The following is a 72,089-nucleotide window of genomic DNA, read 5'->3' as shown; positions in this document are numbered from 1 at the left end:
CACAAACGGTGAGATCGTGACCTGAGCCGAAGTCGGATGCTTAACCAACTGAGCCGCCCAGGCACCCCTGAGACAGCCCTCCTAAGAGACCTGCACTTACTGAAGAGTTGACGGCTGCCTCATCTTATGTTAAAAAATCCGTCCTTTTAAAGGAAGCCAGGAATGCTTTCTTTAGCACCAAGTCCACTGGTTATTTTCCTTCTGAATAAAGAAGCTGGAGGACACCAGGGAAAGAGCGCCGCTCTGTTTTTCTCTTCTTTAAATACCGTACCCGGTGGAACTTGTTCGAAACACAACGTACCCTGAACACGTTCACCCTCCGATGCCGCCGGCTTTGAGGTCAGGTTGCGCTGCGTTTATCAGCTCCAGAAAAGCGATTCGGGTGAGTCAAAGGCGCCAGTCTCAACCACTGTGCTCTCCCGCTGCCTTTGTGGAGTCGGTAGGTGCTGTAAAATCCAAGCGGCGGCCCCCGGGGCTGCTGGAGGCTGGCACCTCCCTTTCCTTCGGCCCCATTTCCCATTAGAAGGATGGGCCCAGCATGGAACTGCTTTATGGCGCATGAGGTGTTTGTTTGCTTTCATTCATGTTTCATTAACCTCTCCAAGTGGTGTCCAGCATCTTTCCCTACATTTTGTGCCGTTTGTTCCTACTGCCGGAGGTATAAACTTGATACGGACTTTGAATGTTTATGGGCCTGGGCCGCCCAGGACTACAGTGTTCCAAACCACCCCCCCTGGCCCGCTTCCAGACGTCTGCTTTATAACCCTCACAATGATAGGAAACGAGCTCCTAGAACACCAAACCCTTCATGTCAGACAACCGTACCTGGTCTTTTGCTGGCTTTTGTTTTTCCATTACAGTGGATACTAGTGGATGGTGGGTCTTGTCGGGTGGTTGGGGGGGGGGGGGCGGAGGACAGAAAATCCCTTGTGATTGACCGAGTCCCACGTGGGGTCACTCGGGTCAGACCTGACATACGATCAGGTGAAAATTCAGCTCCAGAAACTTGGAGAAGACCTCAACTCCGGAAACCATTTTTAAAGAAAATTAAACTTTCTAAATGGTTTAACCACATGTTTTTAATACTTGTTAAATGTCTTTTCTTTCTGGAAAAGACATGCTTCGAGAAAATGAAGAAAAAGATAAATATTTGGCAAAACAATCTTTTCGACAAATGCCCCTGGGTAAAAGCAAATGAAAGTCGTACTCACGACCAGGTTGGGCTCTGTTCTACACCTGCATTTTGTTTTTCTTTCTTCTCTCTTTATTGTGTATATAACGGTTTGCTTCATAGGATTTCTTAATTAAATATTTAACAGCACGTAACCGTGGGGGTTGGGTGATGTTATGCTGTGTTTTATTGCAGTAGCTTAATGTGTATTTGTACTTTGTGGTGGTGTTTTAACCCACGTGGAGGGCTCCCTTCCATACTGAGACCCGAGTGCATCTCCTGGGGAGGACCTTAAGTCTCTTAGTTCAGAGAGCCAAGCTATGGCAGGGCTAACATACGGACCCTTATGTGTCCCACTTCAATTGTTACCCTTAGGGAGCGCTCCCTTTGGCTTACTGGGGAAAGGATACCTATTGCTTTGTCACTCATTTTAGAAAGTTTGATTTGTCTGGGGGAGGGTGACAGAGATAGGGGAATGGCCTGCAGTAGGCCAGGTGCAAAGACAGTTGACTATTCGCAACAGGGAAATTGTGAGAAGCCAGCTGGGCTTGAGAAGGACTTTGCCGCTTTCGGTGTGTGTGCAGATACGTGCTGGGGTGGTGACAGGGGGCAGAGGGTGGAATGCTAAGGACCTCGAATTGGCCCAGGGAACTAAAAGTCCGATCTCTAGAGAGACGGTTTTTTCAAAGGCGAGTTGGCGTTTGGACACGGGTTCTTCTTTCTGCAAGATGAGTGACGGCAGTGGTGGGGCTAGAGGTGTGTGTGGAGAGGAAATTGGTTGGGCGGGGACGCTCATCCTTCCAGGTAGAAGAGCCAGGTATGCGGTGGGGGTGCTGGGCAGAACTCTCTGTAGCCTTTTACCAAAGTGTCAAGAGGCAGTGCGTAAACCTCTTTAGGCTGTGGACCCACTGAGAACGCGATGACTGCTTGCTATGGAACCTTACTCTGGAACAGGGTTTCTTACCCTTGAACTGGTAACATTTGGGGGCCAGAAAAATCTTTATTATGGGTGTTTTGCTGTGCACCATAGGATGTTTAGCAGCATGGCTGGCTTATGCCCACTAGAAGCCAGTGACCACCGTTTTCTCCCCCGCCCAGTTGTGACTGTCTCCAGACATTGCCAAGCATCCCCGGCGGGGGGGGGGGGGGACGGTAAAAGCAAGCCTGGTCTGAGGACCCCAACTCTGGAAATATACAGGTACATCCAAAGTTTCCAAAGGGTGGGGTGTGCTGACTCTTGAAGCCTATTCATGGTTCTCCCGAGAGTTAATATAATATTAAAATATCTCTAGGACCTTCTCTTCTGACTTTTCAGAGAAGCTCAATCTCTATTGCCTTAGAATCATGGATCTAAGAGCCACCACGGGCCCACTTACTCTACCAACTTTGTGAAAGGTATGGAGAACTTTTATCCGTTAACAAGGATGGGGGGGGCAATTAAGGTTCATAAAATTTTAATTACCCATCTCTGGTCACACGAAAATGATTTGCCTACGATGTCAGGAGGTACAAGAATCCAGATTCCATGTTTCCTGGGACAGATATATCTTTGTTTAATGGTTCTAGGCCGCCAGCCTGTGAAATTTGAGTGAAGCCACCATGACTGATGAATGCATCATTACACTGCACGGCCTCTTTCTTCTATCTTTCTCTTCCCTCATACAGTCTTGAGGAGCAGTCATCTTATCCCTGTTTGGAAAACTACTTTAGTCTTCAGGCATCCCAGACATATTTTAGAGTGCCTCCTTACCATTCCACTTTCTCAGAGAATGGTCTCTGCCAGGTGAGCAGTGGGCCAGATGTCCCTGCTTTTCACTCTACCCACAAGTGTGAACGCTGACCTGGGAAGAAAGGGCCTATCTCTAAGTAAATTGATGACCCGTAACTTGTAGCCTGAATCAAAAGGATAAGCCAGACCAATTGACATCCCTCCCTGGGAATTTGAACTTAGTGACACAGAGGAAAGTGAACCTGTTGGTGGCGACTAAGAGAGAGGAGTTGTAGTTGAGAATCTCTTGCCACGGAGCCCTCCAGGGCTTCTTGGAATCCAAGGTCGGTCTCCAGACTCAACCTCAGGAAGGATCAGTATCGTTAGAGTTCCTGCACTCAGTGTAACTAGAAAGATCCCTCATTGAGCCCCTTAATAAATATGCATTACACTCAACCTAGGGGCCCTCAGATGCGGCTGCCTTTCTACTGGATATTGTCCGCACACAGGCGAATAGGATTTTGAATGAATTATAAGGACTGTCCTATTTGAGGTATTTTAAGGCAGCATTTCCCACAGAATAGCAGGCGTTGTTGCCGGTGTATCATCCGTAGGATTTTTCTACGTGAACAGGGACCTCCAGGTCTGTTCATGACGATTAGGGTGGATGTCAGCTATGGATTTGGGACATGCTGGCCAGTAATAGCCTTACTATGGGAAGTCAGATGTGGCCAAAGGACAGATGTGTGTATGTCTCTTCAGGCGTGGGTGTTCTAGGGTCATTTAGTGTCTTTTTGGCCGAGTTTACAATACTCATGACCCAGTGAGGAAACTGAATTGACCACCAGAGTGAATGCATATGCTCATGTTTTGTGCTGTGGGGGTATTTCCTGAAAATAGTGTTTTATTCACCCGGACTGTGGCTGTCTTCCCTTCAAAACCCTGGATACTATTTAGCAGTGCACCATAACGGTGGTCGTACAGCCTCTAGGTTGGGAGGCATATTGAAGACATGTGGGGGGCAATTTTGACGGAGACATGACTGAAGAACACTGCTGTCATTTATGATCAGGGGCCAGGGATGCTAGATATTGAAGATTTGTGCCATGACCCACACAAATTTTGCATTCTCCCAAGATCTACGTGTAATGATCTGAACTTCAGCCCTACTTCCATTTAACTTAAAAGCACCAAGCAGTCGGGCTAGGTTTCAGCGGTCACTGAAACTTCTAGGAACACGACCACCATTTACAGAGGAGGAGATTGTCCTTTTTGTCAGGAAATTTACCAAGAATGTTTCATTTCAGAAAATCGTATCGACTGATGATACCAGTAAGAGCTGCCAGTTTGAGTTGTCGTGATACAGTTTGTGTTAGTCTGTCCTGGAGTGGTGACATTCATGATCATTCTGTGTATACATACATACATATCTGTTTGTGGCTATAGTGGAAGGACCCCAGTCTCTGTTTAGGTCTCCAGCTGTCCTAACTATCCTGGACAATGAAGGAGCACTGAGGTTTTCATCAAAGAGTAATAGTTTGTAGTGAGATGTTATCACCTTTATCTACGTGGTCCACTGTGAGTTTACATTTCCCTCTAGGGAATGCGGATATTCGTACACTTCTTTACATGGAGCCAGACCTTCATCTTCAACCACGTGAGAGAGCCAAGCAGGATATTCTTCTGCTGAAGAAGAACAAGAGTCTCTCTAACTCAATAAGAGAAAGCTTCTCTTCTCTTGGCTCTTTCTCCTTTGGTCCATGCTGGGCATGTTCATCCATCTCCCTATTTTCCAATAGCTTGATTTTTCCATGTCTAAGCAGATGATCTGCCCCTGTGAAGTAGCAAGATTATGAGGACCAGGTCTCCACAACTGTCCTATAGGTTATTTTTCCCATTTAAAGTTGTTTCAATTTACGATTATCATCCCCATTGGTCTCAGAGGAGTAGAAGTTCTTGGACTTCAGAGATCGAAGACCTCTACATTTTCCATGGATACCATTAACCCTTGCTGCATATAAGATTTCTTCTGACTCCTTTCTTGGCAGCATTAAGTTCTATTCCCGGATCTATTATCCGCTGTGATTAACAAGAAGAAAGGTTCAAATAAGATTACCTTTAAATGACAGTTGAAATGACCTTTCATTTCTTAGCTATTTCTCTAGGAAAAATACAACCCCCCCCCCCCCCACTTTACTGAGTACTTACTATGTATCAGGCACAATTCTGAGTTCCTTCTGTGGATTGTCTCATTTAACCCTCATACACAACTGTGAGAGGTCGATGCCGTTATTTAAAAAAAAAAAAAATTTAATGCTTACTTATTTTTGAGAGAGAAGGAGATGCAGAATCTGAAGCAGGCTCCAGGCTCCGCACTGTCAGCGCAGAGCCGGACTCGGGCCCAAACTCACAAGATCATGACCTGAGCCAAAGTCAGACGCTTAACCGACTAAGCCACCCAGGTGCCCCGAGGTAGATGCTATTATTATCCCCATTTCGTAGATAAGGAATCTTGGAAGGGGCAAATAACTTGCCTAAGATTTCACAATTAATAAGTGTCCTTCTCTGTCCATCGAATGTAAGTCATTTAATACCCTAAATAGAAAGCATCCCAGAAAAATATAAATTGAGAAAGTATGAGAGTATAAGACTAAATCCATCACCAAGATATTCCATCAGTTTTGTGGTTGCGGTAGGCCTAGCTTTTCCCTAACTATTGGCTCTCAATCACATTCTCAATACTCATATCTAAACTATATATAGCAAACCCATGTCATCGAGAGAAGAATGACTCTCACGGTTGTCGCTAACAGATTTCAGTGTATGTCTCTTTCTACTTTGGCCGCTGTCCTACTTAATTGGCAAGTTATTCCTCATCAGAGAACCGGAAAGAAAAAAATTTAAAAGCAAGTTACTTAGTTTCTCTGAACCGAGATACCTATTCACAAACGTGTGACCCTCGTTTTCCTCATATTTATGGCCTGGAGCACAGAAGTGTGGATGACTGTGGTTTATACTAACAAGGCCAGTGCCATGCTTTTAAATTCTTTCACGTAAGTTATCTTTTCTCTATGCTTTACCACCGATGATGCCCTTAATCTTGGTCCTCAACTGTTGATTTTCAGAAGGCCCCGGGGAGAAGATGAATCCACCGTTTCTACTGAAAAACATACCTAAATGTTGGACACCGAGTAGATAAGCCGCATGTTGTCGGTTGGCACTCAGCCCCTCACAGACTTTCTACGATCTCATATTTCCGGGACCAGAAACCTAGTTCCTATATTACTCAGACACCCTTGCCAGCTGGATTCTGCTGGGTTCTACCAACGAGAGGCACTCTGGTGAGATGAGAAGTTCAGACGGTTCGACTTCAGACAGCGATGTTGGTGGGAACATGGGCTCGTGGTTTCTGCCCAGCAGCAGCACGTGTGGCCTGTGTGACTCATGGCTCTGAATGACATAGCTTTTCCCTTTCCCTTCTCCGGCCCTGACATTTTCTTATAGTTACTTATCCACGGGGAACCTTTTGCCTTTTCTTATTTGCACCTCTAGCCCTTCCAATATTTCGTAATCAATTTTCGGTATCAAGTCGCCACCTCCCCTCCCCTTTGAAATGAAGCGGTTTCCATTTTCTGGCCTAGACGTTGACTTGAAAACAGATAGGGGGAAATTTATTAGAGCCAATAGCATTGTTGTCACAGATAAAAGATAAATTCGATCTGCTGGCTGATTTTATTTATTGTAACATGAAAAGAAATTAAAGATAGTTTATATAGAGTAAACGGCAAGCAGGCATACATAAAGCATCTATCTAGCCCTAGTGGATTATATCCAAAGAACAAAAAGGATTGCCATAAAACAAACAAGCAAGCCAACAATCAAAAGGAGAAAAGCATCTTAAACTATTTTTACTTATGTAGCTAGAAGTGTCGGTATTGTTTTCTGAGTTTCTTCTAGAGCAGTATATGTAAAACAAATAAATAGTTATGTTGATGTCACGGTGCATGAAGTTTTTCAGAATGGAAAAAAAGAGATCCATGAGGTTACGTTAAAAATTCTGTGGTCTTTGGGTGCCTGGGCGGCTCAGTCAGTTGAGCATCTGATTCTTGATTTCAGCTCAGGTCATGATCCCAGGGCTGTGGGATTGAGACCTGCGTTGGGCTCTTTGCTGAGCAAGGAGCCTGCTTAAGATTCTCTCTCCCTCTGCTCCTCTCCCCAACTCGTGTTCTCTCTCTCTCTAAAATAAATTAAAAAAAAATAAACAAAATGCAACTCTGTGGTTTTGAATTGCCATTGGAATTAGCATTCTAAACTCTTGAAGCATCTTATCTTTAAAATTTTTTTTAATGTTTATTTATTTTTGAAAGAGACAGAGACAGAGTGTGGGCGGGGCAGGGGCAGAGAGAAAGAGAGGCAGAATCTGGAGCAGGCTCCAGGCTCTGAGTAAGCTGTCAGCACAGAGCCTGATGCGGGGCTCGAACTCACAAACCGGTGAGATCAAGACCCGAGCCAAAGTTGAACGCTTAACCAACTGAGCCACCCAGGCGCCCCCCCCCCGCTTTTTTTTAAATTTTCTTAAAAAATGTTTATTTATTTTTGAGTGAGACAGAGATAGAGTGTGAGCGGGGCAGGGGCAGAGAGAAAGACAGTTAAAAAAACATTTTTTTTTAATGTTTATTTATTTTTGAGAGAGACAGAGACAGGTATCTTTAATAATGTATCTGTCCCCCCAGATAATATCTCTGTCCCCCCAGAAGGACTAAAAGCAATGACCAATCCATTAGCAATGAGCACCTTCCATGCCCAGATTGCCATTTCTAAATATCATTTCCCAATTTAAAGAATCAGGGTTTTTTGGAGAAATAAGTGATTCTAGGCCTGAGGCAGGAAATGTACAAGATGATTCTAAAACATCTTGCCATGTCATGAAGCAAGGAAGCTATCAAAGACCAATGGTGTTGTGTCAAAAAAAACTCAGGTGCCAAGTTGAAGAAGTTCCCGTTGGCTACTTGTGGGTCAATTTGCACATCAGTAAGAGTAATAACTATAATGGATTAAAGCACATAAAATATGCTGTAATACATGAGATTGTAATAATAATTTAAAAATAGGAAACATTATTGGCCATCTATGGAGGATGCCAAAGAGTCAACTCGTATCGTGGCTAAATAATTCTTTTATTCTGGCCTTCTTATATGACTTGTATTGCACAGTAATCAAATAATTGATTAGAGGAAATTCTTCTTTATAAAAGGGCCAGATTACAAAAGAAGGAAGGATAGAATTAGAATATCAGCTTGCTGTAATCCCTAATAAATTAATGGACTTAGGCAGTACACATCGATGATGACTAACATTACAAAAAGAGAGTGAACCAGATAAAATATTAAAATACACACGACCATCTTTAACATACTCTTAGTTTAAAAAAATTGAACCTAAGTCTAACAAATCCACTAGAACTAACTGCCAAATTACAGAGAACAGAGGAAAATGTTAAACAACATCATGGAATGAAATCAGCAAAACCTAGACTGTGGGTTTTGACACATGATACATAATGTGGATTGGGACATGCGTAAGTTTTAAGAACAGGAAACAAGTAATGGAGGGGAGCCTGTAAGTTAAAAGGGACTTGGGAAATGTCAAATAACTGCAATGTAGAGTCTTATTTGGATGCCGATGCGAGCAAAATCATACGACAATTGGAGAAATTTCAACACTGCATAATTAATTATATAAAAATTATTAATTTTCTTTTGGCTCAGTAATAATTGTGTGGCCATGTTTTATTTGTTTTTACTTTTTTTTTTTTTTAATTTTTTTTTTTCAACGTTTATTTATTTTTGGGACAGAGAGAGACAGAGCATGAACGGGGGAGGGGCAGAGAGAGAGGGAGACACAGAATCGGAAACAGGCTCCGGGCTCCGAGCCATCAGCCCAGAGCCCGACGCGGGGCTCGAACTCACGGACCGCGAGATCGTGACCTGGCTGAAGTCGGACGCTTAACCGACTGCGCCACCCAGGCGCCCCAATTTTTACTTTTTTTTTAATGTTTGTTTATTTTTGAGAGAGACCACGAGTGGGGGAGGAGCAGAGACAGAGAGAGAGAGGGAGACAGAGAATCTGAAACAGGCTCCAGGCTCTGAGCTGTCAGCACAGAGCCAGATGCGGGGCTCAGACCCAGGAAGCGCTAGACATGACGTGAACCGAAGTTGGATGCTTAACTGACTGAGCCACCCAGGCACCCCTTGTGGTCATGTTGTAAAAGAGTCTTTATCTTTCACAGATATTGAAGTATCTGTGGGGAAACGATACCTGGAATTTGCTTCAAAATAATCCAGGGAAGGGAGAATGATAAAGATACATACAAATCAGGGGCGTCTGGGTGGCTCAGTCGGTTAGGCACCTGACTTCAGCTCAGGCCATGATCTCGCTCTCCGTGAGTTCGAGCCCTGCGCCGGGCTCTGTGCTGATAGCTCAGAGCCTGGAGCCTGCTTCGGATTCTGTCTCCCTCTTTCTCTGCCCCTCCCCCCATTCACTCTCTGTCTCTCAAAAATGAATAAATGTTAAAAAAAATTTTAAAAAAAGATACATACAAGTCAAAACTGGCACGAGTTGATAATTGTTGAAACTGGATGATAGGTCCATGGGGGCTTATGATATTCCTCTCTCTAAGTTTGTATATATTAGAAATTTTCTATAATGAATAAGTGAAAAATATCTGGAGAGGTGTAAGTAGATCTTAGTTTTCTGATTTCGGGAAATTTAATGAATTCGGCTGTCAGTGATTGCTGTCTACCGAGTTCCTTGGATATTTCCGGGTATGGGGTCTACACCAGAAATTAAATACATTTTGGAACCAACTTGGCGCGCTACAACTTGAAAGATATGGACAGCTAGTAGCCTCAAAAGGAGTGTGTTTACAATTGCTGTTTTAACAAATCACAACAAATTAAGTGGCTTAAAACAATATACATTTATTTTATCTTAAAGTTCTGGAGGTCAGGAGTCCAAAATGAGTTTCACTGAGCTCACATTGGGTGTCAGCAGGCTAGTGTTCTTTCTGAAAGCTCCAGTGAGGAATTTGTTCTTTGCTGTTTCTGTCTCCCAGAGGCTGCCTCCGTTTCTTAGGCCCATGTCTGTATCACTCTGATCTCTGCTTCTGTTCTCACATCGCTCCTCTGAGTCTGCTCTTTTCTCTCTCCCTTACAAGAACCCTTGTGATTCCATTGGTCTCACCTGGAGAATTCAAGATAGTCTCATCATCTCAAAATCTTCTGCTTAATCGCATCTGCAAAGACTTTTTTCTTTCTTTCTTTTTTTTTTTTTTTTTTTTTGCCATCTAAGGTGACATTCAAAAGTTCTGGGAATTAGGATGTGGATATCTTTGGAGAGCCATGATTTTGCCTGCCACAAAGAGAGCTAAAGAAGTTGGAAGACAAGATTAATAAGGGAAAGTATACCAGTCAAGATTCAGCCAGGATATAGGAACCATTCTAATATTTTAAACAGAGGACATTTAATGCAGAGAATTTGTTACACGAGGGAAGGCAGTTCTGACAAGTTAAAGGATGGTGAAGTAACCCCGGAGTTTAGCAATAGCAGAAACTACTATCATTTTTTTATAGGTCTTTTTTTTAATTTAATTTTTTAAAATTTACATCCAAATTATTTAGCATATAGTGCAACAATGATATCAGGAGTAGATTCCTTAATGTCCCTTACCCATTTAGCCCACCCCCCCCCACGCCCCCCCCAGTAACCCTCAGTTTGTTCTCCATATTTATGAGTCTCTTATGTTTTTGTCCCCCTCTCTGTTTTTATATTATTTTTGTTTCCCTTCCCTTATGTTCATCTGTTCTGTCTCTTAAAGTCCTCATGAGTGAAGTCATATGATATTTGTCTTTCTCTGACTGACTAATTTCACTTAGCATAGTGAATTTCACTTAGCCAGTTCCATTCACGTAGTTGCAAATGGCAAGATTTCATTCTTTTTGCCGAGTAATACTCCATTGTATATATATGCCACATCTTCTTTATCCATTCATCCATCGATGCACATTTGGGCTCTTTCCATACTTTGGCTATTGTTTATAGTGCTGCTGTAGACATTGGGGTTCATGTGTCCCTTCCAAACAGTACACCTGTATCCCTTGGATAAATGCCTAGTAGTGCAATTGCTGGGTCGTAGGGTAGTTCTATTTTTAGTTTTTTGAGGAACCTCCATACTGTTTCCCAGAGTGGCTGCACCAGGTTGCATTCCCACCAACAGTGCAAAAGAGATCCTCTTTCTCTGCATCCTCGCCAACATCTGTTGTTGCCTGAGTTGTTAATGTTAGCCATTCTGACAGGTGTGAGGTGGTATCTCATTGTGGTTTTGGTTTGTACTTCCCTGATGATGAGTGATGTTGAGCATTTTTTCATGCGTTGGTTGGCCATCTGGATGTCTTCTTTGGAGAAGTGTCTATTCATGTCTTTTGCCCATTTCTTCACTGGATTTTTTGTTTTTTGGGTGTTGGGTTTGATAAGTTCTGTATAGATTTTGGATACTAACCCTTTATCTGATATGTCATTTGCAAATATCTTCTCCCATTCTGTTGGTTGCCTTTTAGTTTTGCTGATTGTTTCCTTCGCTGTGCAGAAGCTTTTTATTTTGATGAGGCCCCAGTAGTTCATTTTTTGCTTTTGTTTCCCTTGCCTCTGGAGACGTGTTGAGTGAGAAGTTGCTGTGACCAAGATCAAAGAGGTTTTTGCCTGCTTTCTCCTCGAGGATTTTTATGGCTTCCTGTCTTACATTGAGGTCTTTCATCCAATTTGAGTTTGTTTTTGTGTATGGTGTAAGAAAGTGGTCCAGGTTCATTCTTCTGCATGTCGCTGTCCAGTTTTCCCAGTACCACTTGCTGAAGAGACTGTCTTTATCCCATTGGATATTCTTTCCTGCTTATCAAAGATTGGTTGGCCATGTGTTTGTGGGTCTATTTCTGGGTTCTCTATGCTTTTCCATTGATCTGAGTATCTGTTTTTGTGCCAGTACCATACTGTCTTGATGATTACAGCTTTGTAGTATAGCTTGAAGTCTGGGATTGTGATGCCTTCTGCTTTGGTTTTCTTTTTCAAGATTGCTTTGGCTATTCAGGGGTCTTTTCTGGTTCCAGAAAAATTTTAGGATTATTTGTTCTAGCTCTGTGAAGAATGCTGGTGTTATTTTGATAGGGATTGCATTGAATACGTAGATTGCTTTGGGTAGTATCGACATTTTAACAATATTTGTTCTTCTTACCCAGGAGCATGGAATCTTTTTCCATTTTTTGGTGTCTTCTTCAATGTCTTTCATAAGCTTTCTTTAGTTTTCAGCATATAGATTTTTCACCTCTTTGGTTAGATTTATTCCTAGGTATTTTATGGTTTTTGGTACAATTATAAATGGGATCGATTCTTTGATTTCTCTTTCTGTTGCTGCATTGTTGGTGTATAGGAATCCAACTGATTTCTGTGCATTGATTTTATATCCTGCAACTTTGCTGAATTCATGAATAAGTTCTAGCAGTTTTTTTGTGGAATCTTTAGGGTTTTACAGAGTATCATGTCATCTGCAAAGAGTGAAAGTTTGACCTCCTCCTGGCCTATTTGGATGCCTTTTATTTCTTTGTGTTGTCTGATTGCAGAGGCTAAGACTTCCAATACTATGTTGAATAACAGTGGTGAGAGTGGACATCCCTGTCTTGTTCCTGACCTTAGGGGGAAAGCTCTCAGTTTTTCCCCGTTGAGGATGATATTAGCGTTGGGTCGTTCATATATGGCTTTTATGATCTCGAGGTATGCTCCTTCTATCCCTACTTTATTGAGGGTTTTTTATCAAGAAAGGATGCTGTATCTTGTCAAATGCTTTCTCTGCATCTATTGAGAGGATCATATGGTTCTTGTCCTTTCTTTTATTGATGTGATAAATCACGTTGATATTGAACCAGCCCTGCATCCCAGGTATAAATCCCACTTGGTCATGGTGAATAAGTTTTTTAATGTATTGTTGGATCTGGTTGGCTAATATCTTGTTGAGGATTTTTGCATCAATGTTCATCAGGGAAATTGGTCTGTAGTTCTCCTTTTTAGTGGGGTCTCTGGTTAGAAACTACTATCATTTCTAAGATGGTAGGGACACAGGAAGGAAGGTGGTGGTACCAGGATCCAGGAGTTGGGGTGTTTTTGTGAGAATCATGGCAGAGACTTCCCAGTGAAAGTTGAGAGCCAGGAGGTATTGGCTGTCTGGTGGGAAGTTGGAATCCCAGATACAACATAGACATCACTGGAAAATACAGTACATTCTTATTATCTGTGGTAGTTGTGTTCTGTAAAGTCACCACAAACCCTGAATTGGCAAATACTGAACCATTGCTCCTAGGGAAAATATAGGGCTAGGTTCCTGTGAGCCTCTGGTCACACAGCATTTTCCTCAATCCATCAATATATAACCTTGTTTTATGTGTTTCTGTTTAAATGCTCCTTACTTAAAATATATTATTGCTTAATTAACATTGAACTCATGGCCAAAGCACTGTAAGTCATGACTAAAGGCAGCTTGTCTAACACATGTATTTCCTCCCTAAGATATGTCACAGCTATCTTGTGCTTAGGAACACCAGATAACTCTTCAGCAATATGTGTGGAGGCCATTTTAAACAGTGAAATCACCAGTGAAAAGCACACAAACAAGAAAAACATGACACCAAATATACCATCAAAAGGAACCTTACTTACAGGATAAGAACTGAAATAAGAAGGCAGACCGTTGCCTTGTTTGACCTCAGCTGGAGACACGTGTATCCGATGATTCAGACTTTTCACTGCTCTACGCATGTCTGCAAACGACCGTGGAAGTGTCACAAATATCAATTTGAGGATTACGAACGAAGTTTTGTAGGTCGGCAAATTGGCAAATATGGAACTCATGACTAATGAAGCTTGACTACACTTGCCAGTATAGACGTGGAGTAGTACCCTGAATTCTTCCCATCTTTTACGTTCTAGTCATCTACCAGTGTTCTCTGGCTCAATCAGTTGCAAGAGAGTCTGGGAAACAGAGTTGGCAGGAGAAGGATGGAGAACACATCTGATTACGAAGAGGCGATGCACCCCAGAAAATTTAAGGAACTAAGATTTGATGGTGAAAGAGTGAATGGGAAACATGCAAGGACTTGATGGCTGCCTCTAGACTTATAGGGCTTACAGAGAAGATGATGACAGGCTCTTTAACTTTCATACAACCGGCATAAATTGATTTAAATGAAAATAGAAGCTCTGGATGAAAGATTCTTTTTTTTTTTAAACATTTTTACTAAGTCTTTAACATTAATTCCAGTATAGTTAAAATTCAGTGTTATATTCATTTCAGGTATATACTGTAGTGATTCGATAGTTCTGTACATTACTCAGTGCTTATCACAAGTGCACTCCTTAATCCCCTTCACCTATTTCACCCATCCCCCCACCCCTGGTAACCATGTTTGTTCTCTATAATTGAGTCTTTTCTTGGTTTATCTCTCTCTCTTTTTTTTCCCTGTGCTCGTTTGTTTTCTTTCTTAAATTCCACATCTGAGTGGAATCATCTGGTATTTGTCTTTCTCTGACTTATTTCACTTAGCATAATATTCTCTAGCTCCATCCATGTCATCGCAGATGGCAAGATTTCATTCCCTTTTATGGCTGAATAATATTCCATTATATATATAGATATATATAGATATATAGATATAGATATATATATATAATGGAATATTATAATGGAATATATATAGATATAGATATAGATATAGATATAGATATAGATACATACATACCATAGTACAATTACTAGATTGTAGGGTAGTTCTATTTTTAATTTTTTGAGAAACGTCCATACCATTTTGCACAGTGGCTGCACCAGTTTGCATTCCCACCAACAGTGCCCAACAGTTCCTTTTTTCTCCACATCCTCGCCAACACCTGTTGTTTCTTGTGTTTTTGACTTGAGCCATTCTGACAGGTGTGAGGCGATATCTCACTCTAGTTTTCATTTGCGTTGCCCTGATGATGAGTGATGTGGAGCATCTTTTCATGGGTGTGTTGGCCATCTGGATGTCTTCTTTGGACAAATCTCTCTTCGTGTCTTCTGCCCATTTTTAAATTAGGCTTTTTTTTTTTTTTAGGTGTTGGATGGAAGATTCATGAGAACTCCTCTACCTGTAAAAATAGAGATCTAAAAATACCTGCGAGAGGAAGAAGGTGGAATTCCCTTCCTTAGAAAGGTTAGAGGCCAGGCACCAATTTATTTGCCGTTACTCAGTGGCTGGCCTAGCTGGCGATAGGTGCATGCTCAGTAGGGGCTGAGCTGGCCCTCGCTATAATTCTGTCGGTGGCTTAATATCACCTTGAACTCTGGGGAGTACCAAATGCCACTGCAGCTGCCTCGCTGTCCGGGATCTGAGAAAGGAGAAAAGAAAAAAAACCCTTTTGTAGCAGAAGGGTGGTGGATAGGAAGCAAATCAACCAAAAGATCATTTCGGCGCAGGGGTTGGTGGTTTCCTTGAGTAAGTGATTTATGACACGGTGTTTTTATTTGATCTGGCATTATAGGGATAAATTATTGAGTGCTAATTGTATGTTGATAAGCTGTTCCTGCTTAAATTTATTCCTTCCTCAGTTTGTGTTAATTGGGGCATATTGGAACAGAAGGGGAATTGCCCACTTACTGCCTGGTTTGCTTTATGCTGTAGTAATCGTGTCTTCACCGTTATTCATGCTAAATGCGTAAGGGAGCTCCTACCGGTGGCCTTTTGTTTTTCGTCCCATTAATGCGTATTTCTTTTTTTCATAAATGAAATGTTCAGGAACGACATCACTCCTATTTACTTGTTCAAGTTTAACTCAAGTGGCAGCAGAAGGTAGGGTCAGGGGTGGACTGGCAGAAGGCCGGGGAATTCTAAATGTGTGTTTTACCATTTGAAATTTAAATCTTTTTTAGATAAAGCCATCACTGGGGGAGGTGTTGGGGGTGGGGGAGGTAACAGGACAAGATACTGAATGTTTCCTGTATAGGAATGGACTTCTCCTGGCCCCACCTCCCACCCCCACCACGGCGACCACCCTGTCTCCCCGTCTCTCTGGCATGAAAGGTCTTGGGTGGCGAGGTATTGCGAGAGGCCAGCAACGAGAATCTGCATGTGTGGGTGTGGGTGGGTGGAGTCGTGGCTACCCGGTGCTTGGGCCTTTTCTCTCAGGGGTCTCTGTAATAAGTTACTCTAACTCCAGGTAAGTTGAGTGAGTCCAGATTTTAAGAACTCAAAAATCTGGTGGGGAGGGTTTGGGTGAAATAAAGACGGGGATTAAAGAGTGCACTTGTTGTGATGAGTACACGAACCATAAAAGGCCAGCAGGATTATAAGGAGCAAGCTGGGTTGAGACGAAAGGAAACCATAAGTGCAGAGGAAATAGTAACCGTCCACGTAGGCACACGGATTCAGTGGACCTGAATCTGTTACTATACGTGGCCCAAGGGGAGGCTTGTGAACACTAATCCCAGGCACAGACTTTGCTCTCTGCCTTGGTTTTATGAATTTTGCTGGATGTGGACAGAGCGTGTACCTGACTGCAGAGCAGAGAGAGGTGACAAGAACTCCTGGCCACCTCAGGGACAGTGGCGTTGCCCTCCGGACCTGTTCTGGGGACTCGGATCCTCAGTCCTGTTCTTCGATGGCACATACAGTCTCTTTCTTCTGGCTCATCTCTCGGAAATTAAAAGAGAAAAGAATTCCATTTAAGTCTTCATTCATGCGGTTTTCCTAGTGGTACTAGGAAAAAGCTCACTGACCTCCGTGCAGAGACAATGTTGAGGATTAGGTGAATGTGGTTACCCAAAGACACCTTACTCTGGGAGCAGTGGAAGACTCTGGTAATTGGGTAGTTTACCGACTGCATTGCCTTAGGGGTGTGGACTGTCAGGGCAGGGTCATGTTGAAACCCCAGGGAATAGCTCTAGTTCATTTATAACGCCATTTGGCTATTGACTAATTAATTAAAACAGGGGTCATAATTACAGAGAGATTAGCTAAAATGTCATGTTACTATGAGGTACTTGCTCATTTCCTTCTGGTGAAGGAAAACCAGCTAATTTGTGGCAGCCCCAGTTTTACTAAACCTGCTATGGCCTAGCAGCCCTTCTTAGGGGTCATGGGAAATAATGCAAAGAGGGAAGGAGAGGGAACAGAGCTCTGGGCTCTAGCTTGGGCTTTACTACTGACAAGACTCCTTCCACCCTTTCCCTAGGCATCTGGGGACTTCTCAGGGAAGATTCTGGCACCCAGGGAGCTGGGGCCAGGAGCCGGAGCCTCTGTGCAACAGCATTGCGTGCAGTGCCAAGACCTGGGGGTGAAGCCATACCAGCAGTCAGAAGAAAAAGCAAGGGTTGGAATGCCAGAGATGGGGGACCAAGTGAGATCCCAGAGCTGGGCAGGAGACACTAGAGTCAGCTCAGTGTCCATTGTCAGTAGGCCCCTTCCCGTGTCAGTCTCCAGGTCCCAGGCACCAAGATTAGCCCATGGCCATCCACAGCTTTGGATTGGAAATAGGAAGCTAGAGCAAGAGGGGAACTGCGAGCCCATCCAGTGTAACCCAGAAACATGAAATGACTTGTCCAGGGTCACGCAGCTGGAGGTGGCAGTTAGATTCAGTTCTCTGAACTTTCAGGAAGGCCTTTTCTGTGAAAACCTCCAGCCCACCGGTGGCATCCAGGCCCATTCTGACCTTGGATGAAAGGGATGCTAAAATCACCCAAAACCAACCGAACAGGGAGACAGGAAACTAAAATGGGATTACGGAGTTATTCGAACTCCATATTAAACTGTTTTCCTGGGGCGCCTGGGTGGCTCAGTCGGTTAAGCGTCCGACTTCGGCTCAGGTCACGATCTCACGGTCCGTGAGTTCGAGCCCCGTGTCGGGCTCTGGGCTGATGGCTCAGAGCCTGGAGCCTGCTTCCCATTCTGTGTCTCCCTCTCTCTCTGCCCCTTCCCCATTCATGCTCTGTCTCTCTCTGTCTAAAAAGTAAATAAATGTTAAACTGTTTTCCTATTTTTCTTAACCTGGTCAGGTATAAGTTATAGGTGATGTGGGCAACAGTCTTGAGAAAAAATGGGTTTGGATCATTCTAGTAAAAAAAGGTCATAGATAGTTCCTGCTCCATGGAATTGAAAGTTGACATCAGTACAAACAAACTCCTTTGGTTTTCTTGGGAAGTCTTAATCTTCTTGATTTGATTTTCTATCTACTATGCTATTGTGGTGGAGATCTTGTAGGGGTACGTTTGCTCTAGACCTTGCTTTTCAGAGTGTGGTCCCCAGACCGGCAGCAACAGCCTCTCCTGGGAACTTGGTAGAGCTGCAAAACTGTGGCCCCTAGTCTGGGCCTATGGAATTGGAATGTCTAGGGACGCACCCAGAGATCTGTGTCTCAACAAGGCCTCAAGGTCATTCTAGTGCACTCTAAGGTATGAGAAGCCCTGAACTGGAATAAAAATTGCGGTGTCGAATAAGATAATATGAAAGGGAGCACAAAGTAATAGTTCAAACTGACGTTTGCCAGCTAGGAAACCCTGGACAAATGACTGCCCTCTGTGCCTCAGTTTCCTTGATTCCGAAATGGTTGGGTCCGCCTCATAAGGTAGTTGGGAAGCTCCAAGGAGATAATGCAGGAAAAGCCTTACCCGTATTTATTGAGTGCTCAGTACATTTTACTTATTAGTCTCGTGATTCTTACAATCCCAGACGTCTCTAGCTCTGGTAGCTCAATGGTGTGAGTTCCAGACCTTTCCTCACGTTCTCTCTCTCAGAGATTCTGCAGCTCCATCCAAACCTTTGTAGCTGCCTTGGGGTGAACCCTGCAGGACTGGGCACGGGGCCTCCTGAGCATCTCCAGCGGCTCACCGGTTCCCGAGTCTTCCCGCAAAATCCAGATGGAATTAAACCGTAGTCGATCCTACTTCACGCTATAGGAAAACAGGTGGTGGGAACCTTATATTCCGAGCCCAAAGTCCAGACCCATTAGCCACAAGCCCGAGTCTCCTCAGGCAGAGAGGGAGGCCTAAAGCTCAGCACTGGGACTGCCTTCGGGAATTCAAAATGTCTGGCCGTGCTGGGTTCGAGGATCCCTCTCTGGCCGTTCCTTGTGGCGACAGCCACCAGCATCCACCCAGCCCCTTTTGGAGCAAGAGGCCAGCCCCCTCTCCAGAGCAGCCGGGAGCCAGCCTCTGCCTCGCAGAAGGCAGACACAGGAACGGCAGGCTGCAGCGGCAGCTGCCGTGGTCTCCCTCAGGGCCACCCTAATGTCTCCCAGGGGGCCAGCCCAAGCTTGGATGAGCCTTGGAACATTAGGGAGCAATTCCGACTGGTTTAATTTTTCTCTCTGAAGAACTTGAGGGGCCATGTCCTCTTAATCATCTTTTTGAGAAGAAAGACAAGAGAAGAGAGAGACATTCTAGAAAACACGGAGCCGTTAATCTGTTCACTCGTGTTCAGTAAACGACTCTGTGCTCTGAGGACACTCATTCTTTTACTCTCTGGGTACTGGACACCCACTCTGCATAGAGCGCCGGCGACATGAGGGTGAATGGGGCACGTTTTGCCCTCGAGAATTCTGCCAGCTGGCAGGGAGGAGGAGGGCAAGGGGCCTACCATTTGATGAGCATTTGCTGTGTGCCAGGCGCTGGGCGAACTTGCTTCACCCTCACCAAAAGCCCATGCAGTCCGTATTCTCACTCTCATTCTACAGATGAGGCCACTGAGGCTAAGGGAGGGGAAGTGACTGACTTGGAGTCCCCCATTTGGAAAGCGACAGCACTCTGTGACGCAAAACCTTCCCTTCCTTACCAGGCTGCCTCTGCAGGAACATGCTCGTTCATCTCAAGTGCAACGAGCAGGACTGTTCAGTACCATGAGACGGTGCAAGTTCAGAGGACCCCTGCCAGCAGAGAGGGATTGCTCCTGGCTGTCATGCGGGCCTAGGACTCTAAGGTGGGGGGGGGGGGGGCGGGGGCCTGGGGGAGCAAGTAGAGGCAAGTTCCTGAGCAGAGAGGGCTAGGTGAGGGGATGGGATGGGCCAGGTGGGCCCGGAGCGTGGGCTACGAGAGTTCACAACAGGAAAGTGGGAGGACCAAGTAGCTGTTATCGTAGGTCAGGCCTTGCCCTCCGTGTGATCCCGGCCAGTACCAGTTATCAAGCAGGACTGGATAATCCGGGACCAAACTTGGAATGTATCTTGCATTCCCAGATAAGAAGCATTAAAACGTTGTCAGGGTGTAACCTTCGCTTTCATTTTTATCATCACCTACCTTCCCCCCCACATTTCCTCAGTGTCTACACGTGGATGAGGTACTTGGCATTAGTTAGGCTCAGAACAGGTGCAAGGGCGCTAATACCCCTCCTCACCCCACCCCTTTCTCTTATCCATGCCGGTTCATAACAGCCACCTCCTGCCAGCATCGCATGAAAATATCAGGAAGAAACTGGCACCCTGGCAGAGAAGTGAAAGGCCCCAGGTGCTCTGACATGCATTGGGTGTCCTTACAAGACAGTGACATGATTCCCAGTTTACAGATGGGGTCACTGAGGCTCAGAGAGTCCAGGGTGTGAAGGAACCAGCTGTTGAAAGCGGGACACTCTCCGTCCAAAGCTAGTGCCTGGGGAGTTAAGGGGCAAGTTGACAGGTTTCTGGGGACAAATAATAATCTGTGATACATTTCATTGATTAAAGTTAATAAATTAAAAGTTAATCAACTTTTCGTCAACTGTATTGCCACAGTTGAGGCAGTATAGTGAAGGGGGCAAAACAGACCAGACTTTGTGGTCAGACAGTCCTGGGTTCAAATCCTGGCAACACTTAACCTTACTGGGTCAATCCCTACCTCCTTTGAGCCTTTCTTTGTTCATTGGTAAAATCAAAATAATAGTCCATACTCTATGGGGTCATCAAGTATACAATCCATGTATACAATGTAGCTCTGTTCTTGGCAAATGATATCTCCTCTGCCCTGTCTTCTTCTCCAGCAAATGTTTGCTTCCAGATGAACTGGTTTGGATACCTGAATATTGACCATTTTGATCTGCCTAGCTTGTGCCTCATTTTATTTACCTGAGATTGCATGAATACCCAAATACTTTGTATCAGGGCCAGGCACAAAGGAGCTAGGACAATTGGCACGATGGCATGGTTCTCGTCCAGTAAGGCCAAATGACCTAAGTAAGTCTGCATGGTCAGCCCTGTGAAATTGCTTTGGCTTCAAGAGATCAGAGCCCATGGTAGTTCCACGTGACAGAGATTGGCCAGTGGTTCATCAACCTCTTTCCCTTTTCCTCTCAGCTAGACTATATTCCCTCATCTCCTTTACAGTTAGGTGATTATGTGACAGCCAATAGAGCATGGATGGTAATGATGAGAATGCGGAATGTGGGTGAAAATCCTGGCCTCTACGAATCTCCCGCAAATCCTCCTCTCTTTCCTCTTCTGCTTCAGATAGAGGATCAGTGAAGGTCCCCAAGGCTGTGGAGGATGGGGAACCACTAGATGGAAGGAACTTGGGTCTCTGCATGACTGTACGGAGAAGAGTAACCATCCCATGTCCCAACCTGCACTGGACTGAGTGAAACATAAACCCTTATTATGTTAAAGCCACTGAGATTTGGGGTTCCTTGTAATGGCAATTAGCCTGCCCTAAATAATACAGCATGCCTATGACTTATAGCAAGATATTTCCAGCCATCGTTAATACTCTCTCTAAATGACCCTATAAAATCAAATACCCTGGGAGGGGTAATATATTTCTTTATATTAGCATAAATTAATTTATAAGCTTAACCTGCCAGGTCCACGCAGGGCCCTCTAGATAAATGGCACTGTTTTCGATTGTAGGTATGCCTGAGGTGGGGAGACGGCGGGTGCAGTGGTCCTCAAAGCTTCAGGATCGCTTGCAACTTGTTAGAAATGCACATCCTCGGGCCCCATCTCAGGTCTACTGGATCGGAAACTCGGGGAGTGGGGCCCAGCCGTCTGTTTTCCCAAGCCCTCCAGTGCTACTGATGCATCAGGCAGATATTTGAGAACAGGAGGACTGCTGGAGACCCGCTCCCATGCAGACCAAGGGCAAGGGGAACGGGACCAAAGATAAGGACTTGGCAATTATTCCTCATGATTATATTGTCGATATGGCTCAGAGTTTAAGGAATGTGACTTGTCACTTCGTAGACGATTAATTGCTACCCCTGAATTCTTAGTGTTAGATGGCTACGGCGGCCAGAACAAAAGACCACAGACTGCGGGGGCTTAAACCACAGAAATTTATTGTCTCCCAGTTCCGGAGGCTGGAAGTCCAAGGTCAAGGTGCTGAAAGGTGTCGTTTCCTCTGAGACCTCTCTCTTTGGTTTGCAAATGCCTGCCGGCTTGCTACCTACCTCTTCACGTGGTTGTCCCTCTGCGCGTGCACACCCCTGGTGTCTCTCAGTGGGTCCCGATGTCTCTTGATAAGGGCAGTAGACAGACTGGATTAGGGCCCTACCCTAGAAACCTCATTTTAACTTAATCACCTCTTTAAAAACCTTGTCTCCAAATAGTCACGTTCTAAAGTACCAGGGGTTACGGCTTCCACATGTGAATTTTGGGGGCACACAATTCAGCCCGTAACAGCTATGGAATCTGGACTATTACTCCCTTCTAACTTTCTTGTCCCTCTTGAAACTCTCGTAAATAACCGTGGAGCCAAAGACAGTTACATGCTAAATTTAACATGTTGTTTGTATAAAAAGCTTGCTCCATTTTATTCGAACAGTGAAGTTAGGGCCGAGTTAATATTTTTGGCAGTAAGTTGGCTGATTGAAACAAGATCCAGACAAAAGTAACGCAAAAGTCAACGGGTCTTGTTTTAAAGCGAGTTTCCTGAATGAATGTAGAGCGCTTGGCAAATGGGGGCTGGAAAACGATCTTATAATCTGGCGGAAACATGTTCGGTCCCGAGTTGAGGACCGGATAATGCCAGGGCAAATGGGAAAATACGTCTCTGAAATTTCAGTCTTTGGAAATAAACAGCAAGTTAGGCTAGAAAAATGAATTCCTCTGCGATGCTTTTGAGTCAGTTTGGCGTGTTGGTAGGCTGTGGTAATACTCTTAAATAGTCACAGTGACCGAGTAGTGCGGGAGAAACTATACGCGTGGAAAACAGAATGGGTGAAACATAGCCCGACAACTCTTCTTAAAACTCGTGTTTCACAAGCTCGTCTGTTTTTCCCGAGAGAAATCTTTGGCGTGTCAGACCACTGCTTTCTCTTTCATTCCGCATTCTCTGTTCATGTGTGTGCCCTCTTCCCTCAGCTCCCTCCTCTTCATATTAACTAGCAGGGGTCACGGGTTTGGTGCCCTCACTGCCACGGTGAGCTTTGCCATACCAGCCGCTTCAGGTAGTCTAAACTTGGGGCAATTTAGCTGCCTTTAAGATCCCATCGAATGAACTTTCTTATCATTTGTTAACTGCCAGGGCAAAGTTCACCGAAAAACATTTCTCGCAGCTAGCCCGTGAAACGGTGGCTGTTGAAATCTTGTGCATATGGGCACGTTAGCCTGTGCTCAAAATATGCTTATGGGGCATATTCTGATATGATTAATGTTGGCATCATTGAGCATACATTAGTGGAATTTGCATATAGATAAATTTGAATAATGTTCAAGGACATTAAATGATTTCAGATTTAATAATGATCATAATAGCTAACCTTAAGTGGAGTACTATATGCCAGACGTTGCTCTAAACATTTTATTTGTGTTTATTTATTTATTTGTCAATTTTTTATTTAAATTCTAGTTAGTTAACGTAGAGTGCGATACGGTTTCAGGAGTAGAACCCAGTGAGTTGTCACTTTCGTACAACACCCAGTGCTCATCACAATTGCCCTCCTTAACGCCCATCCCCCATTTAGCCCATCCCCCCCCACCTCCCTCCATCAACCTTCAGTTTGTTCTCTGTATTTAAGAGACTCTTTTTTTTTTTTTAAGTTGATTCGTTTATTACTTCTGAGAGAGAGAGAGAAAGCACGCACAAGTGGGGGATGGACAGAGAGAGAGAGAGAGAGGGAAATACAGAATCCGAAGCAGGCTTCAGGCTCTGAGCTGTCAGCACAGAGCCCGAGGCATGCCTTGAACTCACTAACTGCGAGATCATGACCTGAGCTGAAGTTGGACATTTAACTGACTGAGCCACCCAGGCACCCCTGAGAGACTCTTACGGTCTGTTTCCCTCTTTCTTTTCCCCCCTTCCCATATGTTCATCTGTTCTGTTTTTTTTTTAATTCTACATACGAGTGAAATCATATGGTATTTGCCTTTCTCTGACTTATTTCATTTAGCATAATACACCCTAGCTCTGATCATGTCATTGCAAATGGCAAGATTTCATTGTTTTTGATGGCTGAGTAATATTCCATTATATACACACACACACACACATGCACACACATATATGTATACACAGGTATATCACATATATGTACACATATATACACATATGTACATATATACATATACATATATATACATATATATGTGATATATGTGTATGTGATATATATATGTGATATATATATCTCATATATATATATATATATATATATATAAAACATCTTCTTTATCCATTCAACAGTTGATAGACATCTGGGCTCTTTCCACAGTTTGGTTATTGATGATAGGGCTGCTATAAACATGGGGGTGCATGTGTCCCTTCGAAACAGTGCATATGTATCCCTTGGATAAATGCCTAGTAGTGCGATTGCTGGATTGTAGGGTAGTTCTATTTTTAACTTTTTGGGGAAGCCCCATTCTGTTCTCCAGAGTGGCTGCACCAGTTTGCATTCCCACCAACAGTGCAAGAGGGTTCCCCTTTATCTGCATCCTGGCCACCACCTGTTGTTTCTTGTGTTGCTAATCCTAGCCATTCTGACAGGTGTGAGGTGCTTTTGATTTGTAGTTCCCCGTTGGTGAGTGATGCGGAGCATTTTTTCATGTGTCTGTTGGCCATCTGGATGTCTTCTTTGGACAAGTGTCTATTCATGTCTTCTGCCCATTTCTCCACTGGATTATTTGTTTCTGGGGTGTTGAGTTTGGCAAGCTATTTATAGATTTTGGATACTAACCCTTTATCAGATATGTCATTTGGCAATATCTTCTCCCATTCCGTCAGTTGCCTTTTAGGTTTGTTGATTGTTTCCTTGGCTGTGCAGAAGCTTTTTATTTCAAGATAAGTATGGATTTGTCTAACTGGAATGTGGGTGATTCATGAGAGAGTATTTATTACTCTAGAAATGACCTTAGGCTAATGTGGGAGAAGGGATAGTCATGGTGCCCCAGCTTCCCCCACCCCGGCCCCAGCCCTGCCTACATCTCTCTCGCTTATTTGCTGATACTTGTGAAATCCCACAGTTAGAGATTTATTCCTTTGTTTAAATGCTTCTCTACCGCACAGGGTATTCTCATAAGTCACTTAAACCTAACCATGCTAGCATGCACACCAGCTTTCCTGAGACGAGGTTTTTGGTGAGACACGGAGGGTGGTGGGAAAGCCGGAGAGCATGGGGAGTGGAGCACATGAAGAAAGACAGCAGTAATCCAGAGGTAGCTCAAGACTCAGTTTCACCAAAAGATAGTGTAATATCAGGGTCAAATTGGAAATGGTATGGAGTTCTGATTATTTTTCAAATGATGAACCCATCGTGAGATCAAGTCCCATGTTGGGCTCTGTGCTGACAGTGTGGAACCTGCTTGGGATTCTCTCTCTCTCCCTCTCTCTGCCCCTTCCTTTCTCTCTCTGTCATTAAAAAAAATTAATGTTTACTTATTTTAGAGAGAGAGAGAGACAGAACGTGAGCAGGGGAGGGATAGAGAGAGAGGGAGACACAGAATCTGAAGCAGGTTCCAGGCTCCCAGCTGTCAGCACAGAGCCCGACACGGGGCTCAAACCCACAAACCGTGAGATCGTGACCTGAGCGAAAGTTGGACGCTCAACTGACTGCGCCACCCAGGCACCTCTCTCTCTCTCTCTCTCTCTCTCTTTCAAATTAAATAAACATTTTTAAAAAATGATGAACCTAAATCTTCAGCTTATTAAATACTTTAAAACCACAAAGATTTACGGTAACATTTTTGAGGGGCCATCAAAGGGCTTCTAAGTTGCAGACAGCAGAATTCAGTCCTGTTTAATGTCAGCAGGAAAGGAGATTATTAAAGGGTATTCAGGAGCACTGAGAATCTCCAGCAGGGCTTGTGAACCAGGCACGGAGGCTCTGTCTGTTGCCGGGAATGGCGACCAAAATCACACAGCGGAAGTGGTCCTGTGGAGACCCTTCTGCTTCTGCTCTGGGCACAGGGACTGCACCGGGAGCTGCCCACACCACTGAATGTGGGGCTAAGTAATTTCACCAGAGCTGCCAAACTGCCTCTGGAGATTGCGTCTACTTCACCAGAATGGATTCTAGAAAAAGCCTCCTTGGCTCACAAGCTTCCATGGTAAAGTCTAGCAGTTTTGCATCCAAAGGGTGAGTCCAGAGACATGCTCCCCATGCCACGGACTGGCAAGGGGAGTATCTGGCACTCGGGTGATAGGTAGGCTCTCTCTGACCAAGACTCATAAAGGGCAGGGGAGCCCATGCCTGGGGGCCAGGGGCTTTGAAGGGAGCAAAGAAACCAAACGGAATGACAAAGGCTCCCACAAGGAGGGGCCTTTGCACATGCCTTTGATGCTGCCTGAGTTACTCAGGACAAAGGGAAGCTTAAGTGTGTCAGCAGCAAGGCAGCTAAACATTTGAAAAGGAGAGGCTTCGAGTTCTTCCACATCCACCAGCGAAAGGCCCTTATGTCACGATAGGGAAAACAAATCGTTCAGTTTTAGAATAAGGTTGATGCTTTAGCTTTGGACTTAAGATTCCCCCCCTCCCCCCCTCCCCCTGTGTCCCCCTTCCCACCCCTCTGTCTTTGTCTTTTTTTTTAAAGGGCCATTTCTGCCACATTCTCCAAACCTAGTGAGGAGTAATGCAAATAAATCTTTAAAAAAATATATTACGTGGCAAATAGTTCTAAGAATGTGTTTTCTTATATTTCTAAAAATGAAGTGGTTCGGGCGATAAATTTTGACTCGATTGCAGCGTGGCTCCGTCAGAAGGGGCGTGTCATGTGACCATGATGACAGGCATTCATTCACGATTTGATGACTTCTCCACCTAGAATCTGGCAGTCTGACAGCCTAGCACCTGCTCAAACCTAGCAGTGAGCAAAGAGCCCCTCAGCAGCAAATGAAAGGATGTGGGTATAAGGAGATGTTTTATCATTCAACATATTTTTTTTCGGTCTCATTGTCCAAGTATGTAAAATTTAGCCTAAAACATTCAGGTTGACCATAAAAAAAGACCTGAGGACCTCATCATTCTGTGCACCGCTCGTGGAGTTGCCTGGAGAAACCATTTATTTTCTGCAACTTTGCAGAGGCATAAAAATGAATAGGTTGCAAAGAACATTAACAATTCACTGTTACAGTGTCTCTAAAATTTTCAATGTACCTCCCCACTGTGGGGGAATCTACGCTACAAAAATGAAAGCATCAGTATATAAGGATGTATTTACCAAGATGTGTTTATTTCAGTATCATTTGTAGTGGGGGGGATAAGCCCTTGAATGTCTATTAGTAGAGTTACAGATGAATAAATTCTGGCACATTCTTACTGTAAGCTATTATGTGTATGCTTAAAAGAGTGATTTAGATTTGTGTGTATTGACCTGGAAGGATATCCATGTGTACTGTTTTGTTTTCGAACATAACCTCCAGATTTTTTCATCTTCATAATATAACAAAATCTGAAGCTTAGAACCGGATCGCTTGGCCCTTTCTCTTATCTCCTCCAAGTTCAAGATGCTTTCCTGTCTTCACAGCGGGCATTCTCTTAGAGCTGCAGTTGGGGCTCAAGACATTCAAGCCTCAACACAGTCTTCTTTGTAGTGTCAGCCTTTTTCCGGAAAATCGGCTTAGTCTGCTCACCATAGCCTCTCTGCTTCCTATCCTAACACCGCTTTCCCTGGGCATACAGAGAATCTTTGCCTTTCTTGTACGGGGTCACTTTGTGGGGTTGGGGCTTGGCACACCTCTTGGAGAGTCCGGCGGGTCTCAGGAACATTCACCATGTTCGCCAGAGCGCTATTGGCTCAGAAAGAAAGAGCTACATGGGTTCTTTAAAAAGCCGCTGCCAAGAGCGTCAGAGTATAAACCCATCTTCCTACAAATATCTATGTGTCGTATATTTATATCTGCTGGGTAAGCACTGAAAAGTACGTGAAAGAATAAAAGCCAGATTGTCACTTTTGCTGGGGGGTTAGTGTTTGGGAGATTCTTTAATGTGTTAGAACAAGCATATATTGGGGCACCTGGGTGGCTCAGTCGGTTAAGTGTCCAACTTCGGCTCAGGTCATGATCTCGCGGTCCGTGAGTTCGAGCCCCGCGTCTGGCTCTGTGCTGACAGCTCGGAGCCTGGAGCCTGCTTCAGATTCTGTCTCTCTCTCTCTCTCTCTCTCTCTGACCCTCCCCCATTCATGCTCTGTCTCTCTCTGTCTCAAAAATGAACGTTAAAAAAAATTGTAGAAGAAAAAGAACAAGCATATATTAGTTTTGCCGTTAAGAGACGATACAAAGAGGGAAATTTCAGAAACTTGGTGAGGATTCAATGCAACAATACTTGTAAAATGCTTATTATAATCCCTGGTATCTAGTAAGCATCTGAGAAATGCTGGATATTATTGTTTGCTTTTTTTCTCCAGTTAGATATAGCAGACAGTAGTCTGGCTCTTGCCTTCGTCCACACTATCCTTTATTGCATCTATGTGCTGGATGGCTGGTAGTCTCTGAGTGCAGCATGCACTCTGTCACCCTTAGGCTTTTGCATGTACAAGTCCCAGTCTTAGAAGCTCGAATTCCCATTCCTGCACTGGTTAGCCGCTTTGCAGCTCTCAGGGTCTCAATTGAAAAAAAAAATTTTTTAATGTTTCTTTACTTTTGAGAGAGAGAGAGAGAGAGAGAGAGACAGAGAGCAACAGAGACAGAGTACAAGCGGGGGAGGGCAGAGAGAGGGAGATACAGAATCTGAGGCAGGCTCCAGGCTCCGAGCTGTCCACGCGAGGCTCGAACTCAATGACCATGAGATCATGACCTGTGCTGAAGTCAGACACTTAACCGACAGAGCCTTTGAGGTGCCCCTCTTAGGTCTCAATTTAAGTGCCTTCATGACCTGCAAGTGAAGGCGAGACATCTGTCCTTTCTGGGCTGTCTGCCCCGTCCTATACTACCCGGCACCCTTATTGGAATAGTCTGTCTGTGGGACTGTGTCTATCCATCTTTGCATTTTCAAGGCCATGAAATGGGTCCTCAGTAAACACAGACAGAGTAGCCGAGTGAAGAGGGCTAACTGGTTGTATGACCAAACCAGAAGAGAAAGGCAGATTGAGTTTCCCAAGAAAAGCTTGGGACGCTGGACAGATAGCGTCACTGGGTCTATGTTCTGGGTGCCTGCTTGTGTTATGTAAGCGTAGTATTTTCATTTCTCAGGTTTTTGCAAATTGGAAAAGGACTAAGGTGCTGCTACTTTTTAAATGATTAATTTGTTCAGATTATCATATAATGTCCCTCCAATTTAGACGTTATTAACTTCCCAGAGCAGTTAATAACTACTCTTTATTAACTCTCTGTATATGCACAAAAACCTCAGATTAACCAGTGTCAGATAAAAGCAATGGAGAAAATACATTGCAGAAGAGAAATTCTGAGAAGCGCTTTGCAGATCGTGGGAGAAGTGCTTTGCAGATCGTGGTTGCGGCTACAATATAAACAAGTTGTACAGCCCTTACTGGCAGAGGAATCATTTATTGGCTCTGTTTAAAATACAATTATCAAAAAAGGCAAAATTAGGACTCTCACAGAGATATAAAATAAATACACATTAAAGATTTTCCTTAACTCGTGGATCAATGAGGGACCACAGATGTTATAACTGATTTAAAAGAGAGTCCAGAGAAGAGATACTGTAGGAATGGCCAACGCTGAAATGAATAAGAAAATGAAAGCTAAAATGAAGCCATAGTTATGGTGATAAATGTCGACTCGGTTGCAGAGTGGCTGAGTCAGAAGGGGCATGTCCCGTGCGATGGCTGGTTTCAGCAACATGGCCTCTCCATGTGAGATTATACTTGAATGTACCAGAAGCTCTTTGGAAAATTGATTTTACTCCTTGGGTTGTGTGGTAAAATTTGGGGGCAGGGGGAAGAATGGCATCACAAGGGCCAAAATAGCTATTGGAAAACACTTATTTCCTTATAAACCAAGAGATAAAATGGGGGGGAAGAGCCTTCCCTATTCAACTGAAGGAAATACAAACACGTGAGACGTGGAGGTAGGTTCAAGAGGTGAGAGATTCCAGACATCGGCGACAGTGAAGTAGGTGCCCAGTGGGACTGGGGCAGGAGTAGAGGAGAGTCATTCAGCATCAAGCCACGTATGGGGTAGTGGAGCAAATGGCATTGAGCTGGTGAGCAGCATGATGGAGGAATGATCACATCCGCGGAAGGAAGGCGGAGAGCACTGACAAGTCACAGAAATTGTAGGAAATGATCTCCATTTGGGGAAAAATTTGAGCTCTTACCATTTTGGGTTGGCAAGGTATTGATCAGGCGGATTGAGAAACGAGCTGTTATAATAATACTGAAAAGAGTGTAGCGTTGCCAGATCTGGAGAGAGGGGGAAGGCAAAAAAAACAGTGACCAGGATCATTAGTTCAATTTTATGTTCAGACGAACAACATTGTTTTTTGTACAAGTAGGTCCCATGCGGTATTTGGAGCATACTCCTACTAGAAAATTTTTTTCTGTTTATCCGAAATTCACATTTAACTCAACATTCTGAGTTAATTTAATTTAATAGGTATTTTATCTGGCAATCCTAACTGGTAGGACACTTTTGGAGACTAGCTGTACAAATTGTTAGGTCTTTCGCCACGCTGACTGTCTGATCCATATTCCACGTGTGGCATGCGGCCTGCTGACTGAGTTATCTACTCTTATCCAAGGTCATGCTCCCTCTCCTTACAACCAACTGATTGGCATGGACCATGGATTTGGCCTCTGAAGTATTCTCAAATCCATACCATTGTCTTCATCTCTACTGTCTGAGCTCCAGGTCAGGCTCTCATCCTCCCTGGCCTAGAGGTTTGCAGATTTCCTACATTACTCCTCCAGTTTTCACCTTCTCCAGTTCCTCCTACATGTTGTCAACAAGTTGGCTTTCTGGATCACATTTCCCCCCGCTTACTTCCAGTAGGAGATGATTCAAACCCCTTAGCATGGCCCTCCACAATGTGATCTTGTTCTACTTCTCTGGTCATGACTGCCACACTCTCACTGCCCCACCTTCCTCCTGTCCTAGACCCAACAGTTGTTCACACCCCCGAGTCTTACAGATGTTGTCCGTGGTGCCTTCTTCCCCTCCGTCATACTACCAGCTCCTGCTTCAAAAGCCTATTTCAATATTACCTTCCCTCTAAAACCTCCCTGCGATGCCAAGCTTTCCTCTCCCAATCCATTCAACCTTCTGTTCCCTGTGCCTCCATTATACCATTATATTGTGAAAGCACGCGTCAACGTCTATTGTTGGTGATCGTACATTTCTGTCTTGCTCACTAGACTGTGAGCTTCTCAAGGACAAGGATCATGTGTTAATATACAGAACCTAGCATAGTGCATGATGCAGAGTAGCAGGATAAGAAGTGGGGATCTGCAACTCTTACATCTATCTCCATCGGCGAAGGAGATTGCTGTGGATCGCTTGAAGATGATGCTGCAGCAACTGGAGGTACCAGGAAGCCAGCTGGTTAGAGATGGAATACATACAGGTGCCTATTTTTCTGGTTCGTTGGATTGCACACAAGTGATCGTGCTCCCACACATTTTAGCACGGGCGTATGCATGTTTATCGAGCATTAAGCATATAGGTACAGATGTCTAGTACAGAACGAAGACAGCGGGGAATGACTACTCCTGCCACTGGAAGTTACTCGAGGAGCCTTCATCACAGACTCGAGGATACTTCAAGTCTAGGAAGTTCGGAGTCAGGGAAAGAGCCTGACTCGCTGTCTTTTTATATCCCTTCCGAATGTGTAAAGCACCGGTGAAACTTATCATTGTGACAAGATACACCTGATCACCTTCAGCATCGCCTACGTTTCAACTCTTCCCAAATACTTCTGAATACACCCAACTTTTACACTTGTGAACAGTTTCCCTTGTAGAGTTCATCGTCTGGCCACGTCCTACGTATGAACCCTCGGCTCAGCCCCCCGCGATATCGGAGAAGTCAAGAAAAGAGAAACCTCTTGCAAGCATTGTAGTCTTAGGGGCTTTTGTTTATTTTATTTCTTCCACAGGGACTGTAACTCCTGAATTTCTCATAGTAGAATTAAAAATTGTGTGTCATGAGGTTACAGGTGAAAGGAAGAGAGATAATGCAGCTTTTTGAAATGTAGTCCCAGGATCCCCCGCACGAGAACCCTTTGGTACGCTTGTGTAAAAAGCAGATTTCCGAGCCCGATCTTCAATTTACCCAAACAGAGTTTTGTTGGAGTGGATCCAGAAAACTGTATTTTAAGTCAGCTCTGTAGCGTATTATTTACTACACAGACTGAGAGCTGCTGGACCAGATGCACACAGCAGAGAAGACTCCACTCACAGGCAGCGGGGCGCTCCCCTGTAGAGGAGACGGGTGACCAAAGATCCCTTTCAAAGCGCTGAGCTCTTTCAGACCATCACGACTGCCACATTCTGGGTCATTGCTGTCACGGCTCTGGAGCTGTCCAAACTATCACCTTCTCGGCGCTGCTCAGAGCTGCCGCTGGCCGGCCGCCGTGTGAACCTTTTGAGCTGGTGAGCTCAGCCAGGTAACTCGGTGTGCCGAGGTAAGGAGAGAGATTTCCAGGAGGACAAGACTCTCGAGTAATACCTGGGCCACTGGCCAAGGAAGCAAAGGGTGTATTTCTGAATAGGCGATAAAGCACACAATGACGTTCCGGGAGGCTTTTGGACACTTTGCTGGAGACCAACCAAATAAAACTCAAATTTCATACCTGAATACAGTAGTATCCCTTTAGCCATGGTTTTGCTTTCCATGATAGCAGTTACCACAGCCCGCAGTGGGTCTAGAAGCAGATGATCCTCATTCTGATGTGTGGTCAGGAGTTCGATGGTAGCCTAACGCGACGTCACAATGCCTGCACCATCCGCCTCACTTCACCTCATCACTTGGGCATTTTATCAGCTCAATCGTCACAAGAAGTATGGTACGACAAATTATTTTGAGACAGAGAGAGACCACATTCACATGGCTTTTATTATATTTTTTACGATTGTTCTATTAGTGATTTCTCACCCTGCTTAATTTGCAAATTACACTTTATTCTAATTATGTGTGTATCAGAAGACCATCGAATAGATGGGATTTGGTACCATCCATGGTTTCAGGCATCCATTGGGGGTTTGGGAACATATTCCCCTGCAGATAAGGGGAGGCCTCTGTATTCAGTTTTAAAATCCTCTTTTCGTTGCTACAACATAAAGAAACACTTACCACCCACCCTTGTATTTCAAATTTAGAAATTTGGTACATGATGTAAAGAAATGTGATGTGTGGCACTAAATCGGTGCCTTCTCTTTTGAGCTTTAGGCTAAAAGTTGTATCTATAGCTTTTGTCGTTGTTTATGTGAATCGAAAATAGAAAAAAAGGACGACAAGATCATGCTTCTTCGGTCTCTTCCTGCTTTTCCTAAACCTCCCTGCCTCTCCTCGTTCCCCGCTGGCTCCAGCTGCCGGCATGGGCAAGGAACTCTGGTCCCTCCACTCTGTTGTGAGCCATTCTCTTTCTTCCCACTTCCTTCCTGAGGGATAACTTTCATTTACCCTAAAATATTTCTCAGCCACAGCGCTGGAGCTCTCAGCGTTTTACATACTTCTAATCCTAACAGGCTAAAACTTTCCCTTTCCTTTGTGAGTAAACAAACAGCTGAACCCCTGATAGTGGCAAAGTATCCCAAGTCTGGGAGAGGCTTAGCTGTCGTAGGATCTGGGTAGGGCTGCGGAACTATAGCAGCGGCTCCTGTGGGTTTGATGCTATTTCTTTTAATACTTTCAACATGGGTGCTGTTATGACCATTTTGACAATATATTCAGGCTTAGAAAGGTTAACTGACCTACCTGAGGCTACATACCTAGAGAGTGGTGAACTCAGGATTTGATTTCCAGGTCTGTATGGTTCCAGCATCTATGTTCTCTATATCAGCCAGGACATTTGGTAGGAATGACCGGCCAGCAGTGTCTGTAAATTTGTAAATAGTAAATTTGTCATAGCTAATCTTCTTTGGCCTTTAGTGGCCTGGGTACAACCGAATCAGGGCAGACTTTAGGTTTAGGTTTAGTGTGTATGGAAGAAACAGAAGTATCCAGGGTGCAAGGAGAGCAGTGAGAAATCCAGACAGGGTCTAAGACAAAGGAAGTAGCAGAGGAACTAACAGGCAAGTGCTGTATATGAGCAGAATCAAAGATTTATGGTGTGGCCATGAATAATTTCAGCTGGTTTAGTATAAATCTACCTTAGAGTCATTTGCTAATGTCTGTGAAAACTAAAAAACTGATTTTTTTTGCATTGATTTTCAATCTTACCTCCAAGGAACTAATATATATAATTCAGTGGTTTTTCAAAGAACGACAACAAAACTCAGTAGAATTTTTGTCTTTATTCTAATTCTGGCCAGCTCGATGACCTCGGACAAGTCTGCACCTCAGTCCCTTACTCTGAAAGATGCTGGAGATGTTGATGATGCACGGTCTTCCAAACTTTATAGGGCTATTAAGACCTAGGAAACCAGAGCTCCTATATAAATATCTAGTGATATTATTTCGTAGTCATTTGCAGTAGTATTCTCAATCTTTGAATATTTTATTTCTTCTGGAAAAGTTATGTTTAATAAATGCTTTCTGGTAGTCAAGAATTTCATACCATGTGCCCAGCTTTCCCAATGGGTTAGGAGATTCCCATTTCTCTTATTTTTCTCTTAGCTATCTTGACTTCAAATCCTATTTGGTAAGAGCACGGGGGTCCCCAAGACCCACCTCTAGTAACTCAGTAGGAACACTCACACACACTCACAGGACTCCACATGGGATTATAGCAGAAAGCACAAAGCAAAATCAACACAGGGAAGAGGCGCATGGGGTAAAGTCTAGAGGACATCAGGCACAAGCTTCCAACAATCCTCTCCCTGTGGAACCACACAGGCTGTGCGTAATCCCTCCAAAATCAAATGGTAACACCATGTGTGAAGTGTTATCTATCAGGAAAGCTTCCATAGAGACTCACTGCTCAAGGTTCTCACCAAGGGCTGGTCACATAGGCTCCCTCTGCCTAGCGTGTATCAAGAGCCCAGAGCCGCTATGTTAATTTGTTTCTGCTCGGTAAGCTTCAATTTTTTTTTTCCTAGTTACCTGTTGAAACAGCGTGGATATAAAAATAACCCGGGAAAATTTGGAGGCGTTATTTTCATGTTGATGACAGCATTTCTGAGCTGAGAGTTCTCTTTGAAGCGCTCTGAACTCAGTTAATTTACTCTGCTCCTATAAGAGCTCACAAGTTGTATGATGAAGTGAAATGAAAATAACAAAAATGAAACAAACATCTAAAATGAAGAATCTAGTTAACGTTTAGAGATAATATAGCAAAACATTATTTTGCCGACATTAATATAGCAAAAAGATTTTTGTAAGCTTTTTTATGTGGAAAGTTTCGTTAAAATAGTTAAATCTAGGTCTATCCCTAAAGCCCAACGTTTTTGCGTCCAAGAAGGTAATGAAAATAATGCTGACAGCTAATTATTCATTAGATAACGTGTTAAGCAGCTCTGATAAGAGATGCAATAAGAAGGTAGCTTGCAAAACAAAGATGTTGATTGTCTCTCACGTAACAGTTCCAAGCAGATGGATAAGGCTGCTTTGTCAAATCCCATCAGAGACTCAGGATGGCAGCCCTCCATTTGCATCAGGTGGTTCGCCATACACTTTTCCAAGTTCTGGCTCTCAGAGCCTGAAGGAAGGGGTTATGTGTTCAAGTCCAGAGCCTGAAGTTCCCTCTTAAGCAATGAAAATTGCTCCCATAAGTTCTGCTTGTGGCGTATTGGTGAGAGCTTGGTCACGTGACCACATCTAGCCGCAAGTAGGCTGAGAAATGTCATTTAGCTACAAGCCTACGAGGAAGGGAAGCATAACTTCTGATGGACTGCCAGCCATATCCCCCATGGCTGGAAGAGCTTTCCATTACAGGTGTAACCTAGGATATTTGACACTTTATTTAGAGAATCGTAACTTTCCAAGTCACTGCAGAGCAAATCAAGACATTTTCTAGAATGATATTCAAGCTACCCCTTTAAAGCAGACTATAATAGGAATGCCTGGCTGGCTCAGTCCATAGAGCACGTGACTTTTGATCTCAGGGCTGTGAGTTCAAGCCCACATTGAGGGTAGAGCTTACTTTAAAAAAAAAAAAAGAGTGCTATAATAATCTGCACCATGAGAAATTTTAATATGGAAAACTCACGCTGGCACTTTACCTAAATGCTTTCAGTGTATTTTATTATTCTTGATAGTTTAACCCCGATTCAAGTTGATACATTACTTCTCTTGAGTTGGCTCTTTTGAGCAATATGTAATATTTCCTGCCCCAAACCATTCCTTAGGCAAAGAGCTTTAGTCCTGTTGAATACCTTTTAACCTCTATATTATAATTATGATCTCAAGGTTCAATTGTACTTCCTTAATGTAAATCTAGGGAAATTGAAAAATGGCCCACCTCATTTCCAGCTTTACATTTATGCCACATGTGTTATCTTACTTATGGATATAACATAGTATCCAACTCCTTGAGGGTATTACATTTATAATTGACTTGCTTATATTTTCATTCTTGACACACAAATAGTAGTATTTGATTTGTTAAGTTTAAAAACGCATTATAAAACTGTTCACAAGATTCTTTTGTTGTTTTATTATATTATCTCCTGTGATATCTGCAGCTTTATTTTAAAGTTGGTGTGAGTGAAAAGGGGTAGATGCCAGATACCGATGACTAGTAATAAGGGTTCATACGCTTCGTTGGTTGGGAATACATAAAAACCGGGTCACTGAGGGGCACCTGAGTGGCTCAGTCAGTTAAGCGCCTGACTCTTGATTTCAGCTCAGGTCCCGATCTCGCGGTTCATGAGTTCAAGCCTTGCATCTGTGCGCCATGATAAAAAAAATTCATTTTGAGTTATCTCTTGATGGTGGAGGCAGCTTTGTACTGAGTTCTGCTCATTCTCTCCCACAGTCCCTGGTACAATCAGGAGCAACCATTTTCTAGATGCCAGATTTGACTTAGGCACGGAGCATGGGGTCAGAGGACAGGATGCAATTAACCAATTCATATGGATCGAACCTATGACCTAAGATTTACATGGGATACCGATCCAATGCTTTGACTTTACAGGGTGCTTTAAATATATATAGTTCTCTTCCCCCAAACTATTGCTAATCTATTATGTATTATCTTTTGTGGTTTCACAAAAGTCTAGAAAGATATGAAGAGACAAGCATGACTACATATGTTTTTCTTTATTTTTTCATTTTCTCCTTCCTCCCTTCCTCCGTTGCCCCCTTCCACCCCCGCCTTCCTTTCTTCTTTATTATTCACAGAAAGAGAAACTAAAGAGACAGAGATGTTTAAGTAAAATGTTTAGAATTCAAATCTAATAGCTGCAAACCCAGTGTAATTGCTGCCATATAAGGATATAGATGGAGACTGAGGAAAGTGTGTGTGTGTGTGTTGGGTGAAGGGAGTAAAGCAGTTCACAAGTGTTTCCACTTCAAACTTTTCCCTGATTATCCAAAGCTTAGTATCTTAGAACGCACCCTAGGAGCCATTGGGGTCAACTTCCCATCACCACATGGCATGACTCCTTGATGTGGCTTCCTCTTGATCATTTCACAGATGAGGTGCTCATATCTCACAAGGCAGCACATCCTAGTTTAGACCGTTTGTGCTATCAGAACATATATAGGGTTGAAATCTGTCTTCCTATGATTTCCATCTCATATGGGAATACATAAACAAGTGTAATCTCTGCCTTGACAATCTCTAGTCTAGACATGAGATAACACCTATTATGACTTCACCAAATTTTCTCCCCTCCAACAATTTCTCCCTTCTATTTCCTGCAGCTTTGCCTATGTTTATACTGTATTTTACCTCTTAATATGTCCCTGTTAATATGTACGGACTACTGAGAGCCAGACTCCAGCCCAGAGAAAAGCGGGAAGTTACTTTCCCAGAGTCAAAAGCCATGTGTAAGTGGAGATTCAAAGCATCTCCAGGGGCAGATGCTGGTATCGTTATCCTGACTCTGCCCCGAGATAAGTTACCTACCCTTTGTCTACCTCTGTTTTTCCATCTATAAACTGATGACGCTTAGGAATAAATGGAAATAATACTTTTGAGTTTGGAACAGTGCCTGACACATAAGTCTCTGTGCGAGCTGTCATTACATTCGTATTTTTGGCAGGTCATACCACCTTGTTAGTACATTCTGAAGTTTCAGTTAACTAAAGACCGTGGCCATTTATGTACAAACCACTAAAAGTCAATGTCTCTTCTCTCTTCTATTATGTGTGTGTGCATACAGTCTGTATATGTGTGTGTTTGGACCTAAATGAAGGACTCTATCTCTGTTAAAATTAACCTTGGGGCGCCTGGGTGGCGCAGTCGGTTAAGCGTCCGACTTCAGCCAGGTCACGATCTCGCGGTCCGTGAGTTCGAGCCCCGCGTCGGGCTCTGGGCTGATGGCTCGGAGCCTGGAGCCTGCTTCCGATTCTGTGTCTCCCTCTCTCTCTGCCCCTCCCCCGTTCACGCTCTGTCTCTCTCTGTCCCAAAAATAAATAAAAGTTGAAAAAAAAATTAACCTGATTTACTTTGGTATCTTTTCCAGATTATTAAGTGTTTTCAATCTTGATGGTGTCATCGCATAACAAGTCTTCCTTCCCATCTTTTTGTTGCTGTTGTTGTTCTCTGGGGGTTTGATAGGCATGGCTTTTGTGATTTCAACCTTCTTATTGAAAAAAAGAAGCCAAGTAAGACGAGAATAATTGCATCATCATCCAGCCTACACTTATTTATCTAGTCCGTGATAGAATAAGCTATTTGATTTCATGTTTGTCTGAAAACAAGGTGTCCACCTTGTAAGGCTCCTGTGTTGACTTACCACTGGGTATTCTTATATTAACACAAGGAAAGGAGATTGGCTTGGCATGACTTATTTATAAAGCACATTTTTGGTTTGCTCCTTCCTCAATTCTCTCAATTATTAATAAATCACATTAAATACCTGTGGCATTGGGTATAATACACACAGCTACCACCGTAATTTGGCTCATGGACTTGGCCAGAACACATAATTTCACTGGTTGAGGGCCCAATGGAAGTGCGTATTTCTGGTTTAGCAGACACTAATTATTATTAATCCAACCATGGATTGTGCTTTGCAGTTCTAACCTGTGAAAATAGTCTCTTTTTTGCCTCAGAAGTCTTCCAGTGCTTCACGGAAAATAATTTATCTCTGTTCATAAATAAATGACCCTCAACAAAGAAGAGATAACCAAGTAGAAAAACATGTCCAGGGACTCCTCGGTACTTTTGGGGGGAATGGTCCAGGAAGTAAGCCACAGAACTGGTAAAAGTCAGATTTCCTCTCTCCCCACCCAGCATTTTCTCCCCAGAGCAAGCCCGCGTTGCATTGCCCCTCTTGTCTCTCTCAGGACCACCTTACCAGGTGCGATTTCGAGGAGAGCCTTCGTATAGGCTGGTTCACGTGAGGCTTCATACCTTCGAACTAACTCACCTCTGACTCTTTCGAGGCTCGAGGCTCGTCTGTCACTAATTTGCAGTAATTGTTTTCACATTGTTGATCTCTCAAAACATAAAAAGGTATTTGCTAATAAGAAAGGGGCTGTGATTTCATTAAGGGTGTGTTACATTTCAAGGGGGAATACAATATTTTATGAAAAACAAAAGGAACCTTGTCATATTCTATTAAAGCAATCTTCCAACCTCCACTGAAATTGCCTGAGGACTTCCACGGCTCCTAATTATACACAGTCTACCTTGGATTTTCACGTAATTTAAATGAATGGGTCTTGTACTGAATGTCTCACTTTTAAATTACTCAATGTCTCTTATTTAAATGTCTCTTATTTAAAATCAAACTCAGTATTTTGACCTCCTTCCTCAAAGAGTCATCTAAGAGACTAGAAGATTCTGGAAAAAGAAAACCTATTTCTCAGAAAGTTATCCAATTACTCATTATTTTTTTAGACTTGACTAGTTCCCATTTCTTTACTAAAATGTGGAGGAGAGTTTGCCATAGAAGGAGAGGAATGCATGGATAGGTTGAAGGAAAGGGTTTTATTTCCCTAAACATTTCCCAGCAAGATTGGAAAATGTTTATTGCTGCTACCTTAAAATCTGATCCATAGGGCTGGCCTGTTGCTGTCCGCATAAAAGGGAAGTAAACTGCCAGAGTGTAAATGCAGCTTGAGTTGCCTCCTTTTCTGACGTTACAACTAAACTTATATGTGCTTTTGGGATCTGAATTTAGTTTTGACGAAAATGCGGCTCTCCATTTCAATAAGGGATAAAAGGAGATCACCTTTTCAAGTCTCTTTTTCAAACTATTTGTCCTTCAAACGTCTATTTGAAGGAACTAAGGTATAGCTGTGAGGAAAAAAAAAACAGACTCAATGGGAAGTTTTGAGTCTTTGGGTTTGAGGTGAGCTTTGAATGTTTGGAAACTGTTTTCAGGCTCGGTTGCAGCGGGCTGGGCTGGGCCGGGCCGTTAGCACAGAGCAGGAGTACGGGAGGTAGGGAGTGTTCGTCACTTCCTGGCCATACCTAAAGCTGGCTCAAAAGAAAAAAAAAAAAGAGAGAATGAAAGAAAATCAAGCTCTTGGTCAACTTAAAACATATCCTGTTTCATGTCATACGTCATCGTTATAGGTTCTATTGTGCAAACCTTACACCAACCGTGTTCGATTACTGTCACGATCATTCTCCTTGAAATGTACAGATTGGGTGAACACAAATTGTTGTGTAAAGTGTTACGTATGGGCAAGGGCCAGTGGTAAGTGATAAGAGTATTAATGACAAATGTAATAATAAAATGCAATAATAGTAGCTGGTATTTATTGAGGACTCACTCTGCCTGACAAGAGTAAGTTTTTTTGTTTTTTGTTTTTATGTGTGTACCGACTAGTTCTTACAACGACCCTGTACAGTAGGTACCATTACCATCCACACATTTCAGGCAAGGAAACTGAGGTACAGGCAGGTGAGGAAATTAATCAAGTTGCCCTAGCTTCAGACCAATGCCACTTCTTCCATAGTTTTCTTACTCTGTAGCCGGAGCTTAGATTTTTAGAAGCAATTGTGGCCAGTAACTCCTAAGAAAGGCATCAGCCCCCCCTCGAAATTTTATAACAAATAAAATGGTGTCAATAAATTCTAGACTGGAGTCCTGTTCTGCTGTGTTGTGTTGCTGGTGCCATAGCAGTTGCCAATGACCGTGATTAACAGCAATGTTAGTGGCGGCGAGTGAGAAGTCGTTTTGCCATTGTCTGCGAAGAACTGAGACGAGAGCGAAAACTCCTAGGGTGGAGCTCTGAGAAATGAAAAGGACTTGGGGTTTGGTCACTCTTCGGTTCATTCAACAAATATTCATGGAACATTTACCATGTGTCTAGCATCTCATTCTCAACTGTGGGGACAGCGTAGTGAACCCAACAGATAAAGCTTTGCCTGTCATGGAGGTGACACAGCCTCTTCTGCAAAGTGACTTTTCACTCACGCCGTTTAGATTTTCAGTTGTCCACAATTCTCTGCTTTCAAGAATCTTCCTTCTGTGTTTCAGCTACTTGTCTGGAACCTTCTCCCTACACACAAGTTTATTTTCAGAGGCACAGGAGGGGATTAGATATACCTAGTCCAGAAGATCCAGGGAAGGAAAAGCTCCTGCAAGTTATTTAAAATCAGCACAAAGATACACAAGCATGACTTCCATAGTCCTGGGCTCTGGCCCAAGAACGTGCTGATCATGTCACAACTACAAAACTGCATAAAGACTCACATTAAAACAGTAATAACAGAGAAATGAAAAAAAAAAAAAGTCATGGAGACAGAGCAGAAAGGGTTCTTGAATTAAATTACTTTTATCTGGGCTCATTCACTTAAGGATGCCATCAACTCACTATTTCATCAGCTTGGGACCTTAGAAATGTATTTCAAGATTAATTATAAAATGAATTCTTTAAAATGGAAAAATACACGACTTTCCTGCTACTCTTTAACAACAGATACTGGTTAATGAAGTCTTGAAGCAGTTTAGTGGTTTGACTGCCACCTACTGTTTGTTTTTTGACACAACTCTTACATGTAGCTTGGCAGGAGGTAAGAAAAACGCCTTAGGCAAACGATTTTTTTTTTTAAAAAAGTATTTAATGTATGTGCTGTAACATACTTATTTTAAAAATTTAAGAGATTGAAAAAAATGTGATTGATTTTATTTCAAATTACTGTAATTGTCTTAGTAGTTGATGACAGTTACATCGGTTAACAATGCAAATTCTGTGGCATTCTAAAAACGTGTGTGTGTGTGTGTGTGTGTGTGTGTGTGTGTGTGTGTGTACATCTATACAGGACATTTCATTTAGTTCGAACAAAGCTTTATACTTGCAATTTGTAAAAATATGCCACAAACATGGATTCATCAACCTGAAAATACCATCTTATGAAGCTGGCATCTGATCTTTAAAACAGAAAAGAGATCTCTATCATCATACTTTTATGCTTACATGGCTTGTGCAGACTTCAAAAATATAAGCACTTCTTCTGCCTAGATAAGGAGATCAAGTACCGTGTCTCTCCAGTTATTTCAGAATGACCCAGGCTTTTGAGAGAAATCTGGTCACTTAACACTGCCTTCCTGAGATTCTGTTAACTGCTTAGGGCTCAGAAGGCAGGATGGGTCAGTGCATTTTTCTCTCTCATATCTTAATTACTCATTTTAGAGCAATAACCCATTTTCTGGTTATGACAATGCTGTTTACTGTCTAAATAGAGAAGCTCGGTGGAAACTTTATAAACAGATCATCCTCAGACATGGTCCATGAGAGTCATTTTAGTTTTAAAACGGTACCTTTTCAAGCCTTTGTACTAAATGACACACGTAAAGAAAGATTGCAAACTGATTCTGTGTTTTCTCGATGTATATACGCATATGCTTTTGTGTTTTCGAGTGTGTTTGTAGATTATCTCACTCACACTTAAATCTAGTTGTATTTATTCTGTTTTTCAGAGCGTCAGGGAAAAATCACCCAGAATATTTTGGCCCTATTAACCTGGAGTTCCTGCTAAAGCTATGTTGCAGTGTTCAATATAAAATGGTATCAACAAATTCTAACATTCTACAGCTCTGTTCGGCTACTGTTTCTTTTCTCTGGCAGGGAAAGGTGTGGAGTGTGGTAGTTTCATTTGTTAAGATGGGATTTGGTGAAAGACAATATAAACATTCCATTGTATTTTTTGCCATAATAGTATTTTTTTTTCTGATGTATGAAATAGCCATCTTAGATTCAAAAATCACTCTGAGGTCTGCGATTGGGCCTCTCTACAGAGAGTTTTGCAGATAAATGCACATTGTTTGAAAATTTGTCCTTAATGGTGCCAATGATCTCAATACAAAACAAAAGCTTTTCCTATGGCTTTATTTACAGTGACACTGATGGAATTTATCAAGAGGCTATAAGATGATATTAAGCAACACGGGCAAATTTGATCAAATGGTGGTTTTTATAGCTTTTCCCCCGAAGTGGTTCCACCCAGTAACGAGAACCCTAATCTAAAGCCGAAGAAAAATAGTTTTACCGAAAATATTGGCCGGGAAGCCGAAACAAATACAATTAAGCTGACCTTTTAATAAATGTCTGTTCATTGATTTAAATTCACTTTTTTTTTCTTTTTCGGAGCAATGCTGACGAGTGCTGTTAGCATACGAGCATGTATAATAACTCGGACACAACCATTTTTATTTCTTTTGTGTGTCATTACTGAAAGATTGAAGCAAGCTTCCCCTAAGTGTAGTGATGCAAAAATAATAGTATCCCAGTCTGGCTGCGCGAGAGCCGAGGCAAACAAGGGCTTCAGAGTAAAGTGCCTTCTAGGTAGCTGACATGACGCATCTAGTCAGACGTAAATAATGACAGACGGAAACTATCATGAGGTCTGTGAAGCATCAACATACTGCTATCATTTTCTCTCTAACCTTGCCTTGCTAGCAGCTCTCAGCCTTACAGGCTGAGAGATCATTTAAAAAGCAAATCCTAATGACTCTGCCCACTGTAACAACAGTCAGCCAGATTGGCATCAGTTTAGCTCCGTTTAGAGACTCGAGATAGCAGCCATTGTTGACTTGTGACACCCTACACCCCAGTTGTTCTCCACAAACCAACCCCCGCCCTCAACGCTACCCCTTCCCCATGGCTATTTCCATGCCTTGCAAAAAAGATTCCCCTCTCTGGTAGGAAAACGGTTCATCTCAATTATTTGCTTGGCACTGTGTGCCTAATTTCTCAGGCTGCATCTATTTTTCTGGACCAGCTCGTTTGGTACAAAGTGCTTTGAGCACCCCCTCCCTTTTTTTCATGGGGCACACATTATTTTGTGTGTATTATGTATGCACAGGGTAACAGTGGGTAAATAACATCGCAGCGTCCCTGTAGCTTAAGACTAACATGGTTATGGTTCAGATAAACACGTCTGTACATGGCTGCCATAATCAATGTGGAATGGCAGAACAATTTTGCAGATGCCGTCCCAGGAAGATAAAAAAAAAAAAAAGAAGCTGTCTTGTCCAGATTCAATAGAATCTATTCACCAAGAAATCTGCGATAAAGCAGTCGCACGTTTTATTTGTTAAGACAGCGATGACTTTGCAAGCCGGTGGGAACTGAGGCTGATGTACAATAGGATAATAGCATTATCACTTTGCAAATCAGCATGTGGCTTTGCTTGGGTGCTGGCAGAAGGGCACGGGGCTCTGAGAGCTCTAGCTAGCAACCTGGAAAGGCGAGATCAGACCGCCTGGCTGTGAGTGCAAATGTAGGAGGATAAATTGCCATGAATCTTCTTCTGCTTGGTTAAAAACACATGGCATTATTTGTTCTTTTACTGTTTTAGAAGAGGCCCGGAGATGAATGCATGAACCTGAGTATGTGTGCGAGTGTGTGTGTCGGGGGTGGGGGGGAGGGAGTGCTCGAAGCAGGAAAGAACGGGGACTCTCACAATAGCCCATCTTAATGGAGAGCTATTGATCTCATTTCCTAACACTTTAATCTCCAACTAAACGTCTTACTTACCTCGTGTAAAAGAGATGCCAAGTCGAAATAAATAATAAACACACAATATTTTAAGGACTTTTGAATTTTGCATGGTAATAAATATTAATGCAGCTTGTGACTCCCAAAGAAAATAGAAGGCACTTAATTCTGTTGTTGATATCAGGTACTGTGCAGGTTGATTTCCCGAGGCGAAAGTGAAAAATGCACTATTTGGACTTAAATCTAGATTTAATAAATAACTAATTTAGGATCTTGTTCTATATGCAAGGATATAATCACAAGGCATTCGTTTTTAAAAGGTTTCATTTATTCTTGTGAGCTTAATTATTGCAAGGAAACTGTGAGCAATTTGTTTTTTACCAGTGTCTGATTTCTGAGAATGGTTATTAAATATTAAATGGATGCATAATTCAGGCAATTAAGAAAGTAATCACACAAAGTAATGTAATGGAAGTTAATTATTACTGCATAAGCAAATAGTTCATTAATGCTAGTAGTTGCTATGGCTGCATTCTTAACACATGCAGAACTGAAGCATGAATCCTCTGTGTATTCAAGGAGCCGGCAGGAAGTGCTATGCCTCGGAGAGAGCGCCACTAATGAAAACCAGAAGCAAATAAGGCCATATTGACCCCTGACTTGTCTAAATAAGGTGGGATCATCATTACTTAAGAGAGTTTTATCGAAACCACGACTACCCTAGCTGCTTACGTTTTTTTTTTTTTTTTTTGGTTTTTGAGGTTGGTAACACAAAGCGTGACTTAAACCGAGGAGAAACCAAAAGGAATTCAGCTCGTGAAAACAAAAATCACCAATCGTACGTTCCCCGGTGTCATCCGCGTTGTTGTTTTGAACCGATTCTTGTTACACAGCCAAAGTCATCATTTCGTAACTTAAAAAGACCCCATAGGTGATTTCTCTTTTCATAAAATCATTACAGCTGGTTACAGACCTTATTTGGTCCTGCCGCTCAACCCCCCCTCCCCCCCCCCGCCCCGGTTTGAAAATTCTGACCTTTCTTCGCTAATACTATCTCCCTAAAGCAGCACACTTTATAAAGGCTATTTTATATTAATTCAACACATATGGGATCCGGCGCACTCCAGACCTTGTGCTGCTGGGACGCACCAAGGTGGCCGGGGCAGGCCAGGCCAGGCAGACAGGGAGGAGGGTAAACAATGGTGAGGATTCCGCCCGAGCCCCCGGGACCCAGCCAGGCCTGCCTCCAGAGGAGACCCAGCTCCGTGTGGGTTTACTTTGTAACTACCCGGAACTCTCAGGGCTCACTGCCTTCCTGCAGTGATGACGCTGCCTGCCCCATCTCATCACAGAATTGCACATAGAGAAAGGCAATTCTGTTAGGCCAGATGCTGTCCTGCCATTCTGATTTAGGCATGAACTCACCATTATAATCCTTAGAGCATCTGCTTGCCTACATGCCGCTGCTGAGCTCTACCCACCACCTCTCAGGCTGGGGCTGCGTCAGGTAGGCACGATGGAAGTCGAGAGACGTTGGTCGTGTCAAGGGGGTACTCTGGCCACTCACGTCCCCAGCACTTGGCTTGCCACTGAGGGAAATAGAAAAGATGTACAGGCAGACCCCATCTCTGTTCGAGAAAAGCAGCGTGTAGTCTCACTGGAACAGTGGTTCTTTTCACCTTTTGGGGGATCATAGAGCTCCTGGACATTTACATTAACCTTTGCATTCAATTTCAAAGGGTGCATGGTCTTCCTAATCCTACCCGCGGATCTCAGACTTAAGACCCTCTGCTTTAGAGGAGACCAGTATCTTCGAACAGATAGTGAACATTTAGGACATAATCTGTTTGGCTTTCTGGCATATAGATTATAAGTATAGAAGAGGGGTTGGTGGGGTCTGAGGTCGTTTGGGGAAGGCTTTATGGAGCAAACGAGCCCAGGGCTTGACATTGAAGAATGGCTGGTATTTTGAAGCAGGGAGGCAGAAGACTTTGTGTAGAACAGCATGGGCAAAGGAAGAAAGGTAAAACTTCATTTTTTCATGAGCACGTCCATTCATCTAAAAAATATCAAACACCGGGGCACCTGGGTGGCTCAGTCGGTTAAGCGTCCGATTTCGGCTCAGGTCACGATCTCACGGTTTGTGAGTTCGAGCCCCGCGTCGGGCTCTGTGCTGACAGCTCGGAGCCTGGAGCCTGCTTCGGACTCTGTGTCTCCCCCTCTCTCTAGCCCTCCTCTTCTCACGCTCTGTGTCTCTCTGTCTCTCAATAATAAATAAACGTTAAAAACATTTTTTTTTAATATCAAACACCTACTGAATTAGATAATCAGGGTAAATAAAGATAATACACGTTTCCCTGATCTTACAGAACTTACAGTCTAGAAGAAAGCATATAGCCAGCAAGTAAATAACTACATTACAAGGGAAGTGTAATGGTTCTGAGCAAAATCCAAAGAACTATAGGAGAAGGGTGAATTCAGCTAAAGGGTGTGAAAATGCTTAATGTAAGAGGTACATTTCAGCAGGGAAATAGCAAGGAGACTGCAAAATTTTAAAAAGTTAAAAAATAAACAAACGTGGGCAGATGTAAGGTACTGTTAAGATCTCGCCTTTGGTTTGGATGTCCTACCTCAAAAAGAGAGAATTAATCTAGGCAAAGGCCGGGAGGTGGGGAAGCGTGTGATATGATTGGAAAATATGTTCAGCTTGAATAAAGCACAGAGTATGAGCAGAGAAAGCTTTAAAGGAGGAATGGGGCCAGGTCATGGATTCTCTTACCAGGTGGGTAAGGGAGTTTGAGTGAATCATGGAGGATCCCTGGGGCGCCTGGGCGGCTCAGTCGGTTAAGCGTCTGACTCCTGATTTCGGTTCAGGTCATGCTCTCGTGGTTTGTGGGTTCGAGCCCCACATTGGGCTCTGTGCTGACAGTGTGGGAGCCTGTTTGGGATTCTCTCTCCCCTCTGTCCCTATGCCGCTCACACTCTCTCTGTCAAAATAAATAAGCTTAAAAAATTTTTGTTTTAAATATCATGGAGATGCACAATTTTTTTCTTAAGGTGGTCTTTTAGGAAGGTACAGCCAGGGACAGTGCTCAGGCTGGAGTGGCCCCACCATAGGGAGACCTCACAGGCTGCTGCCACAGTGCTGGCGGGCTCCACTGAGGAATTGTAATTGGTATATGTCTCAGGGAATTAATGTGGTAAACAAGAGAGGGTGGGTGGTGAAGGGGGAGCAATGAGGGTTTCTATCTCACACGCACCCGCTGGGGCAGAGATGAGCCGGGACTCAAGCCAGACTCACTTTCTGAAGGAGACACCATTTTTGCTCACCAGGAAGTAGGCATGTCATCAGGACAATGGACTTCTTTTTCTTTTTTTTTAGGATTAAAAAGAGATGTTTTTTTTATTTATTTTGAGAGAGAGAGAGAGAGCAGGGGTGGGCAGAAAGAGAGGGAGAGAGAGGATTCCAAGCGGGCTCTGTGCCATCAGCACAAAACCCGACGCAGGGTTCCATCCCACCAACCGTGAGATCGTGACCTGAGCCAAAATCAAGAGTAAGACGCTTAACAGACAGAGCCACCCAGGTGCCCCAAGACAATGGACTTCTGTGTCCTCTCTGCCACTCTCTCTGAAGAAGCATCCTCAATGTGTTCCTTGCTATAGAAGGACAGGACGTGCATACTGGTGGTACTATTTATTCCCCCATAACACGTGTAAGTATCTCCTTGCCTACAGCAGGGTTTGCCACACGAGACCTGGTGTATAAGTCTGGCTCATTTCCATAACTCTTTGGCCTTCAAACTAAACTGTTAGTCTGCCAAGGGCCAGGGGTTTCCTCGAGCCGGACTTGAAGCTGTCAGAGTGTGGGCTTTCTCCTCCTCTCTCTGATTGAGGAATGAGCTGGTCCCTCGGTTCTTTTTAAATGGAATCTCCTACTTCACTCCATTTGAGCGCTATAAAAATAAGGAATACATCAGGAAAAGATTATTATTATTTCTACTTTGCAGATGAGACTCGGGCGAGATAAATGCCTAGCTTAAGACAACGCAGCTAACGAAAGACGACCCCAGGCTTAAAACTTTTCACCTCGAGTATTGATGTTCGAGACAACCCTGAGTGAATAGAGCGGGAACCTCCGTTTCCTCTACTGGGATCCATAGGATTTCTTCCAAGCTCCTCAGTCCAACTCTAGCACTGATAGGCTAACCTCAAATCAGTTGCAGGCAGAACATTGGAAACTTTGAGCTTTGTCCTTGTTTTAGGGACTCCTGAATCTCCCATTCGGCATTAGGTGCATTCTCTATTCTTGCAGAGATCTCTGTCACTTCTGCAAAGCTCCTCTACTTAGAAACAATTCCGTCATCCCCTTCCAAGTCACTGATGACTTGAAATGTCAGAACTTAGGCCAGCAATACAAAGCGGGCCCTTGGTTTGTTCGTCTGTGTATCCAGGCTCCAGCGAAAGTCTCAAGGCCGGTGATCCGTTAAACTCACTCTGGAAGTTTCCAGAGAGTCCCAGAGGGCTTCCGAATTTCAGCTGCTTCTTCCCCACCGATGAGATGAAGCGTTATCCGGTTATAGAATTCTGCTCTCTCATCTGACATCGGTACGTCCGAGGCCACAAAACTCTCCTTTCACACCTGCCGAACTAGCTGCTGACCAGTTTCTTTCCCTTCACATCTGAAATCTTTAAACCCTGGAAAAGCAAGCAGCCACCCTCTTGGGCTGAAGATATGTGTGTTGGACACAAAGCCGTTGTAAGGGGCCTTTACAATGTCACGTTAGGGTTATGCTTAGTTTTCTTTGGGCAATTCTCGGTGTGATGGGGGTGGCAGGGGAGGGGCAGTGTGGAAAGAAAAATCCCCATCTCATGTGAACTCAGGGCTGGCCTGCACGGCTCTCATTAGACAGCGTCTAAGCTGCCAGAGAATGGCTCAGCTCTCACACCGGGGCTCTCATGTTAAACCCTCCGCATCACCACAGTGGGAGAAAAACACGCCTTATGGGGACTAATGACTAATTCCCTACATCATGTCTAATGTGTCCCAGGGTGCCAACTTCAACACACCTGCCTCCACTGCTGGTAAGGTAATGAGAGTGCTTGTGAGTTACTGGTCACTGACAACATTTATAATATTCTTCAACCTAACATCATCACGCAGGTCGCTATGCACGGTTCACCAGGAAGGGGTGAGCTCTGTCACCCTGGGAGCCCCAGGTTTATGGGCAGTTGGTTGGGGAAGTGGTTCAAACCCCTTTAAAAAATGAGGTGGATGCATTTGGAATGGTTCTAGGTGTCCCACGATACCCTGTTAAATTTTGTTACTAATTACATCATCAAGAGGTAATTATAGCACTCTGAGGCCAGAGATTTTAAAATCATAACCATCCAGGAAATTTCGCCCATAAAAATGGTATGCTTTGGCTTGGATAACAGGGATGGTTGAGGGAGAGTCGGGGGTGGGGGGGTGGGGGGATGGGACAAGGAGCTTGGAAATCTAGTTTGCTTGAGTTCAGTTAGCATTTAAACCCACAGTTGTGCCCTTCGAGGCTGTGCTTTCTAGGGTTTGAGGGCCACTTGCATTAGGACACACTGCTCAATTTTAGAGATTTGAAAATTACCCAGTTCACCCAGGAAGGTGTCTAGCGGAATTATTTTCTTCTTTCTGAAATCAGCCTCCTTTTTTAGCAGGTTCTCAGAAAGCAGAGCTGACACTCAGTTGCGAGTGAGAAAGAAATGCAAACTTCCTGTGGGCAGCATTTCAAGATAATGTAGATATGTTTTGATATCAGGTAGTCAAAGACGAATACAGCGCAGTGAGACATAAGTGTGCCCGGACTCTCTTCAGAAGGGCTCTTTACGGGTGCCTGGGTGGCTCAGTTGGTTAAGCGTCGGACCCTTGGTTTCAGCTAGGTCATGATCTCACGCTTTTGTGAACTCGAGCCCCGCATCTGGCTCCATACTGACACTGTGACACCTGCCTGGGATTCTCTGTCTCCCTCTCTTCCCACCCCTCTCCCATTTGCGCTGTCCCCGTCTCTCTCAAAATAAATAAGTAAACTTAAAAAAAAAGAGCTCTTTAGGCTTGGTCTTCTAGTACTCTCTCTCTCCTCCTTTGCGTTTCTGCCATAACCAGAATGAAGAGCTTACTGCTCCTTTCCTAAGACATGCTCCAATGGACTGGTTAGGAGCAGGGGGATGAGTCAGAATCCTTTGATTTGCTTTCTGGCTCCTCCAGGGCAAGGCAGTGTATTATTTAGGGTAACACTAGCTGCTATAACAAGTAAACCCCCAGTTATCAGCGCTCTGATACAATGCAAGTTTATTTCTCATCCATGTAGCAATCCAGTGTTGGTGTTCCTGGGTCTTCCATATTGTGGTTTCAGGGGTAAGGCTCTCGCATCCTTTAGAACCTCAGTATCTTCTGCATCCAACCAACAGATAAGTATGGAACGTAGAGAAGGCACAGCCCGTAATGGACAGAGCAGGACATACATCTCTTCCACCGCTTTCTATTGGTGAGGACTCGTCCCATGGTGCGTCAGGATGCAAGGAAAGCTGAGAAATGTAGTCTCTGGCTGGGAAACTTGACTTTCTGGAAGGAGGAGGCACAAACATTGGTGAAGAGTTGGCTCTTTTTGCCACACTTGGGCGTAATACTCCGTACCTCATTTCAGTTCCCTCATCCATAATAAAGACACAATAGCAGGATCTACTTCCTAGAAGTTGGTATATGGATTAAATTAGGTAACATTTCATAATGTTTGGCACACAGAAAGCACTTAATAAAAGTTAACTATTATTTCAACAATTGTTATTGTTGTTAACTTTTCCTTGAGTTTATTACCACCCAAGAGAGAGATCCATAATTAATACCTCACGTTATTCTAATTAAAATAGCTAGCCAAGCAATTTGTGATAAGGCTCATGTTTATTTTCTGAAAAAAGAGAATCTATTTGATGGGGTGTAAAACTAGCCAGTGTGACAGTCAGACAGTCCCTAAAGGATGTGAAGCCTGCCTATAAAATCATGGCCCCTGCCCTCCTCCTGCTGTATGCTCTACACACAGACGGAGGGAAAAGTTCGAATTTCTCAAAGGGGATGACAGAACAGTTCATCATTTCATTGTCTACATGTTATTTTTCAGTATTTATTTCCATACCATTTCCATCAGAAATTACAGGAAGCTTTTGTCTTTGAATCAATATCTATGTGCGCTTAAAAGACTCAAAAAGGGCATTTTCAGTCCTTTGTATGATTCAGCTCTGTTTCAATAAAACTGTTTCATGAATAACAACGAATTCAGTAAGGTCAGGCTGTTTTGGTTGCTCAATTCCTCTTTTAGGGTGCAGAAAAATCCCGTGCTTACCAACAAGAATCCTGGGAAAGGAAAAATAAGTGAATGGAGATGATTTAGACACAGTTTTACACATGGGGGGGGGGGGGCGTGCTGCGGATCTGATTCTCCAGAGGGCTGCTTACTTTGTCCAATTCCATAAGCTAAACCCAGGCAGACCAAACCACACGAGATCTGACCCAACCCAACCCAGCTTGTTAAGAAAGCTAGAAGTCAGGACAGTATAGCAGAGTTTTACCTCAGCAGGTGCTGTGCTAACAGCAAGGACTTAGGTTCTCTTCCTGAAGAGGTGTCCTTGCATTTTCTCATTTAGTCCTCATAATGACCCCATGGGGACAGTTACCATACTTATTCCCACTTAAAGGGTGAGGAAACTGAGGGCAGAGGGGTTTGGGTAATCTCCCGAAGACCGCATAGCTAGTTCAATGGCAAAGTCAAAATTCAAACCCAGGCTCACCGGTTCCACAGTCCGTGTTCTTAACTTCTGTGTTAGGCCACCTCTTCGTAAAGGCTCAGAAATGTTATCCATTACTTCCATTTTTGTGAAAGGTAGATGTTAAGAATTTAATTCCGGAATGTTTGGTAACCTAGCTCTTCAGTTGAGGATATTACAGAATAAAAGCCCAGAGAGACTTTGTTCATCAATATCGAGCTTGCAAATGAGTGAGTAAATGAACGAGTGAGTGAATGGATGGATGAAAACAAATCGTGCATTATCTAAAGCCAGGGACATGTCTCAGAACCATACTCTGAGAATTCGCGTTGGTTGGAAGACGTGGACGGCGTACCGTCATTGTGTCGCATCGAGCATGAAATGCCGGTTCCAACGTACCGGTCGCGTTGGAGTCAGGGAACCTCCCCAGTGAGTCTCAGACTTCGGATGGAGGAAGGCCGCCACCCCTTAAGAAGCCCTCAGAGTGACGATCCTGTGTCGGTCATGTGCGCGCAAAGGTGGTTTGCCAGAATGCAGCGCTGGCCCGTGTAAAATGCATCTTTATCTCACTTTGCAAAGCCACATTTGGTGTTCCATTAGCAGCGTGTAGGAGGCCCGAGTGTCCTCTGCATTATGCTAATTGTTTAAGCGTGACAGGTTATTACTTCAGTCCGAGGGGTAACGCAGATCGGGGGAGCAAAAGTAGGGCACAAACACAATTTTCTAGCTTTTGAGAAGCAATTACAAATAGATGAAGAGCCATAAAAATATTACACGTGGGATGGCTTATCAGTAGGACCGGAGAGGCAACTGGAGCCCTTGCAAGAGTGGTTCAAAGCTGACAAGTCCGCAGCGATGATTTAAAAATAGCAATGGTAATTCTGCAGCAAAACAGAACAATGAAACCAAGAGTCACAGCGCTCAAAAAAGACATTGGCCCGGCACAATGCTCGCTCGTTGGGTAAGCTATTTTCATAGCAAACCTGAATTTCAAAATGTCAGCCTGATAAATAGGGGAGATCTGAAAGGATAAAGTCAAGGTGTTTTGTCTGATACTTAAAGAAAAAAAAGAAACTTACTCCTGTTTCTAAGAATCTTTTAGAGCTTTAAGGGAAGAGGAGGGTGGGCTTTGAAACGAGATCGAGTTCTGTCTGGTCCGGATGCTCTTTTATTATAAATTTTTTTTTCAACGTTTATTTATTTTTGGGACAGAGAGAGACAGAGCACGAACGGGGGAGGGGCAGAGAGAGAGGGAGACACAGAATCGGAAACAGGCTCCAGGCTCTGAGCCATCAGCCCAGAGCCCGACGCGGGGCTCGAACTCGCGGACCGCGAGATCGTGACCTGAGCTGAAGTCGGACGCCTAACCGACTGCGCCACCCAGGCGCCCCAGGATGCTCTTTTAATGTATACAAACATTAAGCAGGTTTAGATCATATTATGAGGCTCATTTTTTTTTCTCTAGAGTAGAATGAATATTGGTTACAATTCAGTAACCATAAAGAGCTATAAAGTTTAAATATAATGCCTTACTCTAATTTCCATTTTCTTCTGAATGTGTTGTCTTGGTGTGATGAGATTAGATAAGGTCTACTGGCATCTTGTGTAATAGAATAAATAGCACTTGGTGGGGTGGCTAAGAGCATAGGCTTTAGGGTTACACGTCCAGTTTGAGAACCTTCTCTCTGTATTAGTTGGGAGAGCTTGGCCAATATTTAATATATCTAAGTTTTCTTTTTCTTATTTCTAAATGTGAGTAAATAGCATCTACTGTAGGGGGTCATTTTGAAGTCTAAAATAATGAATAGAAAGCACATCATATGAACTAAACAATAGACTGCTGCCTACAGTCTTGGGGAAGCTAGGTGATATCTGGAAAGTCTCTTGATCTGTTTGGCTCTTGAATCTTTCCAGGACTGGGCTAGATAGCTTTGAGGTAGCTTTAACTATATATAGTCAATTTTTAAAAATGCTTATTTATTTTGAGAGAGAGAGTGTGTGCGAGTGGGGCAGGGGCAGAGAGAGAGAGCAAGAGCAAGAGCGAGAGCGAGAGAGAGAGAGAGAGAGAGGGAGAGAGAGAATCCCAAGCAGGCTCTGTGCTTTCGGCCAAAAGCACAGAGCCTGACGTGGAACTCAAGCTCATGAACCGTGAGATCATGACTTGAGCCAAAATCAAGAGTTGGATGCTGAACCGGCTGAACCACACTGGTGCCCCAGAATCTCTGTGTAGTTTTAATTAAAGGTCTAACAAAGGCTTTCCAAGAACAGTGTGTCTCTTGGGAGTCAGGAATTTTCATCCCACGTTGTCCTCCTGCTAGGTGAAAGATCTTCTTAAAACTGAACTCCGTATCTCAGATTAGAAATGAAATCATATCTGATTTCAAGATCTAGGCAAATTGGCACAGTATGTGTGTATATATATATATATATATATACACACACACACACACACACACACACACACACACACACACCACTCTGTCTTGGAGGTACATTCTCGTTACTAATCATTTAAAAATAAAGAAAAGATGTTTCAGTTACTGTCCTTGTTCTGCTCTAAATCCCCAGTTGGAAACATACTTAGAATTAATAGGACCCAGGGCGGAGCAGAGGGCAGTCCTATCTCGATCTCCTCAGCATTGTTATTTGCTCTGTGATGGGAGAGAGAAAAGCCATCCATAAAGTTCCAAGTTGAATTAGAAAGTGGAGCAACTGCAAGAGTCTGGGGCTGATTTCAGACTACGTTCTGACATTGATCATGCCTGCCTTGCTATTGAGTGTCATTCCAGTCAATGGGATTACGATAGGGAGTTTAAGGAAGCACAGAGAGAAAACGATGCGCAGCAGCACAAAGAAAGTAGTAAAAGGAAATGCTCAAGAAAGGCTAGGCTAGTTTGACACTTGGGGCTGAAAGGCCAGGGTGGAATCCCTATCAACGAGGTAACGGGAGTGCCAGACCATCCTCCTGCCCAATCCTGCGATTGCCACAGATAATCAAAGATCCTTTTTTATTTTTCATCTTCCTGTCCTCGTTTATGTTGAGATAATATGAATTATATTTGGAAATTGTTTGGATTGTTTTCAAATATACCTGGAAATTTTGTTTTGAAGATCTTGAAACGAAACTTATAAGATGTGGGAGTCTATTAGGCACTCGTTCCTGATAATAATAATAATGTACTAACACTCTTCTAGACTGCTTAACATTTTATAACGCATTTCTGTATATTTTATTTCCCTTGGTTCTTGCAGATATGCTATGTTATGTTATCTCCTCCCTATCAGTTGGATGCATTAGGCTACAAGTAACAGAAAACTCAACCAAAACGTCTTTAACAGTAAATAAATGCACTCTTTTAGTTCAGATCTGTGGGCAGATTTGGGGGTTAATTAATTGACTGTTAATTCAGTGACTCAGCAGCATCATCTAGACCCCAATTATTTCTATCAAACTGCTATCATTGGTGTTTGCCTACATGCTCAGACTGGTGGGAAGATGGCTGCAGTGGTTCCAGGCATCACAGCAAAGCCCAGATATTTTCAGAGAAAGAACGAAGATCGTTTCTTCCCCCATGGCCCTTTCTCAGGAGCAGGAATTTTTTTTCCGAGAGACTTCCTGCAGACTTCCCTTCATGCCTCATTGGCCAGAGCTGTATCACATGCACTTGAACCAATCATTGGGAAGAGGATGGATTACTTTTAGACCAGTCGGGCCTATTCCTGGGGCTAGGGATGGAGTCAGGGCGCCCCGGGGTACATGGCTGCATGGAGACTGGTGGAAGACGCCAGAACAGAATGGGGTTTATGTTAAAAGGGCAGAAGTGGGGAATGACATAAGGTACGCAACTCAGAGCATCTGCGACACCCAACCTACATGTAAAAGACAGCCGACACTCAGACTGCTAAAGGGTTTGCCTGAGAAGTAGCAGGGCCGTGGCTGGTAAAAAGCTGTGCTTGTTTACAAAGGGCATGTAGAGTATTCACAGGACAGAGAACACTTTGGCTGGAAGACACTGCACATGTGATCAGGTCCTCTACTTACGCTAGCACTTTGAGAGTGTGGGTCTTGATATGGCCAGGTCCTCAGCCACAAGAGCTGACTGCTACATCCCTTGACTTGACCTTATCCCTCCTCCCCTCAGTCTGTGGTCTTCCTTTGGAGGGTGACAAGGGCATGTCCCACAAAAATTTTGTGTGGTAGGGGCGCAGGCCAGGAGAGCTCCTGTCACTGGAGTCCCTCCTGCTCCTGAGTGAGAAGAGTGTGAGAGGGGCAGGGAATAGACAGGAGCTTGGTTTCTAGCTGAGTGTCCCTCATGAGAGCTGGGGATGAGGATGGGCAGCCCCTCCCTACATGAAGCAGCCTTCCCCACCACCCATGTCCACCTTCAGAGGCCCCTGGGCCCCTCCCTCTTCTATCTCCTACAGTCCTGTCTGTGTTGCATTGCACTGCCTGGCCCACGTTGTGCTGCTTTCTCCTGTTATCATGAAGTCCAGGCATTCATTTTCAATCTGGATTTACCTTGACAGACCTGGAGCCGGGGCTGGGAATGTTTTCAGGTTCTGCAAGTACGAGGAGCTCAAAAACAGTAGCATTGCCTGTGCTAGCTCAGGTGAAGCATCTTCAAGATAGCCCACTTTCTCCTACAAATATTGGTCGACTGCACATCGCATAATTCTCGTGTGTTAGTATCCCGGCTGAGTCTTTTTCTCTTTGCGCAACCTCATCAAACATTCTTGAGATTGTCTACCTTTTAGGGGTGCCTGGGTGGCTCAGTCAGTTCAGCGGTCCGACTTTGGCTCAGGTCACGATCTCACGGTTCACCAGTTCAAGCCCCGCGTCGGGCTCTGTGCTGATGGCTCAGAGCCTGGAGCCTGCTTCCGATTCTGTGTCTCCCTCACCCTCTGCTCCTCCCCCCCTCATACTCTGTCTCTCTCTCTCAAAAATAAAGAAAACAGGGGCGCCTGGGTGGCGCAGTCGGTTCAAGCATCCGACTTCAGCCAGGTCACGATCTCGCGGTCCATGAGTTCGAGCCCCGCTCGGGCTCTGGGCTGATGGCTCATAGCCTGGAGCCTGTTTCCGATTCTGTGTCTCCCTCTCTCTCTGCCCCTCCCCTCCCCCGTTCATGCTCTGTCTCTCTCTGTCCCCAAAATAAATAAACGTTGAAAAAAAATTAAAAAAATAAAATAAAATAAAGAAAACATTAAAAAATGGAAAATGAAGAGATTATCTACCTTTCAGCATAATTGTAGAACATCTTGATGCTAAAAGAGCCACTTTCCCCCACCTCATGAAAGACATTCTTATTCAAACATGCAGGGGCAGGGGCGGGTAGGCTCCTTATCACTGGGGCTGCCAAACACTGGGCACACCAACCCTGGCTGGGCCACCAATCATCTATCCCTTGTCCTTGGGTCTCTGTCCCCATGATTCAAAGTCTGGGTGGAAGTGCCTGCTTGGCTAATCCTAGGTGGTGCCCTTGCCTCGTGTGTGTCTGTATGGAGACGTGAGGGCTTGAGGAGGATGAGAGAAGGGGGCGTTCCTACTTCAGTTTTTGGGGTAGAAGTGGGCGCTCTGTCTCCCACCAAGACTAATCCAATGTAGAATTTAAATGTTGGGGATTTGGGGCACCTGGGTGGCTCAGTCAGGTAAGCATCCTACTTCAGCTCAGGTCATGATTTCATGGTTCAAGAGTTCGAGCCCCACATCGGGGTCTGTGCTGACAGCCCAGAGCCCGGAGCCTGCTTCGGATTCTGTGTCTCCCTCTCTCTCTGGCCCTCCCCCACTCACACTCTGTCTCTCTCAAAAATAACAAAACACTGAAAAAAATTAAAAAGAAAGCTGGGGATTCAAAGGTTAGGTAGCCAACAAACAACCAGAGCCATGACCCTGGGCATGAATTGTCTGAGCTTCTAAAGGGGAGGAAAGGCTCAGATCCAATCAGAATAAAAAAAAAACAAAATCAAGTTCAAGAAAACCTACTAGTTAACAGAGGCCAATCAAACAATACATATTTCTTAGAACCAATGTGGGAGTGCTTCTCAAAGTTTTGGATGTGGCATATTTAAGATCCCTAATAAGAATCCCCGCTTTTCGAAACTCCACTTGAACATATTGAATGAGACTCCTCTGGGAGTGGGGACCAGGAATCTGCATTTTTCAGAAACCTCTCCAGGTAATTATGCTGTATTTGATCTGTAGAGCTCCTCTGGGAAATACTGCTGCTCTGTGAGGCCCGGGAGAAGCAACCAATCTAATAATCATACTAGCTAAATTTAAGTAGTTTCCTGTGTTAAGCACTTTACCCACATTATCTCATTTCAACCTCACGATAGCCCTAGCTGTACCACTGTTTTGCCCATTTTACAGATAGCACAGAGATGTTAAGTAATTGTCTACGGTCACAAAGCTGGTAAGTAGTGGGTACAAGGATGTGGACCGCATACTGACTCCCAACACGTGTTCTTTTTTTTTTTTTAATATTTATTTATTTTGAGAGAGTGCAAGGGGAGAAGGGGTGAGAGGGTCTGAAGTGGTCTCTGTGCTTACGCATACAGCCCAACGTGGGGCTCGAACTCACGAACCTTTGAGATCATGACCGGAGCCGAGGTCAGACACTCTACCGACTGAGCACCCAGGCGCACCCCAAACCCATACTCTTAAGCCTGAGCAGAAGGTTCCCGATAAAGACAGAGAATCTAAATACTGATGTTTGAAGCCATGGGTCTTACTGAGGTTGTGGGTCCTGAGGATTGGTCCCAAGGAAAATACAGAGAAGGATAAGGTGATTATCACACTCAAAGAGTACAGGAAGCTTGAAGCTGGAAACAGGAAATGGCTAATCACAATGGCTAATAGGTTCTACCTTAGTGCTTCACATTCTAAAATTTGGTCCCATAATCTTGAAAGCAGAAGACAGAGAGAGAGAGGAGAGAGAGAGAGGAGAGAGAGAGGATTGATTTTGTATGACATTAGCTAAAATTGTATTGTTTTGATTTCTTTATTTTTATGGGAGTAAAATTAGATTCTAGAACCCACCTGTGGTTCAGCTAATAGCCATCCTCAGACAACTGGTTTTATCCTCCCTGCTTTTCGCTGGAAAAAGAAAGACAAATGATAAAATGATGACCAAAGAGAATTTTGTTTTTTAAAAATATCACCTTTTAGGGCACGTTCTCCAGACCAGTGCACATTGAAATCCAATATCCTATACTTTCTTTATTTGGGTCCAAAATACCACCCAGTGAGACCTGATATTTGGAAAGATGACCCTGTGGCCCTGCAAATCCCGAGTCATGTAACAATGTGCGCACACATTTGGGTAGCTTGAAACCCAAGGGTTTGATTTCGTTTGACCAGAGAATTCAATTAAACCAGAGAATCCCATTTGTTAGACATCTAGTACTTTCCCCACACCACTGATGGATACTGTGATTTCTGTATCTGTATGGAAGGAAGGTGGTGGGAGCAGGGGGGCTATTCTTAGTAGGGATGGGGAGAGGTCAGCCTCTGGAATACATACACTTTTGAAAAAAACAAAGCAGTAGCCAAGTGTTCTGTATATAACAAAAGATATCAGTCACCTTGATGAGTTTGGATTCAACATAATAAAAAATAGGAGAGTTTCAGAAAAAGAAGAGTAGCTTCCTGCCAGTTTGAGTGGTGGGTCCCATCGGGAGGCAGAGGGATGTACAAAAGTCTTTTTGTACCCATGATCCTTTGATCCTTTATTTTTATAGGAGATAAGACGGTAATTTTTCTACTGACCCACAGAAAGATTCCTAAGAGAAGACCAGAAACCACCCAGGATTACAGTGAATTTATAAAGCTGGCAGAAAGCATATATAAAGGTGATTTCTTTCACCTCATTTTATATATCACTTTCCATTAAAGAGAACACTAACAAACAAACATTATCTTTTCTTTTCTATCCCACATTCTTTTTTTTTTTTTAATTTTTTTTTTCAACGTTTATTTATTTTTGGGACAGAGAGACAGAGCATGAATGGGGGAGGGGCAGAGAGAGGGAGACACAGAATCGGAAACAGGCTCCGGGCTCCGAGCCATCAGCCCAGAGCCTGACGCGGGGCTCGAACTCCGGACCGCGAGATCGTGACCTGGCTGAAGTCGGACGCTTAACCGACTGCGCCACCCAGGCACCCCTCTCTCCCACATTCTTAAGATGTGTGAAGAAGAGATATGGTGAATATCGCATAATGGATGGAGAAATAGGATGAATCTAGCTGCCCTGCTGGGCCCAGATCACAGAGAGGCATCAGAGGAGGAACTTAAGGGGCCTTTGGTGCCTTCCACGTGTATCCTGTCCATTAACTAACTACCTTTCATTAATCACTTATCCTTAGCAACGTAGCCTCAAACTATTTTCTGCTTGCAGTCCCATCCCACCCCCACCTCCGCTATAAATAGCATCTTGGTCAGGGACCAAAAAAAAAAAAAAAAAAAAAAAAATTTGAAAGTGCCATTTCTTGTAAGAAGACCTGTGAAAACAAGTGACTTCCCTGTCGAGGGCAACTTCCTACTTGAAGGGAGAGAAGTAAGAAAGGCGACTCTGGAATTTTCACCGAGTTTTTCCCGTGGCAGGGGCGGTGCACCTGTCCTCCGGTGCAAGGCAAGGCAAGTGGCCCTCTGCGTGTGTTTCAAACCATCCATTGGATTTTCCCGTCTGTCTCAATGGGAGTTTTTGAGGCATGGGAGAGAAAGAGACTTACTGACCTTTAAAGCGGCAGATCCATTTGTAGTGTCTACTTTTGACTCCGCCGTTGCTTCGATATTTCAGCGGAGGTTTTTAATAGAAAGGAGGTTCAGGAGCCACACAGCTTATTTCAGCTTGACCACTGGGAATTACCATATTTGACCATCTGGGAGGTATTAGAAATGCTCCTCAGTGTCGCTTTACTTCGTGGCAATCAAATAACAGAACTCGTTCTGAGGAGGGCGGGAAATGGTGGCAGTGCAGGAACCAGTTGACGCGGAACAGAAGGGCTGGTGAAAAAAATGCGTTTTTCTGTGGAGTTCTAACAGACACGTAAGTCTGTGGATTCATGGCCTTTACAGTGTACAAGGCCGGCTTTCATTTGAGAAGGGACGGATTCAAGGCAGTGTGGGGATAAAGGTGGTTCATATCCTCTTGGCTGGGATGAAAGTTATTCCATTCCCATTTTGGAAAATTCGGAAAACAGAAACAAAAACACTTTCCCTTCAAGGCTACGTTCAGAGTTCTGGTCTGGCTGAAATCACACAGAGGGTTTCTGTGGAGGTCGGCAAGTACATATGGAGGAGTGAGATGGGGCTGGCCACTGGGGGCCTGTGTGCCCCCGGCAACTAGCTGGAGAAGGGCCCCTTGATGACTGCAGATGAGGTAGCCATTGCTTTGGAATAGTTGCGAAGGTAAAGTCAGAATAAAAAACAAACAAACAAAAAACCTTGAGAAATAACTAGAACCAGGATGGTGGGATGTTGTAATCATCCAGGGAAGACATGACAGAGCCTCACCAGAAGAATGGAGATGAAGGGACACAGGAGAAAGACAACAGGAAGGCACAGCTGGTGGTATTTGGAAAGAGACGAAGCGTTGAATGATGGGTAATGAAAGAGGTACCATTAATTCCAGGATCTTTATTTTTTTGACTTAAGAGTCTATAATTGGGCAGCATCGCTCTATGTGATGGCTAGCCAAGATGAATTTGGTGTTCGTTACCGGTGATGATTCTCTTTGGGCCAGTCTCGGAAACAAAATGGTACATTCATGTGAACCAAGAAGGACAGTTCTATGTGTCAGCTGTGTTTGTTTCTAGCCCTGCTTGTTCTTGCAGAGTGGCTTATTTAGGGAATGCCTGGAGGGGGATATAAAACCATACCTAGACCCAGATAGTGTCAAGCGGGGTAGCATATTTTGAAAATGTTCCCCAGATGGTTCAGCAAAGCCACAAAAAATACGCCGTGAAATAGCCAAAGTATACTGATCAACCAAGGCGTTATTGAATGCATCGAGCCAGTGAGCAATTACACTAGAAGCAAAGTAAGAAAGACCTCAATGTATAAATGTCTTCTGAAAAGTGTATTATTTTGAATTCAGGCTATAAAAAAAATCCAAGTGACTTTTACTTGCCTGACAGGGAAGAGAACGTTCCTTAACTTTGTTCACCCACTATAAAGGGTACTAACTTTACATAATAAAAAATTAAGTACATGAAAGTTCCGGCGTATTTCTTAGCCTAAAGTTAGTGCTTTATAAATGTGAATGAGTCGAATCTAAAATTAAGTGAGAGTCCCACGCAGTGTGAGTTTTACTGCCAAGCTATTTTATCCTTTCAGTTAAATTTGTATGAAATATATGCCCTTATAACTACCTGTATCCCTCTTTTATCCTTCTGAAGAGAATCATCTAACTTTTGTCCCAGTTTCCTCATTTTCCCCCCCAGTCAATAGGCTTGGCCCGCCCTCTCTTCCCTCAAGCTAACCTGGAAGAAGTTCTTAATTGCCAACTTCAATGACATTTCTTTTCTCGTTTTACCAGACCCCGCTGGAATACTTGACACCACTTTTTCCGCTCCTACATCTGTATTCACCCTTGGCTTCCTGGATGTTTCTCTCTCCTAATTATCCGTAGCCCCCCACCCCGCCTCAGTCTTTTTGAATTGATCTGTCTCGGTGTCCCGTGGAAGTTCTATTTTTCCTCTCCAGGCCTTAAATGCTGTAGTTCCTTATGTGGCACCAGATCTGTAGCTGAGGTCTCCCTCGGGGCCCAGAGACTCCCCCTGGGCTGCTATGGTTAGCTCGACGTTACCACGGCCAGAACCAAACTCCTTCTCACTTCCTACTCTGTAAATTTCCTCCTTGATTCCCCATCTTGGTGAATGACAGCACCACCCTCGCAGTTGGCCAAACCATAAATCTGACCCGTCTCTAACTCTTTCCCCGTGCTTGAATGACACCCATGTCAGTCCTCAGCCGCTGTTGTCTTTTCCACTCCTACTGCTATTATTTGAGTTCCAACCCTTATCATCGCCCCGTTGCTTTCACACTCTCCTTACCACCAGTCTTGCCATTCACTCATCCGTCCTTTCCTTCATCCACAACACAATTATGAAGTGTTTGCTAACATCCAGGCATTGTGCTGCAAATGTGGCCCATTAGGGGAGCACAGCAAAGCTGGCCTCTGTGCTCCCCGAGACTCCACGAAGGCCCGCACCCAAGTGTGATCATGCCGTTCCTTGTTCAGGGTCCTTCCTCAGGCTCTCACGATTCAGGGCTGTGTCTGCCTTTTTAGAATGGTTTGGAATGGCTTATGGGAGGTCCTGTTCATCGCCTCAGGGGAAACTTGATTGCAGCTGGACGCAGAGCCACCCAGAATGCAAGCCATCGTCTTCCAGACTCCCATGCAGCCAGGGTGGTGGCCGTGTGACTCAGTTCTGGCTAATGACATGTAAGACCACCTAAAACCAGTTAACCTAACCCCGGGGGCACGGGCCACGTTTTGCCCTCTGCGTTTCTTCATTCTTCTGTCCTGCCCTACGGCTGTACTGACGAATCCAGCAGTGATCTGGAACCACCAGGAGGCCTTGAGAGTCAAAGGGATGTGTGTAGGGTAGAGAAGCAGAAAGAGAGGAGCCTGGGTCCCTTGTGAAACTGGAAATTGTGGAGCCCTGTACCCGTGTCGGTCTGCACACTTACCGCGTCTTTTGGTGAAGAAGTCCGCATTTATCCTTTTATCTTGATTAAGCCACTATCATTTGTGGGATTTTCTACTATATGCAGTTAAACTTAATCTGAATAATGAGACTTACAAAGATCTTTACAACATGAGCCTTTCCCACCTATCCAGAGTTATCTTACTCCCCATGTAAGTACTGGAGAGCCCCAGCTCCTGCTCATATGTGTTCTTTCTCTCTGTCTCTGTCTCTCTCTCTCTCACACACTCACTCACTCACTCACTCACTCACATTCACACCTTCATACCTTTTTCTCTGCTGCTCCTGCCTGCAACTCCCTTCACCCCTTTCCTGGTCTAATTCTTACTGCCTTGGTTCAGACATCACTCCTACAAGGAAGAATCCTTCATTACCCCTTCCCAGCTGGGTTTAGGGGCCCCTTTTAAGAGCTTCCTCTGTTCTCTGTGTTTAAAGCCCTTGTAATTTCATGCCTGATGTATTTGCCGTATCCTTGTCTGCGTTCTTTACCAGCTCCTTGAGGGTGGGGCGAGTCGGTGCCTATTTGAATGAATAGTTTCCTGCTGTAATTTCCCCTGCCCCTCTGCCAACTTCCTGCCAATCTCAATGGGAGAAGAGGTTTGAACTAACAGGCTTTAATGATTTGACCAAAGATGCTCTTAGAACCGTTGGCTTGTCTTCCCGTTTTCTTCCTCTTGTCACGAGCACATGTGTGGAGGGTGGGGTGACCTCATCTGAGACTGGAGAAACTTGCTGAAGTGTAGTCCTTTCCTCCAAAAGGAGAGGAAGTAAGTACAGCGGTTTCCTCGGAACCCTTCTAGCTCTTCTTACAATATGCTACCAACATAACAACATGTTCCACACACTGCTAGTGTCCCTTTGGAAACTTTTCCCATTACCCAAGGGCTAGACCGAGCCGTCTGAAACCCAAGGCTCACCCACCACTCAACAGACTTGAACTCACTCATCTGCTTCCTCGCTGGAGATGTCCAGCCTCTTTAGTGGGGCACAGAACCCTTTTCTATTTCTCCCGTCTCATCTCTTACCACCGTTTTGCCTTTTCCTTTCCACACTAAAGTGCCTGTCATTTCCAGATGGCCCATATTGTTTCTCTCCTCCAAACCTTTGCTCCGGCTATTTTCTCTGCCGGGATTGTCTCCCACCCCCCCCCCTGCCCCCCCCCCCCCCACCCTTTCTAGAACTGCTAACTCTATCCATTGGTTAAAACCATAAACATTGACCCAGGAATCTTTCTCTGAGAACGCCTCCCCAGGACCCCATGGTCTGGGTTCTCTGTGACTCCTCCGTGCATCCCCTTTACCTTGTGCTCAGCTCACTCATTGCCCTTCCTCAGTGCTTAATAACTCACCTCTGGCGTGTTGGCCCCTCCAAAGGTAGGAATGGTGTCTTGTTTATCTCTGAATCTTCACAAGCCTGGCACCTGTCATGTGCTCAGATTTCATGGCATTAATATAAGTGAAACATTTAGTAGAAATGCTCTCAGAACCAGGCAAATGACCTTACTGCCCAGATTTTCCTTCATTTGCTCTGAGAATCCCTTAGTCTGCCCCTTGGTACATTTCCACTTTCTGGACAGGATAAATGGTTGATCTGCTCAGATAAGAGTTTGAAGTTGTGTCAGGAACCAGCCCAACTGTTGGAGGAGGAGGTGGGACTGACTGTAAACCCCTTTATTGAAGCAGCAGTTTCTTTCAATAATGTGAACATAACCCCCCACACCAGTTCTGAGCATGGCCACAGCTCCCTATCGTGCCAGGGGACTTGGGGTGCTCACTTCAGCTCCAGAGAGCTGACATTCCATGAACTCCTCCACCTGGGAAACTGAGACAGCCCCGTGAGCAACTTAGAGGCTCCTTGGTGGAGGTACCACCGTCCATGTGTGGCTGAGACGCTTGGCTGCCATCCTTCCAGACTGGGTTCTCTCCTTCTAGATGGAAAGCGCCAGAGATTCATGTATATGAGGCCCGATTGGTTCTGATAAACGATCACTTAGGACCTGTGTCATCTTAGATAAGTTACTTAACCTCTCTGTGCCTTAGACTTCTGAACCCAGCATGCCTGTGATGTAGGCTTACTGGGGAGGCTAAATCAGATAAACTATGTAAAGAGTCTTGCACAGGCAAGGTCCATAGTAAGAGTTTAATAAGTGTCAGCTGCCATTATTACTATTGATAAATGTCTTCAGGTCTGTGCTGCCTACAAAGAACCAATCTTGAGAACTCAGAGAGAAAAATGTCCTGGAGGAAAACTTCAATGAAAATGTAAACCATAGTCTCTACGAATTCAGAATTAATTCATTGAGGAAGAGCATGTCTTGTGTCATTTAATGATCTAAACAGTAAGAACAAAAACCAAAATCAGGGTTGGCGTGAGAATTTTGAAATCTGACTGTTTTCATGCAGTAGGATGATTCTATTTTTTTTCTCTCCCCTTTTTATGCTGTCACTAAATTCCCCGTGCAAAAGTCACCTCGTGAGTCCCTCATGTTGATTGGGCTCAATTATCTTTTGGAGCCGCTCTGACCTGCAGATTTATAGGAAACGGCAATAGCTTTCTCCCTCCCCCAGGGGATCTCAGTCCTCTTTTTACAGCAAAGGTTCTGACAGAAGGTGGTCCTTGCTGGTTTTAAATACCAAGCTCTCTTGCCTACTTTACAAGATGCGGCTGGCATCATCTTTCTGGCCAAGCGACTATATTTTCTACCGAGGAAGCTTGAGATGAAGCAAAGGGCAGGGGACAGGGCAAAGCCAGGAACAGCCCAGGTCCAAAGGAACTTTGACAGGAGGAAATCCTGGGGCACAAGGTATAGATAAGTAAACCACTGGACCAGCTTCACTTTTGCACCCATTTGGGGTTTGCCTCTTTCCTCATGCCTCCTCCCTCTGTGCCCGCTGCTTCTCCATTCCCTTCACTGGCTCTCTTTCTCTGCTGGCCCTTCAATGCTCATGTTCTTTAGGGCTCTGTTCATGGGCCTGCGTTCGAACTCTTCACTTTATCTGGATAATCTCAGCCATCCCAGAGCAACGGGAACCAGATCTGCCTTGCAAGCTCCAGACAAGCACATCCACTGCCTTCCAAATGGTTCCCATTTGGGATTCAAATGGGATATAACACAGGTCACTCAAACCCAGTATAATAAAAATCACACCCATGGTCTTTCTTCTTCCCTCAAATTTGCTTCTCCCTCAGTGTCTCCTGTCTTGACAAATGGCACCACTCCCCACGCTGTCACCCAAGGAGCAACCTGGAAGTTGACCTTGACTTTCCCTGTCCCCGCCCATTCAATGAATCACAAGTTCGTTACCTTCTCTAGTTCTTTTCTACATCTGCACAGACCTCCTAGTCCAGACCACCAGCCCCACTTTCCCAGGCCAGTGCAGGATCATGCCTGCTGGCTTCTGTGCATCTAGGCTTCTTCCAATACATTTTTCAAGCTGCGGCTAATTGGATAGTCTAACACTGAAAATCTACCGGCTCTAACTCTTTCCTGTTGTTATCGGAATAACGCCCCAAACACATCCTAAGGACCACAGTTCAACCTTGATCTAGCTGCCAGCTGCATCTCTCATAGCCTCCTCCTATTTTTGTACCCCAGCCACACTGAGCTTCATTCAGTTCCTCAAACGTCCCCATGCCTTTTCCCACCTTCACACCTCTGCACAAGCTGGTCCCTCTGCCTGTAGCACTCCCCCGACCCTTGGTGACTGGCTCACCTCTGCTTCTCCTTGTCCTCCCAGCTTAAACACCACTCTCTCCAGGAACACTTCTCCAGTTCCTAGGCTTGCCTGCATTCCTTGTTCAGTGTTCCCACTGCTCTCTATTTCCACCAGCCTAAAACACAATCACCGTTATTTGTTCAAGAATTGCCTTGCTTGGGGTGTCTGGGTGGCTCAGTCGCTTAAGTGTCCTATTCTTGGTTACAGCTCAGGGCACGATCTCTCAGTTCTGTGAGTTCAAGCCCCGCGTCAGGCTCTGCACTGGCAGTGCGGAGCTCGCTTGATTCTCATTCTCCCTCTCTCTGCTCCTCCCCAGCTCACACGGTCTTTGTCTCTCTCCAAATAAATAAACTTAAAAAAGAAAAAAGAAAAAGAATTGCCCTGCTTGATAGCGTTTGAGAGCAGGGAACACATCTAGCTTATTCCATTGTATTTTCATTGCCTGCCATCTTGGGTATAGTCACTGTTCAATAAATAGTTATTAAATATTCAAATAAATGAATGAAAGACCAAAAATTATCTCTTCATGGTTTTATTTCGAATTTTTCTATCGCCAATAAGATTGAACTATTATGGTGTGTATTCATTTTTTTTTTATTGGTTGCCACTTCATATTTTTGGCCTATTAGTCTTTTGTTTTTGTTCATCGATTGTTAAGAACTTTTTGTAAATTGAAGATTTTAATTCCCTTATATTTTGTAAATAATTTTTCTAATATATTTTTTACTTTTGGCGTTTATTTCCTCATAAATAAAGGCTTTAAATTGTTATATATTCAAATTGATCGATCCTTTGCACGAGGATTAAAAAGGGCTCTCATATAAACTTTTATATTCACAAAGTCAGGAAGCATACCGCATATTTTTTCTGCAGGTTGATGTGGAGGGATATGCCTACAAGGAAACATTTACATGTTTGTTATAACGTGAAATTTTTTGTAGAGGCTTTTTTTTTTCAAACAGATGTATTTAAGAATAGTATTAAAAGTTCATTTGCTAGAGATGGAATAGGTATATTTCCCCCCTATTCCTCCTGCTTAGTAAAACTAAAACTTCTGGATATTACATAAAAATAAAACACAAGACTCTGGGAGGTGGAAAAAGGAAGGCAAGCCATCGAAGGAATTCACAACCCCAGGAACAACATGGTGGTGAGTTACTTACATGAGTTGCCTTACATATCCCAGTCCTGGACGTGAAGAAGCCATCGCAATCCAGAAATGCCAAGGGACACAGACAAAACCAGCCCCAACAAAAGCCTGCTCTCTAACCAAAGGACTAGGGGAAAGGCAGGCTGGCAAGACAGAGAATGTTTGGACCGTCACCACTCTACTCTAGTTCAACATCAAAGAGAAAACTGAGTTCGCTTCCACCCAGGCCAACAAAGGTCACGTTGAGAGGATAATTTGCATCCACCTGAGGCTGTAACAAGGTACCCCAGCCCCCCCCCCCCGTTTCCTGTTGAGGTAGTGTCAGAAAAAGCCAGGTAGATAGTCAAGTTAAGATCCCTGCCCCTCCAGTGTCCGTGAAGACCATGTGGGGAGACGGAACTCCATTTCCCCAGCAGTAATGAGACACTCCTCCCCTCCCCACTGAGGTAATGTCAGAGGAAGCCTAGTGAAGTGTCAAGACTTTCACCATCATTCAGGGGTAATGAGGCCATCCCCACTACAGTGTTGATGGAGACCACGTAAGGAGCCAGAACTCCCAACCCCACCCAACAGTATAAAAGAGCCCCCTACCCCCAACCCACCCCTCAGGTGTCAATGGAGGCCAAGTAAGGAATCTAGATTTCTACCTTTACGGGCAGTAATGAAACAGTCCTCTGTCACAGTGATGTCAGGAAATGCCAGCTAAAACAGAAAGTTTAAATAAGATCCAGAGTCTCCTAACTTAATATACAAATGCTCAGGTTTGGATTGAAAATCACTCCTCACACCAAGAACCAGAAAGGTCTTAGAGTGAATGAAAAAGACAATCAATAGATGTCATATTTATTTCCTAGGACTGCTGTAACAAGTTACCACAAATTGGCGTAAAACAACAGGAATTTATTCTTTCACAGTTCTGGGGGCCAGAAATCTGCAATCAAGGTATTAGCCGGGCTGAGCTTCCTTCAAGGCTCTAGAGGAGATTCTGTTCCTTGCCTCTTCTAGCTTCTGGTGACTCCAGGTATTCCTTGGCTTAAAGCTGTACCATTTAAAAAAAAAAGATTTAAACATTTATTTTTGAGAGAGAGAGAGAGAGAGAGACAGAGAGCAAGCAGGGGAGCAGCAGAGAGAGAGGGAGACACAGAATCTGAAGCAGGCTCTGGACTCTGAGCTGTCAGCACAGAGCCTGAAGCGGGGCTCAAACTCACGAACCAAGAGATCATGACCTGAGTCCAAATCGGATGTTTAACTGACTAAGCCACCCAGGAGCCCCAAAAGCTGCACCATTTAAATCTCTGTTCCCATAGACACATTGCCTCCTTCTCTGTTTTTCTCTTATAAGGATACCTATCATTAGATTTAAGTAGTGCTCAGATACTCCAGGATAATTTCTATAACTTAAGATCCTTAATTGCATTTGCAAAGACCTTTTCCCAAGTAAGGTAGCATTCACAGGTTCCAGGGATTAGTATGTGGATATATCTTTTGGAAGGGCTAATATTCAACACACTATGAGTGCCCATACTGAGAGAACAGAGATAATTATCAGACAAAGATTTTTAAGTAGTCTTGGCAAAAACAAACAAACAAACAAACAAACAAAAAACTTCTATGAGCAATTATGAACGTGCTGGAAACAAATGAAGAAGTAGCCTCGTCAAGAAATAGAAGATATCAAGAAAAATTACGTGGAAAATTTAGAACATACAATATGGAAATTAAAAGCTTGGTGAAGGCCTCAACAGCAGAATGGAGGGGACAAAGAAAAGAACCAGTGAACTGGAAAATGGAATAGAAATGACCTAATCTGAAGAACAGGTATAAAGTAGATTGAAAAATAAATAAATAGAATCTCAGGGAGCTGTGGGACTCTAGCAAAATATCTAACGTTCGTGTCACTGGAGTTCCAGAGAGAGAGAGGAGAAAGATGAGCTGTGAAAGGCACTCAAAGAAATAATTGTCAAGAACTCAAGTTTGACAAACCCTAGAAGCTAAGAGAATCCCCAAAATAATAAAGCTGGAGAAATCCATGTCAAGATGTATCATAATTAAATGTCTGAAAACTAAAGGCAAAGAAAAAATTCTTAAAGCAGCCAGAGAAAAAGTGTATCTTACCTACAGGAGAAACACAATTCAAATGATATTGTATTTCCCATCATAAACCATGGAGAAAGAACTGGCACAATATTTTTTAAGTGCTGAAAGAAAACTATCAATCCAGAATCCTATACTCAGTACAAATATCCTTCGGGAATGAAGGGAAT

At 43.9% G+C, this 72,089-nt stretch overlaps 1 long non-coding RNA gene and 1 pseudogene across 1 annotated transcript; one reads left to right on the top strand and one right to left on the bottom strand.

Annotated features, from left to right (window-relative positions):
• Positions 1 to 27,792: 27,792 nt before the first annotated feature.
• Positions 27,793 to 28,109, bottom strand: LOC115521879 (annotated as a pseudogene).
• A 9,639-nt stretch (positions 28,110 to 37,748) lies between these two features.
• LOC115520960 lies at positions 37,749 to 55,467 on the top strand. The gene is made up of 3 exons (XR_003970904.1): positions 37,749 to 37,759; positions 48,852 to 48,855; positions 55,389 to 55,467. It is a non-coding gene; the product is annotated as an uncharacterized LOC115520960 (long non-coding RNA).
• Positions 55,468 to 72,089: the final 16,622 nt, after the last annotated feature.

Source organism: Lynx canadensis, chromosome C1 (assembly GCF_007474595.2).
Source record: "Lynx canadensis isolate LIC74 chromosome C1, mLynCan4.pri.v2, whole genome shotgun sequence".
Classification (NCBI taxonomy): Eukaryota; Metazoa; Chordata; class Mammalia; order Carnivora; family Felidae; genus Lynx; species Lynx canadensis.
This window is presented reverse-complemented; position numbering and strand designations above follow the sequence as displayed.